The sequence below is a fragment of the Rosa chinensis genome, chromosome 3 (genome assembly GCF_002994745.2).
Source record: "Rosa chinensis cultivar Old Blush chromosome 3, RchiOBHm-V2, whole genome shotgun sequence".
In the NCBI taxonomy this organism is placed as follows: Eukaryota; Viridiplantae; Streptophyta; class Magnoliopsida; order Rosales; family Rosaceae; genus Rosa; species Rosa chinensis.
The window spans coordinates 21,973,411-22,045,499 of NC_037090.1; the positions used below are offsets into that span (position 1 = coordinate 21,973,411).

At 39.0% G+C, this 72,089-nt stretch overlaps 3 protein-coding genes, 1 long non-coding RNA gene and 1 other non-coding gene across 9 annotated transcripts in view; 3 read left to right on the forward strand and 2 right to left on the reverse strand.

Annotated features, from left to right (window-relative positions):
* Positions 1-3,481: 3,481 nt before the first annotated feature.
* On the forward strand, positions 3,482-5,371 carry LOC112193131 (E3 ubiquitin-protein ligase PUB24). 2 transcript variants are annotated; one of them, XM_040516854.1, is made up of 2 exons: positions 3,482-4,719; positions 5,211-5,371. In XM_040516854.1, the coding sequence occupies exons 1-2, from the start codon at positions 3,577-3,579 to the stop codon at positions 5,238-5,240; spliced, it is 1,173 nt and encodes a 390-aa protein (XP_040372788.1). In that variant the 5' UTR covers positions 3,482-3,576; the 3' UTR covers positions 5,241-5,371. The 2 variants fall into 2 exon arrangements, with proteins under 2 accessions (XP_040372788.1, XP_024188935.1); XM_024333167.2 differs by lacking the exon at positions 5,211-5,371 and having other exon boundaries at positions 3,483-5,119.
* An 8,442-nt stretch (positions 5,372-13,813) lies between these two features.
* LOC112194293 lies at positions 13,814-16,986 on the forward strand. Of its 4 annotated transcripts, XM_040517292.1 has the most exons (9): positions 13,856-13,942; positions 14,458-14,524; positions 14,914-15,000; positions 15,154-15,270; positions 15,348-15,590; positions 15,682-15,894; positions 16,058-16,150; positions 16,235-16,333; positions 16,535-16,986. In XM_040517292.1, exons 4-9 carry the CDS (start codon positions 15,229-15,231, stop codon positions 16,877-16,879), a joined length of 1,035 nt encoding a protein of 344 aa, XP_040373226.1. In that variant the 5' UTR covers positions 13,856-13,942; positions 14,458-14,524; positions 14,914-15,000; positions 15,154-15,228; the 3' UTR covers positions 16,880-16,986. The 4 variants fall into 4 exon arrangements, with proteins under 4 accessions (XP_040373225.1, XP_024190310.2, XP_040373227.1 ...); XM_040517291.1 differs by lacking the exon at positions 14,458-14,524 and having other exon boundaries at positions 13,814-13,942; positions 14,842-15,000; XM_024334542.2 differs by lacking the exon at positions 14,458-14,524 and having other exon boundaries at positions 13,814-13,942; positions 14,842-15,000; positions 15,351-15,590.
* Positions 16,987-25,121: 8,135 nt separating this feature from the next.
* LOC112195061 lies at positions 25,122-26,288 on the reverse strand. Its single transcript, XR_002934338.1, has 2 exons — positions 26,146-26,288; positions 25,122-25,207 (listed from the first exon to the last, which is right to left on the reverse strand). It is a non-coding gene; the product is annotated as an uncharacterized LOC112195061 (long non-coding RNA).
* A 32,905-nt stretch (positions 26,289-59,193) lies between these two features.
* TRNAA-CGC lies at positions 59,194-59,267 on the reverse strand. The gene has a single exon. It is a non-coding gene; the product is annotated as a tRNA-Ala (tRNA).
* Positions 59,268-72,003: 12,736 nt separating this feature from the next.
* LOC112194855 (E3 ubiquitin-protein ligase PUB23) overlaps positions 72,004-72,089 on the forward strand; it is a 1,405-nt gene continuing 1,319 nt past the window's right edge. Inside the window, exon 1 of the mRNA XM_024335094.2 lies at positions 72,004-72,089. This exon is cut by the window's right edge and continues 1,319 nt beyond it. The gene's annotated coding sequence lies outside the window, so the exon portion shown is untranslated.

Here is a 72,089-nt window from a genome sequence, read left to right on the forward strand (position 1 = left end):
GCGAAAAGTCAGGTTTTGATTTTGAATCAGATTTGACTAATTTTTGGCCAGAATGTCCGTTTGAGACGCATAATACCTTTCCAGAATGGGAACGACGAGATCTTCAAGACTCACTTTATCAGATTTAGGCCAAAATGTATCGTCTTAATTATCCGATTCGTGATTTAATATTTTAAGGCTAGTTTTACATTCTTTTTATTTTAGGTTTTCTAGTTTATTTTGGATTTGTTTTGTTTTAATCCGTGGGCTTTAGGGTTTCATTGTTAGTCGCCCTAGGATTTCTTTCCCATATATAAGCAACCTTAAACGGCTGCAGAACTATCTTATCATCTTTTATCAATAAAATTGAGATTATTCTCTTTTATCTCTGGTGGACTCCAGAATCCTTTGCTTAGGTTTATTGCTGGTAAACCTAGATATCAATCCGACTGCGTCAATTAGTATGTATACGATATCGTGATTTGCATACAACTTTCAATTTTTGGAGTCGTGAAACTCACAACATATATTTCTTGTTTATTATTATGGACTTGAGGTTACGTCTCTCAACTTGACTGAGTTCCAGACCGTATTTCAATCTCTTTTAATACTATCTAAGAGCCAACAAGATCATTCCTTTAATTAAAAACCTCGGTCATGAACACTGATTAACATTCTATGAGCAACTCTATCACAAGAGATTGTGATTGAAGACAAACTTAGAAATATTGCATGGGCCAAGAGACTTCAAGACAAGACTCTCTAATGTTTTCAAACCTAGAAGTTCTGTAGATAAACCGGAAAGAGTATCACATTAATAGGTCCTCATGATGCGTTATTAATAGTGGACCAAAGATCTCATCAGTGTAGCCATATCCATATTTAACTTGTAGTCCTAGACCAGAAAAAGTTCTCCTCAATCTGTAAAGAAATACACTTCCAATTTTGTATTCTTTTTCTTTTTTCCGGAAAAGATCGAATAACAACATTTTGGACAAATTAAAGGTGAGTGTTAGTTTCAAGACAAGGGGACTTGAGATGGAGTAGGTTTTTGCAAGAAAAGCATATGCCTGCGGCTATCATTCAGATTCGTATACATTCACATCTGTTCGTTCATGCCATTTATTGCAGGTCCTCAAATTGACTCTCCTTTTTGACTCAAAAATGGAAGTTCATTAATTTTGTCTAGAGGAAGTTTCGTTTGTTCTGTACAACAATCAGCACATGACATAACATTATCCAAGTAGCTGCGTCCTCGAATCCAATATTGATAATCTAGAAGAAGTACCCTTCTTATGTTGGTAATCAAGAATAGAAAAAGGCTCACTCCGTTTCACATTTCTGTTGGAAAATTGGAGTTGTGGGACTGTATCCCAAGAGATTACACGTTTTCCGATGAAGTTGATGAACTGTTGATTGGCAAATGTGTACTCGAAACATACACACCTAAGCTACGTATCTTGAAATTGGCTGTCCATCGCTCTTCTTCTTTTTTTCCCTCCTTTTCTTTTTCTTTTGACTTGGCTGAATGCCAAAAGAGGAAGGTTTTTCTTCTTCTTTACTTTGGATACGGAAAGTGGAAGGTTAAAAAGTAAAAAGAAATTCCTTTTTTTTTTTTTTTGGAGAGAAAACAGAAACTCCTTTGTGCAAAATCCGATCAATAAGTTTGACCATGCAGTCCAAAATTCAATCCAACCCATTCTAAGGGCAGTTGTTTGACATCACTTAAAAAAGACTCTAAGATGTGGTAGGCTGAGAATAATTCAATATTAAATTAGTATAATCTTAGTCGCACCATTGAACCTAAAATATGTGCCTAAAGGCTAATTTAGGATTGCTGCAAATTAAAAAAAAAAAATTGTTGTTGCTGTGCTGTAAGAATAATCAGTTGTGAATTAAAACAGTTTGTGTTTGGTAAACAATATTTTTAAAAATGTTTTCAGTACATAACACAATTTCAGAGCGTGTTTTGATTGAAAGCAACTTTTAAAAGTAACATTTGGGTTGCTTCTAAAATCTGCTGCTAAACTGTTTTTTTATTTATCTACCAAATACAATAAAATCTAAAATTTTAGACAAAAACTGATTATTTTTTTAAATGCGAAGCGATCCCAAATAAGGCCTAACACTTTAATAATTTAAAAATTAATTCATCCATCCATCAAAATTGTTATAATCTCAACCATTGAATTTGGTACATGTGATTCAAATTTACTTTTCTTTAAAAACATAATTGAGCGGGACGATCTATCATCAAATTCTCACTTCTTTTTTGTGTGACTACTGATAGTATATACAACATATATTTGATATTTGAATCAAATCGATCAATCCAAACTTTCCTTATTTTTGACGATCCGACTCCTTGGAGTTCAATTGAAACCACAAGTTCATAAGCTAGTATTCTAATAAGGCAGTTTTTTTTATAACTTTTTTGTTCAAGTCATTGTTTCTGAAAATAGTTATTTTGTAATTGTAATATAATGAAAATTGTGAGAAAACAGTTTCTAGGAGAGGCTCTAATGAGGACATTTAAAATGAAGACTTCGTGAGGAATTTCTAATCAACAGTTGTAAAACCCACTTTTCGATCACATTTTGACAAATCGATCATTAGATGTTTAGATCTTCTTCATGAGTACATCATTTCTGCATATTTTCAGCCAAATAAAAAGTTGATATGACCCTTTCAAAAAAAAAAAGTTGATATGACATTCGTAATCATAATTTATCATTTATAGACATGAAAGATGACAAAAAAATTTCAAAGAGGATCTATTCATTGAGACCTAAACATCTAACTGTTGAATTGTATGTCGAGATGTGATCATAAAGTGAGTCTAACAACCGTTGATTTGAAAGTTTGCATAGAGTCTTCATTTTAAAGGTCTTCATTAGAGCCTCATCCATCAGTGTCATAAACCCCGCACCACTCTATATAATTATAGAGCATCACTTTCAAGATTTACCACCTGCCCCTCACTATCTATTTTATTAAAAAGAAAAATATACTACGAAAGTAATTAAGAGTGAACTTATTATAAAGACCTTTTACTCAGTAATGACAGTCAACTAATGTTATGATGGTCAAATTTCATAAAAATTATTATTTTAATTTTTTTTTTGCTTTAATTACGTGAGAAGAAAATTTGAATCTAATACCTCTATCCTCGCAAAAGAGAAATAAAGCCAATAAAGAAAGATATGTTTGCAAATTTACGAAGAGATACATATAAAATTAAAAAGAAGAAAATTGATGTCGATCAGATGCTTTTTTGGTTTTCTTATTAACATTCCCGAGATGCTCATGTATACATTTGACTCGGATAAAAAAGGGCTTCAAAGGGGGTCCCAAATCCAAATTTTGCTCTATGCTACTTCTTCCGTGTTCATTTCATCTCTTTGATCATTGCCCACAACTTTTCTCCTTTGACTGCCCAACCTGCCTTTGAATAGATTAGTATTAACCATCACCAATTATATAAAGACCAGTCCACTCTCTCTGGTCAATATATTAGCCGCATCCTCTTACCACCACAACCCCCAAGAAGAAGTTCTCTCTTCTTCACTCCCTCAATTAATTTCCTTCTGCACATTCATGGCTGAAGATATTGAAGTTCCTCAGTATTTCGTATGCCCGATCTCCCTTCAGATCATGACCGACCCTGTAACAGCTATTACAGGCATCACATACAACCGAGACAGCATCGAGCACTGGCTATTCCACGCCAAGAACACCACCTGCCCCGTAACCAAACAGCCGCTCCCCAAAGACTCCGAGTTAACCCCGAATCACACGTTACGCCGGTTGATCCAGGCGTGGTGCATGGACAATGCCTCTAAAGGCGTGGATCGAATTCCAACTCCGAAACCGCCTCTCAGCAAGGCCCAAGTCGTGAAGCTGCTCAAGGACTTTCCGGACCCGCAGTTCCAGCTAAAAATCATTAGAAAACTGGAGCTGCTCGCTACCGAAAACGAAGGTAACCTAAAGTACATGGCGGAAGCCGGTGTGGCTAAAACCATGCTGTTATTCATCGTAACATGTTATAAAAATGGTAGGGTAGATGGTCTGGAAGAAGCTCTCAGCGTGCTTCACTTTATTCGGATTTCACCCGAAGAATTAAATCATCTTTTGTTAGAGAACAATCAGATCATGGACTCGTTGACGTGGGTTTTGAGCCGTGAAATGGAGAACCAAATCGAGGTGAACACCCACGTCATGTTGGTGCTGAAGTCCATAATTCAGAAGGTCAGTTCAAGCGTGCTAGAAACCCTCAATCCTGAATTTTTCAGGAACATCTTAGGGGTTTTGAGAAATGGTGCCGTTACACAACAAGGCACCAATGCGGCTTTACAAGTGATGCTAGACACTTGTCGCTGTGGAAGCAATCGGATCAAAATGGTGGAATCCGGCGCAGTTTATGAGCTCGTTGAGCTCGAATTGGGTGGTGCAGTTCAGGAAAAGAAAACAACTGAGCTCGTTTTGGGGATACTGTTCCATTTGTGTTCTTGTGCCGCAGGGAGAGCTCAGTTTCTTAGTCATAAAGCAAGCATATTTGTCGTGTCCGAGAGGATCTTGAAGGGTTCGCAGGCGGCCGACGACCGAGCTGTTCTGATCCTTTACTTGATAAGCAAGTACTCTGGAAATAAGATGGTACTTCAGGAAATGTTGGAGTTTGGAACGGTGAAGAAGCTTATAACGCTGATCCAAGTCGATTGTGCTCCATATTTGAAAGAAAAGGCAAGTGAAATTCTTAGTTCACATTCCAGTGAGTGGAAGAACTCTCCTTGTTTTCCTCGGAGCTCAGTCACAGGTCATGATATATATTGATGGTCAGTAGTATTCGGTATTCACCTGATCATCAGCAACTGACCAAGAAAATTATGTTTAATTATTCTTAGATTTATATTCAAGTGTGAAAAACAGAAAAAAAAATCAACTTAAAAATAAATTTGTTTACGGTTAGATTTACATTTACTGGTGTTTGAGCATAATTTTTTTTCTTAAAATTAATATTATTGTATTGATGGATATATGATCTTCATATATGTTTATTTAAACGGTTTATTATTTGCTAAACGAAATTATGTAAACAAACAAATTGAATGAATGAAAGGAGGAGGATGAGCACTTCTGGCAATAATACCGTGTTGTAGCAAACGGTCTATGACTTTAGTTTAATATTTCAGGCAATTATTAAATCTAACCCATATTATATTTGCATTGTTTAGGACTGCTGGGAGCCTGGGATTGCCCAATGACGAATATGGCCAACTGTGGACTTAATCTTTTATTTTTGGCTATGAAACATTCTTCATCTAGAATTTTAGAAATTATTAGAAACATTAATTGCTTATCGATCCGGAGAAATGTGAAAAATTAAATTACATTATTCTCATGGTAATAAGTCTTTGATAAAAAAAAAAAAAAAATTATTACACAGATATTTTAGAAAAAAAAATCTAAAAATTCATTTGACTCATTAATTAATTATCGTACCAAAGAAGAAAATGGAAATCAGATTATTTCTGAAAATTAATGGCAGATTCAAAATTTCTTTCAGGCATGCGCCAGCTTGTTTTAGTTGATCAAATTGTTAGTCTAAACAAATCAATTCATGCATGGAAGTGATGGAACACCTTACCTCTTCTTTTTTTTTTTGGTCATGAACACCGTCCTTTAATTACCTCTATTGGCATAGGAACATCAAAAGAATAATTGAAAAGCAGGAAAATGTCATGTGTAAGAAGAGGTAGAGAGGACACTTGGATAGAAGCATTTTAACTAGATCGGTGCATCGATCGGTTCGAACCAATAACAGGCATTACTGTTTTCAGAATCAAATTTTGAAATTAAGCAACCAACTATCAAATCAATCTCCAACTAAATACTTGTGTTTTTGCGGCCGTAACCCTAAAAAACTCTCTCTCTCTCTCTCTCTCTCTCTCTCTCTCTCTCTCTCTCTCTCTCTCTCTCTCTCTCTCTCTCTCTCTCTCTCTCTCTCTCGCGTTCCATCCCTGTCCGGCGGCTAGCCCTGGCGCCGTCATCGGACAGGCTTTAGTTGACTGAGTGTGGGTCGAGGTAGCAGTTGCTGCAATGGGAGTTCTCAGGCTTGGTTTCACCATTCGATGGTTTCAGCGGCAGACTAGTTCGGTGTTGGGGGATCGGAGGTCTGACGGTGACATGCTTGTGGTGGCGTGTTGTCGTACAGTTCGGAGGTTGGTCGGTGGTGGCATGGTTGGGAGGCACAACTTTCTGCCAATCGGATCAATCCGTTCTGGGTTGGAACCCTTGGATCCGGCCTGGGATTGGTTTCATCTGCTTGGGGCGGTGCTTATTCATGGTTCATCGGGAAAGGCAGTGGGTTCAAGTCGGCGGTCCTGCGAATGCGATGTGGTGCGGTGGTCTGGCGACGGAGGCCGGGGTGGGGATGCGAGGCATGGCAGGCTTCTTGGGGCCGTCCTCTCTCCTAGGTCAAAGCTCGGGTTTGGTCCATCTTTTTGGGCCAGGACTAGGCTCTCTAGTTTTTTGTTCCAGTTTTAATTTAGGGTTTGTTTTTTGGTTTGTTTGTTAGTTTAGGGTTTGGTTTTATTTTATTGTTGGTAATATGTCGCTACTAAAGGTGTGGCAGAGACAATCTTCTTTTCGCAGTCTTGGGGGTCGTTCCTGTTCTAGAGTTGGGTCAGCAGCGGTGGCGAAAAGTCTGGCATAGATAATCATCCTTGGCCTTCTAGTGGGTCCTTCCTGTCTGGGATTGGGTCAGAGGAGTAGGCGTTTTGGAGCAGTGGTGGATGGATGGTGTTGACAATAGGGAGGTGATGGTGTTGGTGTTTTAGTCCCAGGTTTGAATGTCCGGCAATCCTTTTGGTCGAGTTTAGGTCACAACGAGTGTTGGCTTGGTCGATCAAAAGCTGGTCAGGAGGACTCTGGTTGGTGAGTTAGTGTTGACACAAGTGAGTTGTCTAGTTTTAGAGTTCTTACTGGCTGGACGAGAGGTGAGATGTCAAGGATTTACTGCTCCTGCACTTGTTGTCTTTGTCATACAGTTGTAGTGCAAGTTTAGAGTCAGTATTTAGGTTTCCAGTGGGAAGTCTAGTGGCCATTTCTGAGTAAGAGATGTCGCCAAAAACTCGTTGTAAGCAGTTCATTATTAATGAAGTTCTTATTTGATAAAAAAAAAAAAAACTATCAAATCAAATTTTTTTTATATTATTTTTTAAGTTTTACCATTATTTTGGTATTTCATGTTTCCGTTTACAGATTTTACGGCTTCTATTTTGTCAGAAAGTAAAACAAAATACAGCTGTTTTTTGAATTATAACATGATTCAAATTAGATAAAAGATCATGCTTCATGAGCATCATTTTTTTTAACTTCTAAGAGTAGCATATCTTATCAACTATACAAGATTACAAGGCAATCCTTGATGAAATAACATAAGCTTGTTAAGATATCCCTTGTTACCTATAATAAAATATTTTTTTTTAAAAAATAAGCATGAGATATATCGTTTTCCACCAAACACAAATTTTTCTTTGGTTTCCAAATATGGCACAGCATCGGTTCATAAGCATCTAGAAAGATGTTTTAAGGTAAGAAAGACATGAATTTATTTTAGCACATAAAAAGTGCCCTAACTAAAAGAATAACTCTTCGTATATCATCTTCATGTATTTAAAAATATGATGTGGCGCTAAAATTGCCTAAAACTAGGGTTTTTGGATGCCTTGGAATACTATTTTTGAGGCACCAATATCGTCTAATACTCATTATTTAACAAAAAATTATTAGACAAATATCTAACCACTATCTAAGATCGAGGTCATAGGTTCGAATCATCATGAGGGTATGAGTAAAATCATTTGATCAACTTAATAAAATAAATAAATAAATAAAAACAATGTCACAGCGATTGCCACATTATGTGGTACAAGTACAACAAAATACGGTCTTTTTAGCATTATTCTAACTAAAAACACATATATTGGTCACATTTGCCACATACTTGGTAATTAGTGAATGTACTTGTGCTTACCGGAATACTATTTAACACCATAACTCGTTCATGAGAGACACACTAACTAATCTATTTACTTTACTAATACTCAAACCAAATTTTATTCGTGAAAATTTATGCGGTTATGTTAGAACAGTTTGGGCCATTCTCTCTCTCTCTCTCTCTCTCTCTCTCTAAGATAAAAAATACGTAAAACTTGGTCAGCATGTATGGTTGTTCTACTCTGACCCTCTCTTACTTAGATCTTTAGCTCCTCCATAATTTATTTCCATAGGAAATACATTCCTTAGATTTATGCATAAAAAAAAATCTTGAACCTGCAGTATGATGCAGGGTCTTCTAAAAGTGAAACAAACCGTAGATGTGCCTTTGGTTGATTCTATGTGGATAGACCTCGATCTATAGAGTTGACGTACGATCGAATCAGTTGAGAATAATTAAAGACTTGTGATCGATGTGGTAGGCCGCAAGTGTGGGATTTACCCATTTTCGATTTACTTGTCCAGAACGTTTTGGAAAAAAAAAAAAAATTGAATTACTACTCTTAAGTACAACATCAGAAGCTTTATTTGCTGAAAAACATATTATTCTTTTGTTAACTTCGTCTTCAATTTGATCTATTCAATATAGCTATATACGAATAGCATTTGTTCTGGAAAGTCAACTCCAATACAACAATAGCCAAATACGAAGATTTCAAAACACCATGTGGATGTTTTTTTTTTTTTGGTCTGAATGATATATCATTAAAGCCGAAACGGCAAGGAGGACCCAGATTAATGACAAACCAGGACCCCCCAAGAGAAAGCACTAGAGACCTGGCAACGAAGTCCAACTCATACACCCCACAGTACAGCAAGGTAAAAGACTAACAGATTCTAAAACAGGAACTGAAGACACCAGTAAAAACAGATGAGAGAATAAGCTTCTTCAACAGCCTTGGAGCTAGGATGCAGAGGGACCAGCGAAGGCAGCCGGTGGACAGGGGAGGCCGTCCTTGGAGAGAATGAAAACAAGGGAGGTTGGGGGTCTGTCGACCCAAGCTTCCGCGCACAACCTCCGCCTGGCAAGCGAGGCAAGGCAATCTGCCGCCCGATTCGCTTCTCGAGAGATCCACGATCACCGTATCTGGTTGAACACAGATTGCTTCTTCCAGATTTGGCGAAGAATTGGATATATCTCCCAGTTTGTAGCACTACCTCCCTTTTTGATTGTCCGACTCTACCTCAACATTTGACCAACCATTAGAAATGGCCAAGGAGAGGCCATCCGAAATCGCTTGCAATTCCACCTGCAACGCTGTAGATGTAGTGACCGATTTGGCTGTTCCACCCATCAATTGACCATGCTCATTCCTTGCTATTACACCAATTCCACCCTCCCCAGAGGTACTAATCCATGAGCCATCTGAATTTAATTTTATGAAACCTGAGGGAGGAGATCGAGCTCCAAATTTTAGTGAAAGCTGCATCTTGGCTATTGACATGGATGTTATGTAAATTTTGAGGTCATATATTACAAGGCAATTTCTCAAACAGAAGCTTTAGGCACAATGTGATGAGCATTTAGCATATACCAACCATCTTATCTTCGCTTTTAGATTTGCGAAATGTGAGCCAAAGTGGAACTAGACCTGTCTAAATGGATCGTAAACCCACTACATGTTTTCTTTGCTAACGAAACCCCACTATACATGTTTTCAAAAGCACCCAGCTGCCAAAGTACATGTTTTCAACTGTCTGTGGACCTGAAATTAATCCATTCAGTTTTTAGTTGAAATTTGAAACTACAATAGTGTTGCATTTACATTGACGAAAGAATGAACATATATATCTCTCTCCGGCCGGTGTATTCTGCTTTTTCAATCTGAAATGACATTGTTATTGTGTGAAATGATGTACTTGGGGAAATACCTAATTCAGGTACATTGCACGGAAATTGTAACATCTGAGTTAAATGTAAATCACACACACACACATTAAGGGTAATATAGGACTATAGGAGTGTTGGTTATTTTTACTATTTTACTAGTGTTGGTTATTTCACTTAGTTTACTTTAGTATATCAAGAGAATGTATGATTGTAAAAATGTAATCAGAAATTCCAGTAACAATGTAGTCCTTAGTTTTCTCAGCGTTTCTATTCCTTCCTCCTCCTTCCTTCTTCTTTCTTCTTCTTCCATGGTTGAAATTCTAGCATGGTATCAGAGCCATGGCGCCTACAACAGAAAGTCTTTTTAGCGACCAAGTTTTTTGCGAGGAATTTATTTTCCTCAGTAAATGTCACTTTTTACGAGGAATATTTCAATTCCTCACTAAATGTCATTAGGTTTTCTGCGAGAAACATATTTTCCTCACTGTACACCACTTTCTACGACGAATATTTTTGTTCATCACTAAAAGTGACCATAGTTTGGTCTCCTAAATCATCATGTTATTAGCGAGGAAATATGAGACTAGGGTGAGGAATTTTTTCATCGCGAAAACGACACTCAACTAGGAAATAATGATTTCGTCGTTATTAGTTTGGCGGAAAATTATGTAAAACCCGCCAAATTCAATGGTGACAAAATTATGGATTCCTCGCTAAAATCCCGTGTTTTACGATGAACTATTTCCTCGTGAAAAGAAGCAATTAGTGAGGAAATAACGATTTCGTCATTATTAGTTTGGCGGAATATTATCTGAAACCCGCCAAATTCAATGGCGACAAAATTATGGATTCCTCGCTAAAATCCTGTGTTTTACGATGAACTATTTCCTCGTGAAAAGAAGCAATTAGTGAGGAAATAATGATTTCGTCGTTATTAGTTTGGCGGAAAATTATGTGAAATCCGCCAAATTCAATGGCGACAAAATTATGGATTCCTCGCTAAAATCCCGTGTTTTACGATGAACTATTTCCTCGTGAAAAGAAGCATTTAGTGAGGAAAAAACGATTTCGTCGTTATTAGTTTGGAGGAAAATTATGTAAACCCGCCAAATTCAATGGCGACAAAATTATGGATTCCTCGCTAAAAGCCCGTGTTTGACGATGAATTATTTCCTTGTGAAAAGAAGCAATTAGCGAGGAAATAACTATTTCGTCGTTATTAGTTTGACGGAAAATTATGTAAAACCCGCCAAATTCAATGGCGACAAAATTATGAATTCCTCGCTAAAAGCCCGTGTTTGGCGGGCCGGCTCGTCAAAAAGCCAACAAAAACCTAGCCCGGCCCGCCAAAATACCGCTAGGCTTGACCCGTAAAAGCCCGTAAACTATTATATATGTATTTGTTATATATATATATATATATACATATATATATATATCTCTATATATATTTATAAACACACATATATCTATATAAGTTTATATATTTACAAACACACACACATATATGGAAGTTCTCATTATCTCATACTTCTATATAGATTATGTGCATATATATTCTACATATCATGACGACGATTGACCGATTCGATCGGATTCGAAAATATGATGAAATTGGCTAAATTTTTTACCACGCTCATAATTTATTGTAATAATCCCATCCAACGGTCGGTTTTTCCATTTTCTTTGAATTGATAGGGGTTGCTCTTTGGAGTGTATGATATATAAATATAGGTTTATAAGAGTAACTAAGTTTGACCTAGTTGATCGAATTCAAAACGAGAACCAAATTGGCTAGATTTTTTACAACCACCATAAAATATTACAATGTCTCCATCGAGCGGTTTGGTTTCTCTAAATTCATTTTCCACTTCATTGTTGCTTTATAATGAACCTCAACAATTTAAATGCAATATACAAATCATACAACTTCATGGTCCTAATGTATAGATCACTTCTGCAAATTTTCAGCCAATTTGATGATCGTTAAGGCATCCAAAACTGCAATTTACCATTATAAACACGAACGGTTCCGGTTCGACAGATTCGGTCCATTCGTGTAAATTGCAGTTTTGGATGCCTTAACGATCACCAATTTGGCTGAAAATTTGCAGAAGTGATCTATACATTAGGACCTAAAAACTGAATGGTTAAGATGTGAAAATATGATCTAAAAGTTGGTCTAATGCCTATCCCTATAAAAGACCAAAAAAAGGGATCCCTTAGTGGAAGCCCTATACACACACACACACACACACACACACAGATCCTATCCAGAGCGGAGCTCGGTTTTGAAAATTTAGTTGTGAAGTTTGAGTTTTTGGTCACTTTTCGGTCGCATATCCACATCTCAACCGTTCAGTTTTTAGGTACTAGTGTATAGATCGTCTCTGCAAATTTTCAGCCAAAATGATGATCGTTAAGGCATTGAAAATTGCCTTAAAGCTAGTCTGGTTCAGGTTGACAGATTCAGTCCGTCCATTGGTTTAAGCGAGTTAGATACCTTAACGATCATCAATTTAGCTGAAAATTTGCAGAGATGATCTATACACTAGTACCTAAAAACTGAACGGTTGAGATGTGGATATGCGACCGAAAAGTGACCAAAAACTCGAACTTCACACGTTACTTTCAAAGTGGAGCTCTGCTCTGGATAAAATCTGTATATATGTGTGTGTGTGTGTGTGTGTGTGTGTGTGTGTGTGTGTGTGTGTGTGTGTGTATGTGTGTGTATATATATATATATATATACATATACATATATATAGGATCTATATATATATATCCTATCTAGAGTGAGGCCTCACTCTGAAATTAACGTGTGAGGATGGAGTTTAGGGTCACTTTTTGGTCTCATATCCACATCTCAATCGCTAAGTTTTTAGGTACTAATGTATAGATCATCTCTTCCAAATTTCAGCCAAATTGATGGTCGTTAAGATGTTGAGAACTGTCTTAAAGCTAGTACGGTTTAGGGTGGACATATTCAGTTCGTCCATTGGTTTAAGTGAGTTAGATACCTTAATGATCCTCAATTTGGCTGAAACTTTGCAAAGATGATCTATACACTAGATTTTTCGAAGGGATTGTGCCTTGAATAGATTGTATCTCAAAGAGATTGTACCTCATTCGGATTTTTCCTTGAGCAAATCTCTCGTCACTTAAATCCTCCTTAAAGAGTTTCATCCTATCAAGATCCTCCTCTACAAGTTATTTTCTCCTCGATTAGCTATTCTCGCCTTGACCAGATATTTCCACCTTGATCAGATATTCCCACCTCAAACCAGATATTTCAACCTCGACCAGAATTTCCTACCTCGACCAAATATTTCCACCTCGATTAGATATTCCCGCCTTAATTAGATATCTCCACCTTAACAGGATATCTCCTCTAAACAAGAAATCTTCTTATTGAGAATATAGAAAAACAGGTAAAAAAAGATAATCAAAAACTACATATTATTTTGCTATTCCCATTAGATTGAGAAGTTTTCACATTTCTAATAGATTAAGGGTAAATGCTCTATAAGAGACACACCGACATATACTATAAGATTACCAATGAATGACATGTGCTAAGTGTTTATATTTGTCGGAATCATTTTTTTTTCTTTACCTTTCAAATGTTCAATGCGATAATGACGTATCTAATTTTATAATCATTATTCATATGCATAAGCATTATTCATATTCATGCTTTTAAAATTATGATGGAAATATCATAGACTTCTCCACAATTAAAAACCGTTAAGATATTCACAATCATAGAGATACCCTAAACCCATTTTTATTTTTATAAACACATTTTTATTTTTATAAATGACATATTGAAGGATTAGAAAGATGAAAAAAAAAATAAAAAATAAAGAAGCGGGACATTTTGGTTTCATTTACTGAAGGGGGAGGGAAAAAAAAGAAGTGCTAATCTAAAAAGGAAAACAATTAGAGATAAAACCTAAAAGAAACAAAACTCAATTCTCTCTCTCACGGCGATCTTGTCGACCTTCATCTTCATAATACGTCTTTGAGCCTCCCTCTCTGCATCTCCCATCTTTGAAGCTCTGATCTCTGCAGGTAAGACTACATTCATCTTTCTTCCTCCTTATACATCATTATTGTATAGTTTGATTTACGAAAATCTTATTTTCAAGAACACAATAAAGGTTTCGATCGAATTGGGTTTGAATTGAATTGGGTCTGGGTTGAATTGAATAATTACCAGAAACTATAACCCAGTTGTCCATCTGCAAAAGATAGTGATGATGATGATTTAGGAGTTTGCTACTGTAAATATCCTATGATCGATGAGTTTAATTTCTCTGTACTAAGCAATATGGTTGAAGAATTCAGATTGTGCTCTTCTTGAAATTTTTTATTTGTTTATTATATAATGAAATTGCTTCTGATTTTTGTCAACTTCTTTAAGCCTCTAACATCCTCTCTCTAAAACTCTTCTTTAAATTTGTTGCTATGCATGTATACCTCGATTGTCTTGATCGTCTTTACTGTTCAATGGCTTTGCCTTAATTTGCAGCTATTCAGTGTATATTTGATGAAATATTAGAATGGTTTGATGGTCTTCCTCTTAGATAGCAAGCAATCGAGTAAGGCAGAAAGTTAATGCCATAAACAAAGGAAAAAAAACTTGCGTACGAGGTAGTCTACTAAATCCATGTATAAGTTGTATATCAATTTATTTGTTTCTAGTTTTTCTTTTCCCTAATTTAAATTGAAGTTGTCCTTTTGGTTAATCGATTTAGGAGTCCATTGTTTATCTTATAGCTTAATTCCTCTTATATAAAAAGTTCTTGTCGTAGATAGAAGATTAAGGATTCATCTTTTTTGGTTTTTTGCTTTGCGGCTTCATATTGTTTTTTTTTTTTGTCATCTTCCTTTGCTGCGATTTTCTGTTTTACTTTTGTAGTCTTCTTTTGTAAATTTTGCATTAGCTTGTTCCTCTCTTGTGGGGATAGGACTAGTAATAGCAGACGACTGGGCCTGTTAACTTCTAGCAAATGAACCTTCACTTCCAAATTCTTTGCAAGATGAACTCGATGTTCCTGATATGCCTATCTCTAATAGAACTACCCAAAGGGCTATTGCTAGTACCATTATCCAAAGGCCTACTGTTGGTAAGTTAGACTCTGACCATTTTGAATTAGGTTATATATATTCTTTATGGGTCTAAAACAACTACTGCAATCTTAAGTTATTTCAACCCATGACTTGATTCCCAAAAAAAAAAAAATAGAAATCATAAGTTAAAATTACATTGATTATAACAGGTGACTCAATGAATGCACACGTTCAGTGCCAAACTACTAACCAGCCATCAATAAATGCTACAACTGAAGGGTTGAATGATGCTAGGACATCAGTCGATATCCAAGGATCTACTACAGGTACTCATTGTGTTGCTTTGTTGTATTTAAAATTTATTAATTATACATGTGTACTTCACTAATTAAATTTTTAATAGAAGGTCCAGAAAAAAAAAGTGCGTGGAAAGACAAGAGGTTTAAATGCTGATAAGGTGCATGAGCAGCTTGGTACTAAAATACCTGTGACTTTCAAGAAAGAAAATGGCAGACCCACAGGTCCATATGCGGAAATGTTTGCTAATGAAATTGGATTCACCTTTCGGAACCATGCACCTCTAAATGTGAAAAAATGGAAGGAAGTAAAACCAGAAGATAGGACAAGTTTGATCAAAAGAATAACTGTGAGTGATTTTTTTTTCCTAAATAATTTTCTTATTTTATTATATAACTATAGTAAAGTATTTTGTCTAACATTAAATTATTTATATGCAGACTAAGTACGACATTGACATGTCTCTACCTTGGATTAAGAGATATGTGAATAAATCTTTTGGAACAGTGTTTGCTAACTTCCGTTATAAGCTGAAGAAGCATTTTGAGCAATTCTCAACAAAAGAGGAAGCATTAGAAAATAAACACAAAGATGTTAAAACTGAAGAAGAATGGGTTTTTCTGTGCACTTATTTTTCTAGTGAAGATTTTCAGGTACGTACAAGATTGTTTGTTTATTCTTTTTATTTTTGCTATAGTTGCTTTTCAAATACTACACTAATTTTGTTAATAATTTCTACATTTCAGTTTGCTTTTTAATGATAAGAACATAAAATTACAATTCCAAAATAATCATTTGATATGTTATACTGTCCAGATTGTTTCAGAGAAAAATTCTATTAATAGGTCACGTTTGAAATATCACCATAAAGTAGGGTCGAAGTCTTTTATGTCGCATCAAGAACAGATTGTAAGTTATCTATATAATTTTATTAATTAATATATTGTAACTATTATACATGTCTTAACAACATTTTTTTGTTTAATGCAATAGGCTGCACAATCAGGGGAGATGCTAGGTGCAATTGAACGCTTTGAAATGGAGTACAAAAGCATTAAAAAAGGTTGGGACTTGGGAGCGAAAGAATTATGGGTAAGTGACCTATTGATGTATATAATATAACTTGAATTATAGATGTATAACTATATATGCATATTCATACGTAGATATGTATTTATATAAAAAACAATTACATAGATTAAGATGATGAATATACCTATAGATTACAAGAGATTATTTTGATTTACTAGGAACTAAGCATACACACTTAAATGTATTTTCTTTTATTTGCAGGATCAAATGGTTAAGATGCGAACTGAGACAACCCTTCCTGATGGGACTCGAACTATGAATGATGATGAAATATGTGCAAAGGTTCTTGGAGTAAAATCAGGCTACATCAAGGGTTGTGGTTTTGGCCCTAGGCCTCCACCATCTAGCACTTCTCGATCATCACTAGATGAAATGTCTGAGAAGAATAAAGAGTTAGAAGATAAACTTGAAGAGACCCAAGATACTATAAAGGCTCAACAAGAAAAGATTGATACACAAAACGTGCTAATCCAAGAATTGCAGGAGCAAGGCAAAAAGTTTGAGCAGTTCATGGCAACCTTTATGAACCAACAAGCATCAAGTTAGTTATGCGTATCTAGGATTTAGTATCAGTTAAACAAGTTAATTGATTTTTGGATCATTTTTAGTTCAGTATTGACTTTAGACTATTCCAATTAGTAGTTATGGTAGACAACATTATAAATTATTATTTTGTTTATTGTTTAACTAGTTTTGAATAAGAATCCTCTTTTTAGAATAAAATAATATGTATCGCTGGCAGGTCGTATCGTAATAAGAAGACAACTGCAACAAAAATAAATTTCCTCGCTATAGATTAAAATCAATAACGACAAAAATAAATTTTCTCACTGTAGACTATAGATCTTGCACTGACGGAAAACACATTCCTCGTTAAGTATCTTTATCGAGAAAACTTTTTCTTCTTGAAAATATACATATTACGATGAAACAAAATTTCCTCGCTGAAATCAGTTTATAGAGAGGAAAAACTTCCTCGCCCAAAGTTATTTATAACGACGAAAATATTTTTGTCCCAAAAACTGTAGTCCATACACCGATGAAAAACACATTCCTCAGTGTTGAGTATCTTTATCGAGAAAACCTTCTCATTGAAAAGATACATTTTACGAAGAAACAAAATTTCCTCGCTGAAAACAGTTTATAGCGAAGAAAAACTTGGTCGCCCAAAGCTATTTATAACGACAAAAATATTTTCGTTCCAAAAACCGTAGTTCCAACGTCGATGGAAAACATATTCCTCGTTGTTAAGTATCTTTAACGAGAAAATTTTTTCTCGTTGAAAGAATACATGGTACAATGAAACAAAATATCCTCGCTAAAAAAGGTTTACAGCGAGAAAAAGCTTCCTCACCCAAAGCTTATAACGACGAAAATTCGTCGCAGAAAAAGTAGTTTAAATATTTTATTTATTTACATTTTTTAATTTTAGTTATCATTGGCGAGGAAATAATTAATTTCGTGACGAAATCTAGTATGTCGGAAAATATAGTTAACAACTATTTTCTAATCGTTGAACTTTTTTAACGAGAAAAAAGTATGGGTTTGAGTGAGGAAAGAAATTGTCGCTATAGAATAACAGCGAGACAAATAGATTTCATCACGGAAAGGGTTTGACGAGGACATTGTTTTTTCGTCGCTAAACCTTTTCTTGATGAGCATTCTCCGACGAATTGAAGACGAAAAGAATTTCCACGAAATGTCTGTTTTTAGCGAGGAATTTGTTACTCGCAAATGAAGTTTTTTGTTGTAGTGCGCGACCTGACCATCGCTCCACCGTTACTTCTCCACTGCAATTCTCTCCGTTCTCAGTTTCTTTTGTGTTTCAATATAGAGAAATCGAATCGAATAAGCCCCAAAATCCCCCAATCGGAATTCCCAAACCCTCAAATTGTCAATCTCTCTCAATCCCTCATCATCACCGAGCCGCCGTCCAATTACGAACTCTCACCGTTTCTGGAATTGACATCTTTTGCTTTCTACTCTTACCATGTCGCCGGTGACCACTAGACCTCACTGGACCTCTATCTTTGACCGGAGGTCAAGATAACTCGACGGCTTCCAATGAGATTCCATCGACATTTGTGCTGTCGGCCGATTCAGGTCCGGAGATTATAGACGACAATTCCGACTTTGACTCTGACGGTGTTGAAATTTCAGAGTGTGTGGTTCGAGCTTCGACTCAAATGTTGCGTTCTATCTTCTTCTTGGTAAAATCTTGACTGTGCCTTTCATGATAGTTCAATTGGTTCAATTACTTCTTGAAAATTAAGTTGGGTATATTAAGTGCTACTGTTGTGTGACCTACTCTGCTTATCGACTGCCTCGTATTACTAGGATTATGAACTTAGTCTGCTTAGGTGATGGTATTTGGTGTTATAAGGTTGATGTTGATATGTTATGATTTGGTACTCTTAAGTGACATCTGATCATATGCTAGTCGAAGATGTTCAATTGTCCTGTGCCACAGCCTTTCCCATTTTTGTTTTCTTTCCTATCCCTCTTCTTGATTATAAGATATTTCTTTCAATTTGCTTCTGTACAATTACCAGTCAAAATACCAAGAGATTCTTTGTTTTCTCTATGCATTTCTGTACAATTACCAGTCAAAACACTATCCAATTCCTTTGTTTTCAGCTTTTTTTTTTTCCTTTTGTACAATTACCAAATCAAGATCAAAATCTGTAAAATTACCATTCAATCTTTTGCCTTGTGCACTTTTCTTCATTCTTCTTCTTTCCTATATTTTTCTGGGTTGAGGCTGTGGCCACTCCACTCAAGATGGGACTACTGTAGTTACTTTGCTGACATTGGGTATCTCAGCTTGGTGGCTATTCTGCTCTCACAGTTATGCTATTAAAAGAAAGGGCAGGGTTGGTGAACTGTGGCATATTCCATTGGCATACAACAATTATATATGGGCCCTGCTGATATGGTGAATGTGTGTATTAAGGATGCCCATCTGTTCTGCTGAAGGTTCCTTTGAAATTGTATAAAGAAATTTGTGCCTTACCAAGAAACAGAAGACGGTAACATGTTGGATTGGCCTCATAGGCAAAATGTTGCAATTGGATTAGCATCTATTTTTGATATAATGTGGACAGCAAAAGTGATTCATATAGATACTGGTAATGAGTTGCTGGATGGGAATTTCATTACAAAAAGGTTGGTGATTTTAGATTGGCAAAGCTTATGGATCATGATAGGAGCCCTGTTTCGAGGCAGATAGCTGGAATAATGGGGTATTGATGCTTTCTGCTTTGGTGGGAAAACTGATTGAAGCTGCTGGAGTTCTACTTTCCACTGCTTTTCTTTGTTCCAACCATTATGCTTGGTACCCAAGCATATGGTTGAGGGGGGATGTTAAGGGTAATATAGGAGTGTTGGTGATTTTTACTATTTTACTAGTGTTGGTTATTTCACTTAGTTTGCTTTAGTATGTAAAGAGAATGTATGATTGTAAAAATGTAATCAAAAATTCCGGTAACAATGTAGTCCTTAGCTTTCTCAGCGTTTCTTTTCCTTCCTCCTCCTTCCTTATTCTTTCTTCTTCTTCCATGGTTGAAATTCTAGCAACACACATACACACACACAGATGTATATCAGGACCCTTCTAGTAAGGGATTTCTTTTTTGGGTTATTTTCAGGAACCGCTCATTAGACCCACTTTTGATCACACATTGACATCTTAACCATTCAATTTTTAGGTATATATGAGTAAATTATCTCTGCAAATTTTTAGTCAAATTGATAATCATTAAGGCATTATAACTACAATTACAATTATAAACACGAACGGTTCATGTTGGACAGATTCAGTTCGCCCATTTATTTAATTTAGTTTGATACCTTAATGATTATCAATTTGGCTGATAATTTGCAGAAATGATTTTTATATTAGGATTTAAAAACTGAACAGTCGAGATGCCGAAATACAATCGAAAAGTGAGTCCCACAAATAATCCGTTAAATGGCCTAAAAAAAAAAAAGATCCCTCGATGAAAGGACCTTATGCAAGTTTAAGCTGGACAGTCCTACTGATAAATCTCATGGCCTATTGCTAAGAAGTGTAATTCCCGTCTAATATATGTATTGTTCAAGAAGTATGAATTGTTCTATATCTATATTATGGTTTAATAGAAGAGGGTGTTTGTTAATTATAGTTGAATTTATTTTACGTTAGCACCCCTCATACTAAAATACTTCTTTTTTTTTTCATTTAAAAAAAAAAATTGACTACTGTTCAAGTAAATCCAGAATATGTGTCTGGCCCAAACTCTAGATTATTTTCTCTAGTTGTAATAGGGTTTATGTTAGAGATATTCTCGGAGATATTTGTAGATATCCAATCATTGTACGATTATGTTTCCATGTACAACTCTATCTCTATGCTTGTAATCCTCTAGATAAAGAGTCCCCTATTATCAATGAAAGCACGACTCAATTCTCTCCCAATTTCAGTTTTCCTAAAACAAGTTATCAGCACGAAACTTTAAGCCTGAACTCCTAAAATCGTAGTCTTCAAACCCTAGCAACCACTGTCCGAATCCAGCCAAAAAAATACCGAACCAACCCCCAGAAGAAACAAAAGGTCTCCTGCCCAGTTCGCATCCTTCACTACAACAGAAATGTTAATTTGCGAGGAACAAATTTGTTGCTGAAAACTAAGATTTTCTCGCTGTTATTCTTTAGCTTCAAGCTTGGAGGCAAATAAGGCGAAAGCCATCATCCTAATGACTCGTCATATGGATTATTCGCTCCAGTACGAGTATATGAACAAAGAAGACCCCAGAAGGCTGTGGGTCTTAGTCGAAGAAAGATTTGGCAATGTCCGTGACTCCATGCTTCCTGAACAAGAAGTGAGGTGGCATAGCCTCCGCTTCTGTGATTTCAAGTCAGTTATTGACTACAATTTGGAACCACTTCACATTAAATCCTTAATGGAATTATGTGGAAAAGATATCACATATGCAATGTTGATTGAGAGGACTCTGTCTATCTTCCCCGTCTCTGCATTGATGGTTGCTAAGAACTATCGAATCAATATTGCTGCAGGATGGATCACAAGGTTTTATGAGCTCATTGGAGCTATAAATGTCACTGAAAAGCATGACAACATCCTTGTGAAGAACTATAATTTGAGACTCGTGGGAACAGAGTATATTTCGGAGTCCAATTATAGTCGCGCCCCAAAGGGAAGGTACCAAGAGCGAAACCCTAAATCTAGGGACAATTCTGGACGTTTTGGTCCATATTCTAGCTCTAATGAGGAAGGTAACCACCAAAATAGGCGAACACCGAGCCAAAGAGGTCAACGTGGAAAGAGAGAGGGAGGCAACGCCTTTGGCCATGTTGGTGGTGCGACCAACAATAAGAGCCATCCAAATGATGCTTTCAAATTGCCTCAATCAATAGAGTCTGAGCACAGAGATGAATGTTCCCGATGTGGATTATTCGGTCATTAGGCACACGTTTGTAGAGCTCGTGAAGAAATTGTCACCACCTACAAAGCATATTGTGAAGCAAGAGAAGCTTACTATGTCGAACAAGAAGATCAAGAAGATGATCTAGAGTGAAGGGTTGAAGACTTCAAGCCTGGCTGGGATCAATAGATCACCAATTCTATTTCAAGTCTTTATTTTGCCAAGAGATGTAATAGACAATTGTCATATACTTTATAGTAAATGTCATTGGTTTAGTTTTTCTTTACATAGGCTCATCCAAAATGAGTATGATGTTTAGGAATCTTTTGAGATAAGTGGTATTTAAGCGAGCTTTGCTCCACCGACATCTCTCTACTCACTTAGTCATATTTATTTTGGCGTTACCGAAAGAAGTCAAATGACTACCTTTGTTTTGCATTAGCTAGAATTTGGATTAGATTCTCTTAATGGTTAAGAGACAATGATGTGCACCATTGGCTTATGAATAAAATTTAGAGTTCTCTTCATTATAACTCCATTTTGATTCTGAGCATATTACTTTGTGACTACAATGGCTAGGCCACTAGCATTAGTTCAAGGACATGGAATAGTCCAAGTTCCCCTTGCCAAATGGCACCTTGATTACTGTCACAGAAACTCTCTACGCTCCTAGGGCAAATCACACCCTATGAATAGCCCACGGATTCCATGCGAAAATGCATGTAGAGAACGAAAATGAGTTCCTTTGCAATACCTCTAATGAATGCAAAAAAAGGCACATCTTAGAGAAGTTTAAGTGTCTCTCTAGTGGACTCTATGTCACTATTCGAGCTATTAAATCCAATAAAGTCATGAGATAAGATCTCTTGAATTTAGACAGATATTGACTTTATCACGACAGGATAGGTCATCCTGGTCATGATATGATGATCCATCTACTAAAGACTTCACACAAACATCCATTCTTTCGAGCGAAACGAAGCAAGAATCAAAAGTTGACTGGACTAAGTATGACCGTTGTTGCCGCTGCCTCTGGCATCGTTGTCGTCCACCGCAAGCCTAGGGCCATCGTAGTCTCTTCTAATGATGCCATGGTTGGCGTCTCCTATGGCCATGGATGGTGTCCATCATGGTGATGGCTCCTCCAGTGATGCTGCAATCACCAACTTTGCTTCAAATAGCAGTTCAGATGCTCAGGCCCAACCAAAATCTTCATTGGTTGCTTCTAAGGCCTCTCGCTCGTTTTACATATCCCATTCCTTAGGGAAATTAGGACTGAGACCGTCCTATGCAAATGATATGAAAATACTCATTCTGTTCTTACATAGAATCCATGGAGATTCTGTGGACTGATTCAACCAACTTACGGACATTTAAACATTTCATGATGTTGGTTGACACGCAAACACGCTGGTCACGTGGTGTGCCATTGTCCACCTGTAAATGCTGCTTATACTACACTCCTAGCACATATCACATGACAACTGGCTCACTCCCCGGATTATCATAATCAATCAATTGGACTTGGCAATGCTAGAGAGTTTACGTTGCAAACTTTCGATAGTTATTGCAATGGGACTGATGATTCCCATGTAAACACCCAAATGGTCTCGCGGAAACTACTACGATGGTAGTTCGGACATTGGTAGTACGCACCAATATCCTTATATCTGCTTGGGGTCATGCAATATTGCATGCAGCTATGCTAATTCGTCTACGACCTACCACCACTCAAACAATCTTTGTGTTACAGCTAGTGACTGGGTACAAGTATCTCGTACTTACGCATATTTGAGTGTGCCAATTGTGCCGCCACAGTGCACTATGATGGACATGGTTCTAAAAATCGGCCTAGGCGGCGGTGAGCCGTTCTGATTATGGCCTAGTCGATCGAGCTAGTCGTGAGGGTGAAAATTGGCCGACTAGGCGAGCTGGGGGGCCATAGCTGGGCGCTGGGCAGTCGGCGACTAGGCGTTCCGTCCCTTTAAAAAAATAATAATAAAAAAATAAAATAAAAAAAACTCGTCCTAGGAGGCTAAAACGCGATCTGACCTAAAAGTTTTCGACTAAGGCTCGCCTCTCTCTTTCTCTTTCTCTCTCTCTCTCTCTCTCTCTCTCTCTCTCTCTCTCTCTCTCTCTCTCTCTCTCTCTCTCTCCGGCACGGCCGCACGACGCCTTTTCTTTCTTCGACGGTGACTCCGTGATGGACTGACGGTGCGCGGTGAGTCTGGGTTTCTGTAATTCTCTTAATTTCCGCTTCTAGGTCTTCACTCTTCAATCAATTTATGGCTTTCTCTTAATTTCTGCTTGTGGGTATTCAATTTTCAGTCTTCAATTCTGGGTTTGGCTCGAACTCTACTAGGTGAAGCAGCTTCGATTTCAGTTTTCGACTCGATTTCGGAAACTTCAAGCTTGGTAAGTTGCTGCCATCTTTCTTGCTTCGATTTCTGGGTTCGAATTGCATATGTTACTTTTGCAATACGCTATACATATGACTGATATGAGATGAAAATTGGATATGTGATCTATTTTGTCCTTCTGGATTTCTAGGTTCGAATTGCATCTGTCCCTTTTTGCCTTTCTATTTTGACTTTTGACTTGAAAATTTGAAATTGAGTTGCATTTGTAGACTTGTATCTGTTTTGGTAAAGCATTGAATTGTTTGATGTATTGGTTTTGGATCCCATATCGTAGATTTTAAAGATTGTATCTTTAGTTATATATCTGTTTTGTGTCTCTTTTGCTACTGTTGCGGTTGCCACTGCCAGTTTTGGAATATTTGAAAAAAGAGGTAGTGCTCTGTTGTGCACTGCCAGTTTTGGTCTTTTGGATGGTATGAATATTGTGCTCTGCCGTTCCGATTATGTATCTGTTTATTTAATACTAGCATGGATGCCCACGCGTTGCTGCGGGTTTTAGAATGAAATCTTAAAGTTTAGGAGGATAGAGCATCTCGTTACGAACTAACATACACCATGTTTTACTGAAATTCAGTGTTTAAAAACGGATTACAGTTGCTGTTGAAACAGCTTGCCAAAAATAAGCTGTTTTACTTATAGGCTAACACTTAGTTACAACAAATACCTAATCTGGTTGCCAAAAATAAGCGATGATGTCCATTAGCACATATGCATGCTGAGATGATGTTAGCCTAGTGATGACCAGTAGTGGAGGTTGTCCAAAAAGTACACTTCAGTCCAGTTTTTCTTTGCTGATGGTTTGTTGATGACGTTGCTGATTCAATACTGGCTTATCTATCACTGTGAAAGTAGCTTCTCTATTAAACGAAAGCTACCGATTCTATTTTAATTAGAGCAGAAAGGTAGTCAATCGAACACCAGTTACCTCCAGATCATTTTTTTTTCGTCAATGTCACTCCCTGTACAGTCAATCAGCAGTTGGTATGGTTGTTGGCTTGGATGAATTGCTCTTTGACTGTAGGAGACAGTGACTACAGTAACATTGATGAAAAAAAAAAGTGAAGGAAAAGAAGTGTTCACGAAAAAAAAAAAAAACCAAGTGTTCGTGAAGACACCAAATGAAAAACTGCTCACATAACACACCTCAAATGTAGATTTTTTTCTTCTTCTGATTCAATAGAGAAATGTGACCCAGACAGTTTTGAACAGAATTTTATATCAGAAAACAAAAGACTTCAAAAAAATTGCTTGAAGCATCATATAAACAGCATGTGTAGTAGCATTTTAAGCAACATAATTGGCCACAGAATTTTGTCTTATACCTAAAAGTAACATGATGATTAATCCTTAATTAGTTTCCTTAATCTATTTCAAAGGGGGAAGAATCTATATAATCATTGTTTGCTGGTAGCTACAAATAATCTACATTAGTTCTGCTAGATTGGCCATACATACAACTTATCTTTTTTCTTTTTTAATAGGTAAACTAAGCAATAGCTGAAAACTACTTGATTGACCTCTTATATATCCATAACTATAGGTATAAAAAGATGAAAATTAGGTTTTACATGTACTTTTAGGCACTATTTTCTGCCCAGTATTCCCTTTCGCCCTCCTATATAAGCAAGCATTTCAAACTTCAAAACTATTATCTATTCCAGCACTCCTCAGTGCCCTATTTCAACATGTTGCTCTCAACCATGCACGTTTAGGGTTTAGGCATGCAAGATGAAGTCATGCATCAACACATCAGACTATTATTGTATGATTTTTTATTTACCGGTTACTACATCAATGTGGTTGCCACAAATGCTATAGCCTACTACTTCCATATCAATGAAAGCATAAAACTGAATTCAACACGTACACATTAAAGCATATACTAATAGCTAATACCATTTATGAACTCCACAAAAGATGTATACATTCGAACAGTTCTACCAAAGAAAAGCATAAAGAAAGAGATTACCAGCTTTCCCTCAATTCCGAATTGGAGGAACCAAATGTTTTGACGTGGAATGAATCTAAATTCTCTCTGGACAGGGATGAGGACAAAAATATCTGTTCTGATCACACAACCAATACTCATTAAGGCACATAAATACAAACTCATTCATCCTCCATTTAGTTGATCAAGCAAACTTTTTTATACTAAGAAAAGACGATTCTCTCCTTAAAACTTTTTTTAGCAACTATATATGAGACACATTAAAACATTTGTCCTCAACAAAATTTACATACATTCATCAAATGATTCATAAGCCAACTGTCCTTTATATCAGACATTTCTTAAAGAAAACCAGATGGGCAAATATTGTTCGGATTTGTTCCAATAGTGGTTGATCTCTTTGAGTTGGTATATTGATGTAGCAGAATATATGTGGTTGCTATTTAACAAAATGCTGCATCTGTTTTCTATTTCTTTGATCTACTCATCTATTGTACCATTATCTTTAAAGCTGAAGCAATTACCTATAATGCAATTACCTTAGGTAGATAATAGAAGCCAAGTCAAAAACAATACCAACTCCAGATCACCCTTCTTCCTATGCCCCAATTTCCCTGCAAAGGAGTGAAAGGATTAGATATCTCAAGTGAGCTAATCTTCCTCTACAAATTAACACTTCTGTTTAAGTATACAGCCAAGGGATTCCACTTTTATACACTATAGTAAATTGAAAAGATATACTCAGGTGACCTGATCTTCCTTTACAAATTAACATTTCTGTTTGAATATACAACCAACGGATTCCACTTTTATGCACTATACTAAATTGAAAAAATATATTAATATCAAAAAGACATCAGTATGATTACTCCAATGCTTTTAACCTTACATGAAACAAATATTTATGTGGTTTGAATTTGATAACAAATGAAGATAAAGAAAAGAAAAGCAATGTTTTTAGTAAGTATAAAACTGAAATGTTTTTAGCAAAAACTGAAAGTACACACTGATGTTTACTAATGAAATAGAAATATTGTAAAATATTAATGATTTCAATACCATGAAATAACGACATTAAATTGCTCTAATTTTGATATGTACCTTTTTCAAAAGAAACACAAACTGATTCACCCTCCTCTCTTTCTCACTGCAAAAGGGAACCCCATAAAGTAGTTACACCAGGCACTACTCATCAGATAGATTAAAACAAAAGATCTTCGAAATTCCAGTCATTCTTAACCATGCAAACTACTTGCTTATTGTTTACAAAGCTTATATACTCAGTTAAAACAAAAAAATGCAAAGCTTATCAAACACCCAACTCAAACAAAAAGTATAGAAGAAAATGATCCATGAAACTTACCCTTAAGAACCCATTCTCCCTCCTGTTGCTGCAAATACATTCACAAATCAATCCAAAACAAACACAAAATGAAAAAAAAAATCAATTCCACAATTAATTCAAATGGAGATTCTCACCACCTCCAAACTCAAAAAAAAGAATACAGCAATAGATAACTCACCAAACCTGCAGCTCTCCTGCTCTCTTCAACGTAATTCCAAATCTCGTCTCCCCACAAACCCAATTTCACAACCGTAAACTCCTGCATTCACCAAAACCCCAAATCAATCACATGCAAGAAACAAACAAACCCTAAATCGAACGAAAACCAACACGATGACGACATGTAGAACCTATTCTCCACGACTCACTCCATCTCTTTCACTCTGTCGATGACAGAATGCAGAAACTCAGCCGAGAATGAAGATAGAGAAAAGAGCGCCAGGTCAAAGCTTATCAACAGAACTAAAAATCAAAGCGATGCAACTGGATCCAGATTTTTGATCAAGATTTAAGAGAGAGAGAGAGAAAGAGAGAGAGAGAGAGAGAGAGAGAGAGAGAGAGAGAGAGAGAGAGAGAGAGAGAGAGAGAGCGCGAGAAGAGGAGCGCCTGGCCTGAAAGGAGACTTTTATACCTAGGTCGGAAACAAAGGGTAAAATGGTCATTTCATAATGACGGCTCAGCTCGAGCCGGCACTGTTCATAAGTCGATGAACAGTTAACTGAGAATTAGAAGATTATAAATATTGTGCTATGTAGGGGACTATCCTTGTAGGGGACTATCCCAGGGATTACTATGCTGCGGATGGAGGGGAGTGGAACTCCTCTTATGTCAACAAGCCGACATGCCCTGTTCACAGGGATTCCGCATTGGCAACTGCCAACATTGAATAGAATAGTGTGAGCTGATTCTTCTAGGCTTATCCGGTCAGGGACTGAGTTTCTTGGACTCGTTACAGCTAAAGATGAGCATAATCAATTTTCCAACTGGAAAGAAAAGTGAGCCTGACATCTGTCTTCACTTAATGAATATCAGTTTCCAGATAATTGGCAACTTGAACCAAAACTTTAAGGACTGTTTTTCATTTTTTGGTAATTATACTACAAGGAGTTTAGAGAGACATGAGGTTCCAAGAGGCCCTAGATAGTTGGAATGGGTTTGCTTCCATTTTCTACAAGAAATCCCATAAATGACATTGAAAGTTTTGCTCTCTGTTTGGTATAACCAGTGCATCACATGACATGTAATGAGTTGAACCAATGTAATATTTGATGACATGTAATTGTAGCAAATCTTTTCACTATTTTGAAACATTATAATACCTTTTATATTTTTATTAATATAATTAAATGTTATAAAATTAAAATATAAAAAAACTGCCTAGTCCCCACCTAGGCACTAGTCCTCGGGCTTCAGCCTGACTAGCGCCTAGCGTTTTTTAGAACCTTGATGATGGATCCTTACAGACGAATGGGCAACTAAGTTGGATTTGAGATTCCAACAAATCGTCCGCCACTTAATGCCCTTGCTGCTAGATTTGCGGATTGTCATTTTGATGAGACAGTCTTCCCATCGTTAGGGGGAGATAAGAACATGGATGTTCAGCAAGAACTACAGGAATTGTTGTGATCTGTCCCCATTGTGTCTCATCTCGTTCCCCGCTAAAGTGACGAGATCACATATATCTGTTGCAAACATGCCTGTCTGCAAGGATTGACATCCTTATAAGAGGACATAGCACCAACCTACACGGAGGTAGGCATGGCGCCAAAGCCATAGAGAGTGGCTCTCTAGCGTTACAGGTCATGGCTCCAATTAGGATGCGTGGAAGGCCCGTGGGTTCAAAGAATACTTTGGCACAACTCAATCCTTGGATCATCGACACTCAAAATCCGTCTCATAAGAATCTTCCGAATTATGGTTATCGTTGGGGGACGCCTGAACGTTAGAACCTATTCCTGAGAATATAGAGCTCTATGAAAATTACACTAGTGTACATGAGACGTCGGATAGAAACTCTATTATAATTGATGACATAGTCACGCATTTCGTTGCGCATGAGTTTGTTGAGTCTGATGATATTGAACCATGCTCTATTGATGAATGAATGCCAACTTAGAGAAAATTGGCCTAAATGGAAAGATGTAATCCAGGTTAATTTGGATTTTCTAACGCAGAGGAAGGTTTTTAGAGCCAGAGATGCCAACACCTCCTACATAAAACCTGTTGACTAATGGGTCTTCGTTAGAAAGTGTGATGAGAAAAAGAGATAGTATTCTCGCCTTATGGCGCAAGGCTTATCACAAAATGCCCTAGAATCAACTACGATGAGACATATTCTCTCATAATGGATGTCATTGCACTCCACTACCTTGTCACTTTGGTAGTTTTCGAATAACTGAACATGCAACTTACGAATGTGGTCTCTACGTATCTTTATGTGGATCTAGATACGGAATATACATGAAGGCTCATAGTGAACTTCCTTTACCCAAGTCAAGTGGCTCTAGACCACAGAGCGTGTTTGCAATGAAGTTGAAACACTCATTAAAGTGACTACTTGATTGGGAAGGGATATGTAAATGCCCGCGCATTTCCATAACAAGTTCCGGATTCTATTACGGTTCATGTTGGACATGATCTTCATTGGAAGTCCTTAAAGAGTTAAAGGAAACCGCTGAACACTTGAAATCCGAGTTTGAGATGAAGGATCTTGGAAGAACATGATTATGTCTCGGTTTGGAACTTGAGCATCGTGTTGATAGATGCTTAGGCGTTTTGACAAGGTCAAGCCTTGAAGCATCCATATGATCATCCGTAGTCTTGATCCTCAAAAGGATCATTTTCGTCCGAAGGATGATGACGAAAATGTGCAAGAGGCGAAGGTGCCCTACTTAAGTACAATAGGCGCATTATTGTACTTAAATTAATGTACAAGACAGGACATCTCATTTGTAGTTAACTTGTTAGCTAGGTATAGCTCTGCGCCAACGCGAGGCCATCAGACTAGTGTAAAAGATATCTTTCGATACTTGAGATGTACAATTTATATGGGCTTGTTCTATCCCTATAGAGAGATGATGGATTCTGACCCATCACACACCAGGAACGACGCCAACACTGGCTTGCGTCATCCATGAAAAGGCAGAGTTCATCACATACGGAGAAACCCCACCATCACCGCTAACGCCAGCAAAATCCACTCAGCCCTCCCCCAGCCAGCAGGACACCGCTAACAAAACCTCTGCTACGCGGCCAACTGAAAAGAAGAGAGAGTGACAACAAGGCAACTACCAAAGCAAGCAGCAAAAGGACCACCATTACAACAAGGGCAACTACTCATCCCACTGGGATAACCGTAACAAGCAGACGGAGTCCTCCCAACGGTATGCAGTGTTAACAGTCCTTACAGCTTCCTATAAAGAAATATACGATCAAAGCAAAGACCAAATGCCACCGCCACCCCCAAGAAAATACCTAAGGGTGGGAAAACCAAGGAACATTGGCAAGTGGTGCAAATACCATGAGGACAGCGGTCACAACACCAACAACTGCAACACTCTTAAGATAGTAATTGGGACTTTGTATCGTGATGGTAAGTTGGAACAGTTCAAGGCGCGTCAGCCGCCACCTGTGGTCGCCAACATCGAGCCCAGGCGCTGCATCACCGGTGGTGCTCCAATCACCAACATGTCTCATAGGGCAAGAAAGCGTTATGCACGCGCTAACCACCCCAAAAAAAATTGCAACATCCGCTATGAGAGATCCGCTAAACTCCTAAAGTCTAGTTGGGAACCCATTACCTTCTTGGAGGAAGAGGAGCGCGGAGTGCATCTACCCCACGACGATCCATTCTTGATCGACTCCATGCTCAATAAATGGTCCGTGGGAAGGCCCTTGACAGCGGATCTGCTATCAACACTACACCAAAAACTGCATCACACAACGGTGATCACACAACAGAGAACAAATCCTCTGTTGTCTATTAACGACAATTGAATCATACAACACATTTAATGAATCTTCGTTGTATGAAGATGCTCAAATTATAAAACTTCTAGTTAGGAGGTGATGGCACAACAGAAAGAGAGATTATCTGTTGTCTGAATGAAAGAAAAAGATCGGCATATTTCCCTCCTACCATTGAGTCAAATTTGGCTCCAAATTGTACCCTAGATGCTATTAAATTGGACAACAGTTTAGTTACTTCCGTTGTAGGAGTTTACCTGGAAATCATCATACAATGGTTTTTAATGTCCTGTTGTGCAAGTGAGTACCAAAATTTGGAGATGGCTCCAAAATGACATTCATTCCAAAACGAGAAAATTTGGCTTCAATTGTTTGTTATGCTTGCAAGTTCCAACAACATAATGAACTATTTCTGTTGTGTGAATGAGCAATGACTAGCCTAAGCACGAAACCTAACATTTTGATTGCAGAGGCGGGAAATTTCCATCTTTTATTCCCTCAGCTATATAACAAATCAGACAACGTAAACATATCTATACGTTGTCTGTCTGACTTAGCCTAAAAGTTAATGCCTATTGCCTTAGCCAACTCGATCGAGGGCACACTTAAACAAAGTTAATGCCTTGGTCATTTTTATGTCTGAGAGAGAAACCCCGAGTTTTTCTTCACTTCGAGCAAAATCTGGAGCTTTTCTTCACCATCTTCTAAAAATACTTAGCCATCACAAATCACCATCCTTCAAAGTCTGGATTTAGGTTCTATTCGATTTGGGTTCGATTTGGGTTCTACTCGATTAGGGTTCGATTTAGGGGTTTTTCATTTTGCTAATGGGGGATTTGGGTTCTGACCAATTGAGTTGGGTTCTCCCCCGAAACCTATCCCTCTACTCCCTCCCCTCCCGCTCGCGCGCTCTCTCTAGGAGGTGCAGAGATTTCTTTGTGGCTCATCTCGGAGGTGCATCCTGGCGTTGACTCGTCGGAGGAAGGCGAAGAAGATGGTGGCTACGGTGAGTCCACCCCGGTGGTCAGAGATCGGTGACGGAGGAGAGAGATTCCTCCAGATCCACTTTTTCTCTCCTCCCACTCTCTCTCTCGTCTGTGCTTCTCTCTTCAACTGGTCCCTCAACCTTTAATTCTGATCAAAATCAAATCTTTACAACTGGTTAGTGCTTGTCTTATTGTAAAAGCTATCAGCTTCTTCTGGGTTCTTCAAAATTTTGAGTCTTTTTTATGTTCTTGTTGGTTCTTGGTTTCTGATCCTTCGAGTGTTAATGATTCTGTAGAGCTGTGACGAGAGAGGAAGAGGAGAGAGAGATGGCGGACGAGAAGCCTGAAGTGCTTGACGCGGTGCTGAAGGAAACAGTTGATTTGGTATATAGATGTGAGAAAATTTCAAAGCTTTTTGCTTGGTTTTTGGTTTGCTATGTGGTTTTGGTTTAAATGGGTGTTTATGAACTCTATGGTTGTAGGAAAACATACCCATTGAGGAGGTGCTTGAGAATATGAGATGTAGCAAAGAGGGTCTCAGCAGTGAGGCTGTTGAGGAAAGATTAGCCATTTTTGGGCATAACAAGCTTGAGGAAAAGCAGGTTACTCTCCTCATATTCACAGTCCCTTTCTTTGTTCTTCACAAACTGTGTTTTCTTCTTCATGTTCTCACAATTGTGTGGTATGGGTGTTGTGTTTCAAGAGAGCAAGTTTTTCAAGTTTTCAGGTTACTGTTGCTATTTTTTTTACACTGCTTGCATTTTTGGTGATTTGTTTGTTGATTTGTGATGTTTGTTTATCTGTATGCAGGGAAAGCCTCCTAACTGGCAAGATTTTGCGGTTATTATTACTCTGCTGGTCATCAACTCCACCATTAGTTTCATCAAGGAAAATAATGCGGGTAATGCTGCAGCGGCTTTCATGGCTCGTCTTGCTCCTAAAGCCAAGGTATCAGATATACCAATATGTTGTCGTTTTGTTTTTAGGGTGGTAGTTACTGCTTCTGTTATGGTTATACAATAGGCCATAAGCTCCATCTTGGTCTATTGATCAATTTTTGATGTATGAGTAGAAAGATTTTATGGTGATATATGCTTGAAGCAGAATCTAATCCCCAAAAAGAGGGATGAATATTTACACAGATTGATGAGTCTCCCAAATCAGGTTAAATATGAATACCACTTTGCCTGGGGATATCGATTTGTTGCTTCAGGTATGTCTTTCATGAACCTCCCTATGTGTTTCTTGCTTAATCCAATGTACTTGAAGTTGAAGTTCTATTCTTTTTGCAATATATAGAAATAAGGGTATAGAGATTAGTAATTGCCATCATTGTCATCCTATCATGTATCTCCACTAGTATTCCAATTATGTCTTACCCTCTAGTATTTTTCTTTTCAATTTTGTTTGTTGCTCATTTAGAATGCGGCGGTTCTCATAAGTAAAATTTTTGTAGTAATTCGATTAATTGATGTCATTCTGCAAATATGTTGTGAATGATTTGTGTTTTCTTTGTTCGCTTTCTTGCCTTGACCATATATGTTAGATGCAGGGGGAAACAAGCTTGCTGGGAGAGAACATTTCTTTGTCTGCATCAGGGAAAAACTGGTGCATACAGCATGCTATAAATGCCAAGAGCAGTTGCTATTCTCCATCACTTCCATATTCTCTGATTTAGCTAGTCTAAAGCAACATGTGCCCCCCCCCCCCCTCCCCCAGCTTACTTGTGTAGTAGTGAGTCATATGTTCTTTCACTCCATTTTTCTTTTCAGTTTCCCCAGAATGTTTAAGATTTCACTTCTAAAATGAGATGCTATATTATGGCAAGGTGTAATAGAAAATGTGTTAGAGAGAAGCACTAGGGTTCAGTGGCTTGATGGAACTGTTGTACCACTATGATCTTCTCCAATGGAGGTAACTTTGAGTGATTCTCCCTTTTGTGTGCTTTTTTATGAAATTATCAGCTTTGGGAAACTTTCAACGCAGAGAATCTCATTTTTGATGCATACTTGGTGTAGGTTTTTCAGGTAATTTCTCTTGACTCCATAATTCTTTTAAACAAGTGTTAACGTTAGTGATCCGTGGGATCTCTAGTTAGCTTTAGAGAGAGAGAGAGAGAGAGAGAGAGAGAGAGAGAGAGAGAGAGAGAGAGAGAGAGAGAGAGAGAGAGAGAGAGAGAGTGACACAAGCGAAGTATAGTGGTTCGTTTCCCGCCTCAGCGGGAAACTACGTCCACTTGAATACTTGAATATGTACTAGTGTGTCGAGCCTTGTGGCCTAACAAGATTACAAGAGATGTAATGGGATCGTTTGAGTTGTGGGAGGAGGCATTCCTTTTATAGGGGAAGGAGGCTCCCTCATTTACATTTTCTTAGATGTGGGACTCAAAGTCACTATTCTAGTCTAGAGAAGCATATTGTGGAGGCAACTTGGCAAGGCCGGGAAGGTGGCTTCCCGGCGACGGATTTGCGACTTCCGGATACCGTAGCGTAGCTTGAACATAGGGCTACAAGATGCAAGTAGCGGTTGGATCCCATGAGGGTGTTGTTTATGCTTGGTGAGGTAGCAAACTAGCCTTGCTAGTAGAGGTATCTACAAGTCCCCGAAGTCCCCGAGTAAGAGAAGCTTCTTGGTTGGGGAGTTATAATCATGAAGTCATCAAGCATAAACAATGTCTGAGAGGCGCCTAGGCCCTACAAGTCCCCGAGCTCCATAAGCAAGAAGGGACTCTTTTAACCTACACAATGAGACAAAAACGTGCATATGTAGAATGCTTGTTGTATTGGTTACCGCTCGTATTAATGGAATGCGAAAAGAATTCGTTTTGTTGTGAACAACAAATGGTAGAAGAACTCAATATTCCATTAATGTGTATGAACATGTAAAATATTGGTAGCTGTATATGTGGATCTTATGGCCATATAACACGCACAATAGATAGTGGCAAGTGTAACGGGTGTCCAAAGTAATTTTGTGGGAGTAGTCCCGGTGACATAGAATGAAGCGTTTGTGAACTTGGGGCTTAAGTAAAGCATGTTGGACATGATCGAGCAAGTTGGGTTGTTCGAGCAAGTTGGGTGTAGTTGAGTGTGTAGGCGCTGTGCGAGCATGCGAGGCGTGGCCCAAGCGCAAGTCGTGGCCATACTCGATACCCAAACGAGTCGTAACCCGAACAAGTCGTTTATCCGAGCATGTTTTAGTAAGTCGTAAGTGTCACAAGCTTCTAAATGAGTGTCACATATTTATTTAATTGAGTTGCAATTAAGTAGTAGCATGGCATATGTGTATAGCATGTACTTGTAGTAAAGTTGCTAATAACATTTTATAGGCATGCCAAAGGGTCATAGAGACATGTATAGTCATGGCATCGGCGGTAGCTCAAATTGTAAGAGCGTAAAGATAAGAGGAAGGCACTTATCTTATGCCGATTTGAGGTTCATTTGCTTGTGGCGGATAAAGTACTTCGATAATGTACGTCAACTCGTAATTGCGGTTGAATGCTCAATAGAAATAGTTGAATTTCCTTGAAACAAAATAGATGATTAATATGTAGATTTGTAAAATCAACACAAATAATTTGCGTAGGTACTTTGATAAAGTTTTAAACAAAGTTTACAAGCAAATGTTGTTTCATTTGTGGGTTCGTACTATGAACTTTGAAGTTTGGAGTGAATAGCTCAATTGTATGGGCGAAATAAGCAAAAACCCATTTGAATGTGTGGATAGTATTATGAGCATGGTAACATGTGTAGCAATTAAGCTATAGTTGTGTGCAGGAGTATAGTAAACATGTAGCCAAGTGCAATTATATGTGCCCTTGCTTTATGAATAGACAAAGTGTTCTGTGCGAACAAGGCGTCCAAAGAAGAAGTTATGTATTTGTATGTGGTATACAAACATTGTAGTTGATACGTGTAGCATAGACAAGAGCATATACGTGTGCATGATTATGATGTTGTGTCATGCTATAAGATAGACATGGAAAGCTGCAGCAAGTCATTTATATGGGGAGCCACCTATAGCGTTAGAAGAACATGCAAGTATAGCATGTTTGACTATATATGTATAGTTATATATGTAAAGGTGACACGTTACTCAGCCTCTGCAACATGCATAATTGATAATTGAAAGGAGTTCCCATCTATAATTATGCATGTTGATAACTAGCTCAACACTAATTTGGTATGGGCCTATAGGTGATGTAAACGGCGCATGCGGTCAGTAGCATAAACATATATATGTGTGAAGTGTTTGTGTCGCCTAACTTATGCAGAAAGCGGAAGCACGTGGTGCTTGGTAGTATTTGACAATAATGGCATGAATAAGAAAGCTTATCTTTGTACGGCCCAGTGGCAGTCGGTGCTCAAATTTTTTTTTCGAATGTGCTGCACCAATTAAGAGTTGATTGTTAACCCAGCCTTTGGGTGGGTGGACGACCGTCGGACTATGCTCGGAGATCGGCAGGGCGGTGGTTATTTCTTTGTATACCGCCAGCCTGGGTGTCCATGGTATATCTCTGGGTGGCTGAAAGCCTGAAATATTGAAGGGCCGCCCGGAAAATTGAAGCTCTGCAAGGGGTCGAAGCTCCGGGAGGATTAAAGCTTCGCTGGGTACTGAAGCTTTGCTGAGATTTAAGTTCCGCTGGGGACCGAATTTCCTCTGGGGATCGAAGCTTCGCTGATGGCTGGGAGTGAAGCCTCGCCGCGTGCTGTCGCTGTCCGCTGGGCCTCGTTGGCGGAAGTTGCTGGGTTACCGCTGGGTGGCCGCTGCACATTCTGGAACTACAGACATCGAGGTCAATGATGATGAGTGAACGAGAATGAGCACAAGAAGCCATCGAGCCTAGCGGGAGAGTTGCCGCTGACGGGGATTAGCGGAGGAAAGTGCCGCTGATGGTGCTTAGCGGAGGAAGCCTGGGTAAGCGGTGGTGAAGTTTTTGGTCGGCGGAGGATGACTCGGCGGAGGAGCTTGGTCGGAGGTTGCCAAGCGGAGATTGTCTTGGTGGGCGGAGGTTTTGCCGCTGGTGCTCAAGAGTCCGGCGGAGACCGAAGAGTCCGGCGGTGGCTGAAGAGTTCGGCGGATGCTCAAAGTGTGGCGAAGATTTGGAATTCAGCGGAGCGGAGCTCTTTCCTAGCGGAGGTTTTGCTCGGCGGTGTTTCACTCAGCGGTGGAGGCTAGCGGTGCACAGTGTGGCGGAACCTGCAGTGGGTGGAGAGCGCAACAGTGAGCTAGCGGAGTCGTGCCGGAAGAGTTCGGCGGAGGCTGCCAGCGAGCTATGCTGTGAGCAGTGCAGCGGAGCGGAGATGCAGTTGCGGTTTGGCGGAGCGGAGGAAGTGTTATGGCAGCTAGCGGAGGAGCCCGGCGGAGGACTAGCCGCTGGTTATGGTCAGCGGAGGTCGGTGATGCTTTGGCCAGCAAAACTCAGCGGAGCTGTTTAGTGGAGTAACGAACCGGGAGTTGGAAGCCTGGTGGAGGTTTTCGTCCGCCACAGAAGTTCGAAGCCGGAAAACCATATTGTTGCCTAGCGGGACCTTGGCCAGTGGGTTGGCAGAGCTGAATGGAGAAAACCAGTGGAGGATGCCGGCGGGGGTCCCCTGGAGGACGACTCTCCGGCGGAGGATGAGTTCGAAGTTCAGCGAAGTGTTGGTGTCCGGCCGAAGCTGAAGTTCAGCGGAACATGAGTTCGGCGGAACCGAAGTCTGGCGGAGCCGGAGCTGTGATGGAGACCAAGTTTGGTCGAAGAAGTTGGACGGAGCTGCAGGCCGTGGGTGTGAAGAAAAAATGTCTGGGTGTCCAGAGAGGAGCGGCGGAGCTCCGGAGTTACAACCTGGCGGAGGTTAGGCCAGCGGAGCTAAGGCCAGCGGCAGCGTAGGAAACTTCCCGCTGATGGTGCTTCGTTGAAGAACACATGGCGGTGTTGGCCGCTGATGAAGCCGAGCGGCGGAGCTGAGAAAAGCTGCTGGTGTGGTTGGTTGTTGGGCGTGGTATGCGGGGGCCTGCTTTCTTGCTACCGCTGGAGGGGGCTGGCGGAGAAAACTTTGCCGGCGGTAGCCTTGGCTAGCCGCGGTGGCTGGCCTCTGATGGCAGCAAGCTGTGACCAACGGAGGAAGTGAAAACTCAGCGGAGCGCGTGCTGATGATTGATTGAAAGAAAGCATGGGTGGCCAAAGGAGATCTCTGGGTGTCCAGAGAGAATTTGGCACTAGATTTTTTTTTTTTTTTTTTTTTTTTGGTGTAGGTCAGCGTTGACCTTAGAGTTGGGCGTTGACTGACTCCGCCGGGCGTTGACCAACCCCGCTGGGCATTGACCAGCCCCGTTGGGCGTTGACTGAGGGTTGATCGGCCAAAGCTCGTGGTAGGTGACGAAGCCTTTGTGTGTCGGCTTCCCACAGACGGCGCCAATGTTAACGTTAGTGATCCGTGGGATCTCTAGTTAGCTTTAGAGAGAGAGAGAGTGACACAAGCGAAGTATAGTGGTTCGTTTCCCGCCTCAGCGGGAAACTACGTCCACTTGAATACTTGAATATGTACTAGTGTGTCGAGCCTTGTGGCCTAACAAGATTACAAGAGATGTAATGGGATCGTTTGAGTTGTGGGAGGAGGCATTCCTTTTATAGGGGAAGGAGGCTCCCTCATTTACATTTTCTTAGATGTGGGACTCAAAGTCACTATTCTAGTCTAGAGAAGCATATTGTGGAGGCAACTTGGCAAGGCCGGGAATGTGGCTTCCCGGCGACGGATTTGCGACTTCCGGATACCGTAGCGTAGCTTGAACATAGGGCTACAAGATGCAAGTAGCGGTTGGATCCCATGAGGGTGTTGTTTATGCTTGGTGAGGTAGCAAACTAGCCTTGCTAGTAGAGGTATCTACAACAAGCAATACAAAACTTTGAGTATATATGTCTTCTTTTAAGTGTGCTATGCAAGAATGAACATTACTATAGAGCTTGTTATGTAGTAAGGCATAATCCCTTTTGTTTTCATTGCATTTGTAAATTGTGTCAGGAACTATATGGTGGACTGTTGCATAAAGAGTCATTGGAAGATCAAGCATGGAGTACCCGGCAATGTAGCAAGCTATATTTTCTTTCATCATGTAAAACTTAGCTAGAAAACTTAAAAGCTTCTTAGTCTATGAGATGTATGAATGCTTTAACAATGTTCGTTAAATTCAATATTTGATGAATTGATGTACCACAATGCTTTTGGTACAAATATTGATCATTTTGATGGTTTGCATTCAATTTGTATTCCAATTGTTCACTGTTAATTTATATCCATTCAAAATTTGGGTATTCACACAACACAGTTCTAGATATCACACAATGGATTTTAATAAGTAACGTCGTCTAGTTTTAATCTCATACAACAGAAAAGACTAGAACTCAGTTGTCCTAGTCTAAATCACACAACAGCAATACTACAAAACCGTTGTATGAAAGTCTCAACCCACAACGGCAAAAAAGCAAATTCTGTTGTGTGAACTGCTGCGCACAAGTGCCGCGCATGGGTACGTCCGGCATCTGTCTAGTTCTTGGACAACGGTGTTAAGAAATGTACGTTGACTGATTTTGTATCATACAACGGTGAATTCACCGTCGTCTGATTTTTCATCAGACAACATCGAGATAGACGACGGTGAGTCTTCAAATCAGACGACGTTTTTTCACCGTCGTGTGATGCAGTTTTTGGTGTAGTGCAATGTCATCTTCAATGGCTGCTACAACCAACTGCAGTGGAATAGAAAATTACTCCAAGATCATGAGCCCCTACTCAGCTTCTCCGGTGACATCACACAACCACTAGGTTCTGACTACATGTGCCTAGTCATCGGCGCTAGCCCATGCACAGCGGAGATACATACATAGTTCATCATCGTCAACTGCTTCAGTTCTTATAATGCCATCATTGTCGACCGACGCTCAACAAACTAAAGTGCATTATAGCCGAGTATATGCTTCTCATGAAGCTCCCTACACCCAATGGGACAGGCTGTGTAAAGGGAAGTCAACAGCTGGCACGGGAGTGTTATTCAATAACTGTGGCACGGTCAACACACCGCCGTGAGATCCTAACGGTGGGAAACCATGTGCCGTTGACAAATGCAATTGAAGATCCCAGGGATGTCTAGGAGAAATATGTGAAAAAGGAACCTTCAACCCAGAAATATCCTTCAAGGTTATCAGCATCTCTGACGAGCACCCTGAACGGACAATCCGCATCAACGCTCAGCTAGCCCCAGAGATAGCTGCAGAACTCACTCAGTTTCTACGAGACAACGCCGCCCTCTTTGCGTGGTCCTACTCTGATATGTCGGGTATCTCCCCTGAAATCATCACGCACAAGCTGAGCATCAAACCTTTGTTCTATCCGGTCAAGCAGAGGCGAAGGGCCTTTGACGAAGAAAGGTATCGTGCAATAGAGGAAGAAGTCGCCAAGCTCTAGGGCATTGGGTTCATCCAACAAGTCAATTATCCTCAATGGATTTCTAACTTGGTCATGGTTAAGAAACCTAGCGGAAAGTGGCGGATGTGCGTAGACTTCAAGGGTCACAACAAGGCATGTCCTAAAGATAGCTTCCTGCTACCCGCATTGACCAACTAGTTGATGCTACTACGAGACACGAGCTGCTCAGCATGATGGACGCCTTCTCAAGATACAATCAAATCAAGATGCACCCCGGCGACCAGGAGTGCACTACCTTCACAACCGACAAGGGCCTATACTGCTACAATGTCATGCCCTTTGGATTGAAGAACGCTGGAGCAACATACCAGCGGTTCATGAACGCCATGTTCGCGGAACACCTTGGCAAAATAATAGAGGTCTACGTGGACGACACACTAGTCAAGAGCATCAAGGCCAGCGGACATGTGGCAAACCTCCGAATCATATTCGCCATTCTTTTGGCCTATGGTATGCGCCTCAACCCAAAAAAATGTTTCTTTGGCTTCACCACTAGCAAATTTCTGGCCTACATCGTCAGTGAACGAGGCATAGAAGCTAACCCTGACAAGTTGCAAGCCATACTCAACATGAAGTCGCCAGTATGGAAAGTACATGTTCAGAGCCTCTAGGGCAAGCTAACTGCCCTTTCTCGATTCATCTCCAGGCTCACCTATAGATGTCTCCCATTTTTCAAGGTTATGAAAAGGACCCACAAGAAAGTAAGTGACTGGATCCCAGACTGTGAAGCGGCGCTCCAGACCTTGAAAGAATACTTGGCGGCAGTCCCACTTCTCTCCATTCTTGTATAGGGTGAGATACTCTACATCTACTTAGCGGTATCCCCATCAACGGTAAGCTGCTCCATTGTACGGCGAGAAGGACAAGACAAGCTCCAGGTATTCTACGTCGGCAGAGGCATGAATGGGGCGGAGACAAGATATACCCCCTTGAAGTAGCTCGCTCTGGCACTAATTGTCGCCGCTAGACGTCTCCGCCAATACTTTCAAGCCCATACAATCCATGTCTTGACAAACCAACCGCTGAAACAGGTAATGCAAAACCCTGAACATTTTGGGTGCCTCAGCAAATGGACCATTAAGCTCAGCGAGTTCGACATTGACTATAACTAAGAACCGCTATAAAAGGCCAGGCGGTGGCCGACTTCATTGTTGAGCTCACGGAGCAACAGGATGCGCCCATCCCAGAGCCAAGATAAGGCGACATGGCCATGACAACCGCTGAGGAACCATCACCCAAGTAACAATCAAACTGGAACCTCCATGTGGACAGCTCCGCTTACGCCAAGGCATGTGGTGCCGACGTTATTTTGACAGGACCAGGGGGACTGAATGTGGAGTATACTTTGAAGTTCAATTTCACGGCCTCAAATAACATGGCGGAGTATGAAGCGCTCATTGCAGCTTACTCCTCGCCATCGACTCAGGTGCCGACAGCGTCAACATATTCAGCTACTCCCAGCTAGTTGTCAACCAAGTCAACGACAGTTTCCAAGCCATAGACAAACAATTAGCGGTATATTTGGGATACGTCAAGACACTCCTAAGAAAATTCAAATTCCACACCATCACACAGATCCCCAGAGAAAAGAACGCCAAGGCTGATTCACTAGCAAGATTAGCAACCGCTCAACCACACCAAAGTCCAACGGACACAAGAGTGGAATGCCTTGACAAACCAAGCATCACCAAAACCCTAGCGGAAATCTTCAACATTGAGGTGAACCCTAGTTGGATGGATGAAATAATCGAATATAAGGGTAATGGAACACTGCCAACCGACAAGGTCGAAGCAAGGCAACTTTACTGCCAGGGGTTCACCCATCCAAACCACCGGTGTCTGACCCCAGAAGATGGAAAAGTCGTTCTGGCAATGATACAAGCAGGAGAATATGGAAACCACTCAGGCGCCAGGTCTCTAGCCAATCGCACCATGCGACAAGGCTACTTCTGGCCCACGCTCGGTGACGACGCCAGAAAGGTATCCAGTCTTGCCACAAGTGTCAACAATACGCCGACCTCCCCCATGCCCCGACGGAGCCCCTTTCGATAATCATCGGACCATGGATTCACTCCACTTGGGGCCTGGACCTACTTGGCAAGTTCCCAACCGCTAGAGGTCAGTTCAAATACATCATTGTCGCCATAGACAACAACGGCAAATGGATAGAGTCGGAACCGCTGACATCAATAACTACCGCCAAGGTAACTCACTTCCTCTGGAAGAACATCTATTGCAGCTACGGCGTCCCCAATACCATCATCACAGACAACGAAATACAGTTCAACAACAAAGAGCTCATATCTTTCACTGCTAACCTGGGCACCAAAATGAGCTTCGCATTTGTCGCTCACCCCCAAACTAACGGCCAAGTCGAAGTGGCAAATAAGATAATCAAGAAGCTACTAAAAAAGAGGCTCGACGACGCCAAGGGTTTGTGGGCGGAGAAGCTCCTGGAAGTTCTGTGGGCCATCAGAACTACCCCAATATCCGCTACCGATGAAACACCATTCTGTATGATGTTTGGGACTGAGGTCGTCCTACTCATCGAGATCACCCAACCTAATGCTAGGGTCGAGGGCTGCTGCTCCGAGACTAACGGCGAAGGCATCAACCTCGACAAAGATCTCCTCGAGGAAAAGCGCCACAAGGCCTATTTGCACAATTTGTAAAACAAGCAACAGGTATCGCATTTCTACAACACCAGAGTCAAGGCCCGAAACCTCCAACTTAGGGACTGGGTCATGAAGGAAGTCATTCCACCGCCAACGGCACTCCGTCCCACTTGGAAAGGACCATACAAAATAGTCATCAGCCCCGGTACCTTCTACTTAATAGACAAGGATGGCGTCACAACGACCCACCCTTGGAATACTGAACACCTCCGGTATTATTACAAATAGTCAGGCAGCTACCCAAGAGCATCTTGACTTAGCTAAATTTTATTAAACATTTAGCTCAGGGAAGCTACCTAACGGGTACAACCCCCTTTTGTAAACGCTGATGTTTCAGCTATCAATGAAACGAAGAATTATTCAAACCATTGTTCTCCATAGCACAAGTCAACTGGCAACACCAACAGTCAGCGGACAACATCCGCTACAGCGTGCACTTGGAACAATTTTAATTCCTTTAATGTTTCATTGATTAACAAAAGCACAAGTCAAAACTCTAGCGGTATATCAACATTCAAACAACAGTCATGTTATCAGCAACAATCCCACACTTAACAAAATTTTAGACAAGAAAACAATACTTCATATAATTAGGGTCGGGACTCCCCGCCCAAAAATATTGTCAAATTACATGACGAAACGCCTTAGCGGCAAAAAAAAAAAAAATTTCAAGGCTTGGACAGTCTTCAGGAATTTTCGGGTGCAGCAGCAGTATCTTCACTGACCACCGACAGCTGTGGAACGACCAGGAGGCTCGTCTAATCCGAACCACGAGCGATAGGGCTCAACGTCACCATGGTGCCATCCGCCCGAGTGTGGGCTGCCATGAACTCGGTACGAGACACTTCGGACTAGGTAGGCAGAGGAGTCCGCTGGGAATCATCCGCGGGACCAGGACCACTCTCGCCACTACTAGAGCGTGCAACTCCAGTCTGATCAGCAGCAGGCCCCTCGGGTGGTTGGCTCAACTTACTGGCAGGTCTAGGAGCCTTGTCCCAGTTGATCACACCCTTCTGGTTCAGCATCTTGAAATTGGCTGCTGCACCAGCCTCCGTCAGGGTATGCTTGAACTCTGGAGACTGCTTGTAGGCCTCGATGGTGGCGGCATCGGCACGGGTCCTTTCAACTCCCAATCGGGGAACCTCGCCCTCTAGCTTTTTCAGCTCCGTGGTCATAGCAGCAACCTCCTGCTGAAGATTCTTGACAGGCCAGGCCTTGGAATTCACCTGCTCTTGCAACAGGGCCATATCATGCTCCAACTACACCACCCTCTCGGGCCGCTCCACATCCCGGTCGATGGAGACGGTCAGCTTTCCCCGCACATCCACCAGGTCACAGTCAGCCTTGACCAGCAATCGCTCAGTGTCCGCCAGCTTTTTCGACACCACCTCCAACTCTTGAAGGAGATTGGCAATTTCATCCCTCATCTGCTGCTCGGCGGGAGATGACTTCGACGCATCCATAAACAGCTCATGGAGCCTAACAGACAAATGGCCAAGTGCAGAGCTGAACAGCGACTATTGAACTGTAGTAGGGTGGACCACTACTACAAAAATTGAATCAGACGACGACAGTATACAATTGTCCGTCGGGTGATTGAATTTTTTTTTTCATACGTCGTTTCTGTAAGAATTGTTGTGTGATAGGGACTTAGAAATTAGTTCAAAAGACGTTTAAGATAAAAACTGTTGTCTGACGCTCAAAAAAATTGAGCGGCAAGTTTCCCACCGTGTTAGTGGTGCCAAACCGTATATGAAACCCAAATTTTTTTCCAACATGTATTGATCAGACGATGAGAAATAATATACCTGTGGTCTGATCAAATAGTTTGACAAAAAGGAGGGAGATTTCCCACCACTATTCGACAGGGTATGTCCAAATGGGCTCGAAACCATAACACTTAAACGAAAAAAAAAAAAACAAAACCAAATCCTCTGTATTCAAACCCGACCTAATCACTCCTCTCGACAGCTAGCGAACCTCCTCTTCACTCGCGTCTCACAAAACCATAACCTAGCTCCTCTTGCATCTCACAAAACCAAAACCAAATCCAATTGAAGGTTGAATGGCAGATTTCCCAAGACCCAAAATCTCATCTTTCATTCCCACAAACAATACCCAATACCCAAAATCTCATCTTATTGTTGCTGATATGTTCTTTCGCTAGTTTCACTTAGATCTGAAAATTTTTAGAAGGCTAAAGTAAGTCTCAAGAAGAATAAGGGGTCCGAGAAGAATTCTTATCAAGTCAATATGGGAATCGAGTGCAAGAGCCAAAGCTAAAGGTAAATGTATGATACATCTTGCAGATTAGATCGATTATTTTTCTTATTGAATTGAATCCCTATCTCTAAGCCCTCTTTGTTATTAGGGTTCCATGTTTGAAGAAGCTGAGCTACGACAGAGAAAGCATCTTGATTGAAGAAGCCTCGAATGACTCGATTAGTCAATCTTTACGATTAGGAGAAGCGAGTTGGTGAACTCGAAATTGAAAACAAACCCTTTCAGGTCACTATTTCGATCTTTCTGGTTTCATTTTCAGTTTCAATTTGGTTTTGTAGTGTCACCACCCAAATTCGCCTTCCCGATGGCTTCAATTTTTTATCTTTCTGATGGATTCATTCACCCCTCTGCAATAGTTCACCCCAATACCCACAGAAGCCTGTAGGTTACCTCACTAGGCTCATGGGTGCCTCACTAGGTTCAAAAGCTCCTCTGTAACAGATTGATCTTTATATACGTTCATGGACTCTCTATCTTATTTTTTTCTTTCTTTGGTGAGAAGATCATGGACGAGTCTAAAATACCCTTAATATATTACCAGTTATGGTGTGATTTTCTTTCTTTGAACTATTAGTTTGGACAATGAAGTAAATTCATGGACAAAATTGAGGAGGGACTGTTAATCAAATTTGGTTCAAAGTTTCTACAGTTGGTGCTGTTTAGGTAATCTGTTCATGATTATTCTCAATGCTCACTAGTCATTACTCTTTTGAATAGACCTTGCCCTTGTTGTTGATGTTCTCAGGGATAGCAACATAACTGGCGTGCATTTCTTACTTCGACTTCTCTATATATACTTCAAATTCATGCAGTCTTTTTAGAGTCTCATTTACAGTTGATCAATTTAATGTCAATGTTTTATATCCCATGTTTCCAATGATGAGTTTCAATTTTGTTCAATTTCTTACTATCAAAATGTTAAGTTTGTTCGAGCACTTTTGTGTCTCACTTTTCAAGAAACTGATTTCAATTTTTCTACATTTGAAATACTTTCTTTTGGCATACCTTCATAGCTGAAGTGATGAAGTCCTTAAATATTCCCAAGGGTACTCGCCGAGTACTTTTCAGGACATTAAATACTGATAGGTAAACCATGAGAAATTGGGTCCTCTGCTTATGTTCTTATATGTTGAATTGTTGATAATGTACTTTTGTAACACACGTAGTAGAAAAGGAAAATGGAGTCTTATAACTTGTTCTTATGCATTCTGAAACTTAATCAATTGCAATTTTTAGGGGTCTTATGCATAAAAAGGAATTTGACTCAAGCTGGATTCACAGAGGATGGAGTGAAATGGGTAGTAAAGAACATAGACAGCAAACTTGTTCGTATAGCATTACTTCATTTTCTAGCTAATCTTAAAGATTGAACCTCTCATTGATCACCTGTGCTACCCCAAGCATATGATTGCATTCATAAATTCATCCCACACTTTCTAGTAATTAATTACATGTAATCCATTTATGTGCTTGCTCTGATGCACTCTTGTTTATGTGTTATGAATGTAGGAACTGATTACTTTTCCATTGCTACCTATGATGAAGCTACTCCGGCTCATATTTCTTTTCTAAAGGGAAGGGTAAGAATTCTTATTCAATAGAAAATAGAGCTTCAAGTTTATACCCCTATATTAGTACAACTGATTGCCTGCTTCTTATTGAATCCAATTAGGAAAGCAAATTCTTTTGTATCAAATGCTGATTTACAGTAAACTCACTTGAACATATACATGTTTTAATGCACCATTTTGACATGTATGTGTACCAAACAGTCCATTGGTTTCATTGGGCCTAGAGTGTCATTGTTGTGCTTGAACTATGCCAACACACCCACGGCTACAGCGGTACTCCTTACAGCAGCCATATGTTTGAGCTCTTTCAGTCAAGCTGGCTTTCTCCTCAATATACAAGTAAGTTCCACCCATCCAATGATCATATGGAAAAACACACAAAGATGTTACATTCATAATTAATTAATCTAATTGCAAGTTTCTGTAGATGTGATTGATCATTCACTTTATTTCATGGTCAGTGCTGGAGTAGAACCAAATGTTCACACATATGGGGCACTGATTGATGGTTGTGGCAGAGTTGGGGAAGTGGCAAAGGCATTTGGTGCTTATGGGATAATGAGGTCTAAGGTACTATATATTACACTGACAAACTTTACAATCGCTTTTAGTAGTTACTGATACCAAATAATCATATTTTTGGTTTTTTGAGCAAGTGGTTTCTTGTATCTTCCTGCATTGCAAGTTCATGCTGATGAAATGTTACATGCAGTAGAAAGTGATCAGTATTGTGAACTTAAAAAATTTAAGTTCAGGGGCCCTTACATAATTCAATGCTAAAAGATGGTACTTTCAGTGTCTAATTGTGTTCATTTCATTATGTAGGGGAGAGCTGGATTACCTTGTTGTTGACATGCCCCCAGGAGCTGGTAATATTCAGCTTACTTTGTGCTAGGTCCTGCTATATTTTCATATGCACTTAATTCGTTTATTTTCTTTTCATTTTAGGGGTCCACATTAAGAGAATTCCATTAATCAAATTATGCATTCTCCTTTATATTTGTGTGATTAACCATTATTTTATATCTAGTACAGTTTTACCCAAATATTTTTCTATTCAATATTTCTACGTTTTGATTTGGACAAAGTATTGGATTTTCAAGTAGTTCCATTGACTACTGTTGTTATTGTTACTACACCTCAAAAGCTACCGTTTATTGATGTCGCAAAAGGAGCTCGCATGTTTTCAAAGTTGAAGGTGTGTGTATTTTCATCACACAAGAATCCATTCCATTATAAATTAACCCGTCAATGGCATATAATAGATCTTTAACATTGTTCAAAACTGACAAACTTGTAATTGTACCTCAACCAGTAATGGAAAGGTTACTCAGTCTTGTTTATGTTGAGTTCATTTAAGGTTTCTCATCTAACCATTCCTATTGTCATTTTGATCTATCTAGGTGCCATGTGTTGCTATACTTTAAAGGTCAAGCAGTCCAACATTGACTTTGAAGCAGCAATTGGAGAACTTGAAGATGAAGATAATGCCGGGAAGAATTAGCTTGCATGTTGATGCAGTGAAGAATGTTACAGAGGAAATAGAATCAGTCGATTTGACCCTCCTAGATGTGCTCCATATTTTGGTGTTGAAGTAGTATAGATGTGCTCCATATTTTGGTGTTGGAGTAGTATAGTCTAATACATACTTTTTGGCAATATTGTCTAATACATTTCAGTACAATTATGTGGATTATAACAATATTAGATATATATTGGTAATTACTGTTCATTTGGTGATTTTTGATTTCATTTTCTGTTGTACGTACACAATATTCACAACAACCATACAATAAAAACTGTTGTGTGAGAGTAATACAGATCACGGATGCTATCAATGTTTTAGTTGTGTGAATAACAGTCACACAACAGTTATAAAAAAATGACTTCTGAATCACAATCACACAACGGGTTCTTACGTTGCCCGTTACCTGAGTAACGTTCACACGACAGTTAATGATGTCGACAAGCTATCGACAGCCTGTCGACATGCTGTCGACATGGATGCCGAGTTCTTCAGACGACAGTTCTCTAAATCATGTTTCATCAGACGGCAGCAAGATATACGAAAGTCAGCTCCGCATCAGACGACAGTTTTTAGCCGTCGTCTGATTCAATTTTTGTACTAGTGGACGGTCCTATCCATCCCGCCGAACCCAAGCCGCTCGCAGAGATGGATGAGAAACTCCCGCTCGGGATCTGTCAAAAACTCCGCATAAGCAGCAAATGAATCTAGACCTCTCGACGGCACCTCCCCAGCGACGGCCACAGTCACTGGCTGTGAGGCCTGTGTTGCCCTCTTCTGTTGGCGGGCCCCGATGGTCTCCGCGTCGTCATCCTCATCATCTTCATAGACATCATTTTTCCGCTGTTTTCGCTAAGGAGGCCCCCATGTGTTCACCGTCGGGGTAGGCCTCGAGAGTCCCTGCGGTTCCAAACCCGCAATGGTAACGGGCTCCTTCATCGGCATTGTTTTCTCCCTGTGGGCACCCCACCGCTAAGTAGGCGCTCTCTCCTTACCCTTCTCCGGACCAGCACCGAACTTGCTCCTGCTAGCAGCACCGTGCTTGGTGCGAGGCTCTGCCTGCACCTCTAACTGACCAGCGACGCCAAGATGTGAATGGTGCGGCATCGACATCACCACCTCAGTCTCCGACTGGCTCAACGCCAGCGTCTAAGGGTCGACGACGGTTTGCTGAGCGTTGAGCCCAGCGGAATACATACCCTCAACGAAGTTTTGCAGCTCGGCGCGATCCATCGCTTTGTCGAATACTTCACGGCTCGTTTTATTACCAGGAACAGGATCTGACCAAATAAACAGAGCAAGTTAGGGGAGGATAGGGTGGCGAGGACACATTGACAAGAGACACTTACCAGGAAGAGGAGTTAGTTTCAAATCCGCCAACAGCTCCCAACCTGTTAGCAGCCGAAGATCAAGCATATTGCGATTCTGCCAGTACCCTTGGATCCTTGCCACGCGGCACTGCTCCTCACTAGTCAACGTAAACCACAGGCTCGCTACACAAAAACAGAAGCACTTAAAACTAAAAGAAAAGGCAACTAAGAAGTCACAACAAGGAAGCTAGCAGGGCTAGCAGCAACCTTGGATAGGCTGAAACTCGGACTTAACCCTAAAACCCGGGGCTTGTGTGTTCACCCCTGTGTCGAACTCCCAACCCTCCATCGCAACATAGAAGCTTGCCCGCGAGGGGGATATAGAATCCTTCAGATTCTCGATCAACTTGGGCGCCCCTTAACGGCGGGTTAGATTCACTTGCCCATTACAACCCTGGCGCTTCACGTATACAAGCTTGTAAAAATGAAGTACCTCAACCACCGTCGGGCCTTCGCATTCGAACAGCCGCCAGAGCGAGTTCAGCCCTATTAACAGCCTCCACATGTTGGGGCAAATTTGCCCAAAGGCAAGGTCAAACTCGCATAACAGGATCTGAAGATTGGGCAGTAGCTAAAAGGTGACACCTTGGCGGAGCACAGCCTCATGCACAGCGGCATACCCAGCAGGCAGAAACTATGCCTTCTCGTCTTTCTTCGGGGAACGCAGCTTCACCACTCCAGGCGGGCGGAACACCCTTTTCATCTTTGCGATGGCGGATGGAAGCATCGACCCTCCCGACTCGTCAACTGGAGTGCTATCTTGAAGAACCCGGGCTGACTCTATCTCCTCTTCAGCGATGTCATCCCCTTGAGCGGAACCACTCGCAGCACTGTGGCTAGTCAGCCTATCCTTACGTTGCTCGCGAACAGCGGTTTCCTCTCTCGTTGCTGATGTTTCTGGGCTCCCAGCACGAGCCATCGCTACTTCCCACGGTATGGTTTATAAGGGTTAGATATCTAGCAGTTCCAGCAGTGAGGTTCCTGCAGGGGCAGACGGACGCAACGAATCAATAAAAACCCTATCGAAACCCTGAGCGACAAGTCAGACCCGAAATCCTCACTGTTCGAAATCTCTACGACGCTAGCCATCGGAAACACCCTAAAACCCAAGTCAGTCAATTCCAAAATGATCTAAACTATATCTATGCCAGATTTTAGTCAAGAACACCAAGAACAATCATACCCAGAAAACCTAGAAAATACCAAAACAAGAACACAATGTATATACACTCAGAACCCAGATTCGACCATCTAGCAAATCCATAAACCTCAACTCTCTGCCACAAACAACTAAACCCATCCCCAAAACCATTCTAGACCCTCAGACACACCTTGGAATGGCAGGAATCACTTCAAATAGCAAAAGTATCAACTAGAAAAAAAAAAAAAAAAAAATCAAACAGGCACGAGGCTCAGATTATCAACCTAAAAAATGGAAACACTGGCACGCTTGGAGATGTTCGTCTTCACTTCGGCAAGTCTCTTGCTTCAAGAGGACAACACTCTCACTCAATTTGTAGAACGCACTCCTCAACTCTCAGGAAGCAAATCTTGAAGACGACGAGTTAGGTTTGAAGTGCAGAAGATGTCAAAACCCTGTTGAGTTTCCCTCTCTTTTATATCAACATCAAACAAATCCAAGCCGTCCGCTGAAAAACGACATCAAACAGGAACCGTCCACGTGTCCCACGATCGTAGTCACTATCAAAATCGGCAATTACGCGCATAAATGGCGAAAAGACAGGCGTGCTGAGGAGACATGCACTCACACGCCAACTCAATACATGACAGCCACGTGTCGCGAGCTGTCAGATGAAGCGTCTATCTGAAGTAACAGTCAAAAAACAGGCATACCAATCGTTGAGATAGTCTTCACTAAGGGCAACACCGCTAGCGGAACCTCTATCTTTTCATCTTGCAAGCGAGACAATCCCCACTAAGCGTAACACCGCAAGCGGAACTTCTCTTTTCATCTTGCAAGCGAGGCAGTCCCCGCTAAGCGCAACACCGCCAGCGAAACTTCTCTCTCTTCATCTTGCAAGCGAGACAATCCCCACTAAGCTCAACACCACTAGCGGAACTTCTCTTTTCATCTTGCAAGCGAGATAGTCCCCGTTAAGAGCAACACCGCTAGCGGAACTTCTCTCTTTTCATCTTACAAGCGAGACAGTCGCCGCTAAGCACAACACCGCTTGCAGGACTTCTCCATTTCATCTTACAAAGTAACCCAGTCTCCATTGAGCGAAACACCGCTCGCGGAAATTCTCCATCTAGCAAGCAAGAAGGTCCCCACGACACTTCTTACCGCTTTCTATCAGCAAAGGGACTTCCGCCAACGGTGATTCCCGAGGCAACATCTCATTCTGACAACAACCGCCACGCATCATTGCAGTAGGGCTACCGTCCTCCGGGACAAGTAAGGGGACATGTCAACACAGTTTTCGATGACCCTGATCAGGCACGTTGACCCCTGCTACTCAGGTACCAAAGATTGGGCTCGCTACCCAACGCTCGTTGCTCAGCGCAGATCCCCCTGAACAAACAATATGCTGACCAAACAGAGGCCTATCTTACCTAGGGAGTGGGTGACTCCGTGGAGGGCCTAGCAGGGGCCCACCAGAAAGGGTATAAAGCATTTGCTCAGAACAAATCTATGGTTGACAGTGCACTTACGCTAATTATGCCTATGCAAGACTAGCAGAAGTAACGCTTCAAAACTGCTAAGCAACTCCCCAACCAAGATTGATCTCCTTGACTGGGGAATTGGGGGACTTATACTTACATAAGCATTTGCCAAGCATAATTAGCTATAATGAGTCACGCTCATGCTACTGCCAGCGATACCAACAATCATCAATGGTGTGACCTACGGAAACACAGCCAAGCAGGCTATCACCTAAGCCCCGGCTCACCCCCATTTCACCACACCAAGATCGCCTCATTGAATCATCAGAAGCTGGGAACTGAAGCATATCAGTCCCACATCGAAAACAAAGAAATGTCAGCCTCTTCCCTACCTATAAAAGGTTCACTCCTCTCTCCTCATTAATTACGCATTTACTACTTACCTACTGTTATTCTATCAACACAAATACATTGACTAACTTAGGCATCAGAGAAGAAAAGACCGCCAACCGCGGTCTCCCTCTGACGCCCTTTGTATTTCATTTGACAAATAACATGAGTCACAAGAGCATCACAAGTAGTGGTCCGCCCATCGGACCAGCGTTAACTAAGATTTGGCTACCACTGAATCTTAGACATTAACAAAAGGAGAAAATAAAGGAGAAAAGACGCAAGAAAGGTGAAATCAGGAAATCAGCCTGTGCAGATCAGTCAATTTCGATAGAGAACTGAGAGCAGCTCAGAATGAACCAGATAATGATCTTTATATTGTTGAAAATCCTCAGATATTTAGTTTCCACAGCTTTTTACGGTTCGTCAATATCATTTTTCTAGAAGAAGTTATGACCGATTTAGTATAGGAAGGTCAAGCTGCGCATGAATCTGGTTTTTGACGGGAATTTATATTTGCATAAAGATTCTAGAGTCTATGACGTCCAAAGGCTTCCCCAATCATACTTGGATACGAATTGGAGATGATGACTCAATCTTGATGACATGAAATTATTTTATTAGCTTACAAATAATTAAATTGTCCATCAATCGAAGAAAACCTCAAGCAAATTACAAGCAGAGTTGAATAAGGAGACTAGGGTTGTGTATCTCCTATATAAAGAGCCTCTGCAACACAATGGGGAGAACCACACCCTTAACCTTCTTTTCTGTCTCTCTTTCTTATTCATCCGCCTGCCATCTGTTTCTTTTTCTCTATTTTTATTATACTATGACAATGTATAACTAAATTACCTTTGTTAGGGGCGAGATTCGAAGCCCTAAGACATGGTTTTGACATTGTTTTGATTCTTAGTTTTGAAACTACTTTGTTGTGAATTTGTTTATTTGATTTTGGTTTACAGATAACTCTTGCATGTTTATGTTTTATGAATGCGCACATAAAATATTATGATCATGTGAGTGGGGCTAGAAATAGGTATTTTAATCTCCTAAACGGTTAATAATGCTTATTTCAATGGTAGTAAAACCTGTAGGACAATAGGTGAAACCAAATAAAAAGGATTGTATGCTAGGTAGGCGTTCCACACTAGTTTTGCATACTTGTTTCGATCAAACTTCCACATGTGATTAGTGCTTAGAATAAATTGTTGATAGGATAGCATTCTATACCTTGATTGTTTATTCTAAAGGCTTAGTAATGGTGCGTTCATCTTGCTTAAGTAATCTAGAGAAGTAATAAGAACTTATGCAGTGCGTTCATGATTTGTTCTTGATTGAAAACTTTTCATGACTTAGTAATTAAAACTAGGATAGTAAACTTGTCTTGAACATGTTTTGGTAGTGAATTTCCGAGTCTCTAACATCTTCATTCATATCATTGTAAATCCCGCATTGTTTATATGTTTTACTTTAATTTTTGTGTTACAAAACCCAAAACCCCCCTTTTTATAATTTACTGTTCATACATTCTTTCATTATTTTCGTACATACTTATATTCATACTTTGATTCTTTATGTAATTACTTGTGTACCCTCAATTCCCGGCTTGAATGATCCCTACTTATTCTATACTAACAACTACATTTTGCAGCGTTAAGTTGAGCGTCTATTTTGGGCGTATCAAGTGCATCCAATTCATTAAGTTGAACCTTCCCCGCGTCACTGGCTTTGTTGATGTCGAAATTGAGCTTCTTGATTGCCCAATAAGCCTTATGTTCAAGCGCAACTGGAAGGTGACAAGCTTTTCCAAAAACAATGCGATATGGAGACATGCCTATTGGAGTTTTTTAGGCATTCCTATAAAAGCAATCTTTCATCTTCCATTTGTCTCAACAAAAGTAGTTGTCACCTAAGTGACAATTCAAATCACTTTTAGTCTCAATGACAAATTTACAAAATCACACTCCTTTCCTCTCGAAGCGAAGCATTTGTCATCACTGTGACATTATAAATCATTTCACTACTCACTACAAATCTCCAACCACAACAGCACGCAAAATATAAACTAAGTAAAACCAGTAATTCCTGCATAGAAAATTTGTTCAGGAGATCGCCTAAAATCACACAATCCAAAGTCATAGTAATCCCTGTATAGAGTTTAGTTCAGGATACTATATTAAAATCATACCAATAGAAATCATAGTAATCTCTGCATAAAGTTTAGTTCAGGAGATTACATTAAAATCAATCAATTCAGAGTATAGTAATCCTTGCATATAATTTAGTTCAAGTGATTATGAAAAAATCAAGCAATTCAATACTATAAATATACTAAAAATCAATACACATTCATCTACTCATGATAACACCAATCACCACAACATCAATCACTCAACAATAACCCACATCATTTACACCAAAATCATCCCACAGATTACCACACAGGTCAAATCAACAAATATGGAGGTATTTCCTCAAAACGCAATATCAAATCTCAAGAAAACAATAAAACTAATCACCTCAAAATATTGTTTCCTCATCTCCAACCACATCAAAACAATAATGAAATCATTTTCAAAGTATCATTTTCACATCTCAAAACCATCACCTCAAGTGTACATAGTACTTTCAAAAACTCAAGCCAACAATACCGTCTTTTCCTTCCAAATCATTTATTTTCCTCAAAATCACTTCACCAAACAATAGTGAACCAAAAACACAATTTGCTCAACTCAAAAATCATTTTATAACAAAACTTCGATTTAACTTACCCATGAACCCCGACGATTAAGCTTTTATATTTCAAAATAAATATTTATTTGCAATAGATATGATTTTACAGTTAACAATTATTTCTAATAAAACTATACATAACAATTCATCATCCAAAACGACGTGGGATTTACTCACCTCAATATTCCGCTGTGTCTTCACACACACACCGAGACAAGCATAAACCACAACAATCCTCTCAAATCAACAACGTCAAGCACTTAATCACATCAATGTCACACTCAATACAACACAAAGCACACAATAGTTTTAAAGTTTGAAACACGTGAACTTTAAATCGAAAGATACGTCAATCGAGATGAAAGCTCATCCAAGACAACCAAAGTCTTTGGAACACTTCTAGGATCAAATCGCCCAAAAAAAAGGACGATCCAATGGTCGGATCCTCACGGATCGAAAATCATACGAACTAAAACTGAAAATAACCTGACTAAACCAAAAGTTGAGCAAACACAAAAGTAAACATACCCGCAAGTTCGTATCGACGAATGGAGGGTAGCAGGGCAAAACAACTACCCAATAGTGACTAGTGAGCCCCACGCGCAGCAGGGCCGACTTCAAAACCAGGAAGATCAGCTCTACCCAACTTGTAGATCACAACACGAGGAGCAATTTTTGTAACTGGCACTAAGGCCGATTCAGATTAGATTGAGTTAGGTCAAGCTTGAAAATTCTTGACCATTGGACTTCAAACCCCGATTCCTAGCTCCACACATCAAATCGATCTTCAAGGCTTACATGGATCAAACTAGAAGGAACAGAGCTTCAAAACCCATATGATTTCAGCCGCGGCTGTGGCCTGAAGAGAAAGGACGAAATGGGTCAGTCGCCGCTGCTTTTCCATCGCGTGTGATGCAAATTGAAGCAAGCCAATGGCTGAGGGAAGATAGCGAGGTCGAGACGCGCCAATCTGGGCCAATTTCACCGCAGGAAGACGCTGGACAGCAAAGAAAAAGTCGGGTCGGGTCAGCCAATATTTGGGTCAGGTCAACCGGTATCCAGAGAGAAATCTAGAGAGAAAAATCTTCCGAAAAAATCTGGAAGATTTCCAAAAAAGGAAATCTGATTATATTTTCTAAAAATTCCTATTTATACTAAAATTTTCAAAAATGGAAATAACTTCCGTTGATCATAACTTCTTCATACGATCTCCGATTTTTGCGTACCGCATATCCACGAACTCGTATTAATGTGCTCTACGACTTTCATGGGAAAGTTTTCAAAGAAACCTAATGAATGAAAATTTAACTCTTGACCCCTTGAAAATAAAATGTTTCAAGTAATTATTTGTCAAAAACTCTTTCACTTCACCCATGAAACAATTAATCGCATGACAACCAACGAAATAAATTTCTGAATTCACACGAAAATTAAAAACTAATTTCCGTGGTATTACAAAATGTCTCCTTATGCACATATGACATCAAGTTTCAGTCATTTTTAATAAAAACAAGTCATTTAACAATCTTTCACCAGGTTACTTAAAATACATATACTATTAATCTAGTATTAGTAATAATGTTAATACTATTATGAAAATAGTGTTATAAATATTATATATATATATATATGTGGCTGTCCACTGTAAATGCTCATTAGTTATGTCCTTATGATGTAAACATTACTCCTATATAAAGGGATCTAATGAGAATGAAATACACACTTCTACCTCCTCCTATATTCTGTTTCTCTCTTCTATCTCTCTCTTATTCTCTAGTTTATAACACGTTATCAGCACGAATTTGCTCTTATTTTCTTCTTCTTCTTCTTTGAACTCTATGATGATCCACAAGCCTTATGGTGCAACAACATAGTTGCTTATGACCAAGGCTAATGATCTATGAGTTTTTCTTCTTTCTCTCCTAGATGAATATCAATTTTCATTATGCGATCATTTACATATATTTGTATGTATCTTTTATATAATATAATTGTTGAAAATTTATATTTCATATACAACAATGAGAACTACATGTTCTATTGCTCAAGACTCGAGTCCTCTGATCGAGTAGTCTTAGAACCTATGGTTCTATAGACATCACACGAATGTTTTTCTCGTGTGTTTCCTATGAGATCCATTGTTCATATTTATAAACTCTTCGAAACCTTTGTTTCGTATATGAATTTTTCATAGAACATATTGTTCTAATAATTATGGATCCTAATATATCTCATCTTTTCTGTTTGTAGAAAGATGACGCATCTAACAAAATTGGACTATGATTCTCTTAAAATTTATGGCAAGAACTATTTGATGCTGAAATTTACCTTATGGCTAAAAACCTTGGAAATGTCATCAAAGTTGACAATAAGTCATCTGTGCAAGATCTCGCCAAGCCTATGATTTTCTTGGGTTATCATCTTGATAAGACACTAAAAGATGATTACCTTACGGTGAAAGATTCACTTGAGATTTGGCAATCATTAGCTGATCGATTTGCTCACCATAAAACCATTGTTCTATCTAGAGCACGATATGAATGGACGCATTTTGCGCCTTCAGAACTTTAAATCTGTCACTGATTTTCAATTCCGCTAAACATATGATTACCTCCCAACTAAAATTATGTGGAGAATCTGTCAGTGAAGATAACAAGCTCAAAGTCTCTGATTTTTTTGTGGACAATGGAAAACATATTGATTACATGATCAGTGGCGGTTTTCTTGACACCGATAAATTTTAAGCCTATGTTTAGGCGTTTTTTTTGTCTCTATTTATTTTGTTTAGTCATTTTAAGCCTATGTTTTGGCACCGATTAAACATAATTATGTTTCATTATCTTTATCTGTTTAATCATATTTATTATGTTTAAATTACCTTTATTACAATTCTTTCATAATTGAATTTGTCATGAGTATTTGTTGCAAGAGCTACAATTATCATGATAATATTTTTAATTGCCATTATCTTGTAGTTATTGTTATTAATAACTCATTTTATTATCATTCTGTTACCATTATTCGATACTTACCATAGTTATTTATTTTATGCAATCATAATGAACATTTATTACTTATGATTATATCTACCTCATATGATTATGTCGTTTGTGAAAAAATAACAAAATTATTTTCCATCGCTGGGACTTGAACCCAGGTCTTTTTGGATGCGAACCAAATATCCTAACCAACTAGACTACAACAAATTTATGATTATTTTGTTATAATATTATATTAATGCATGTTTCAATTACTGACTCTAAATGAATCTGTCTCTATTTTAGAATATTCTGTTACTCACCAATTGATATCAACAATATCAATTACATTTTCAACAAAATTGAGGTATGTATTTTCATGAGTTTGACAACTTCAATTAATTTCCTCTTATTATCTTATCTGATAATTTAATATAAAATTGTCATTTTATAATGAGATCGAAACTACATGTTTCTTGATCCAATTATATGAGGACTTAAAATTCCTCGACTGATTGTTATACAATCAAATAGATCGAAATATCTTGTTTCTTGATCTCCAATTATGTCTGGACATTTGTCCCTTCTCTTTATGAGTACATGTGAAACTCTGTTCACTCCACTTTTAGAACATGCTTCTAATTGTGAAGACTCAAACCAAATGTTTTGAGTATGAGGGCTATGGTCCCTAAATCTATTATTATTGGAGTATATGCTTATACCCATATGGACTACTGTCCCAGACTCAAATTTGAGTATATAATTTTGACATTTGTTTTCAGTGTCAAACAATAATATGAACCACGTGTTCATTAATAAATTCATTTTGAACCATGAATGTTCATGATAAATATAATGACAAACATAGTTGTCTTGCATGCATATAATTCAACTATGGACATGATCCATTGCAATTGTTAATAGTTTTTCATAATTGATGCTTAAAAAAAGCTAAGGTAACAATCATCTCAAGAGCTGTAGATCTTGATTGATGGCCGGCTCCAACTGAGCTCATATTATGTTACATATATGGAATACCACTGCATATATTGGTGATGAAATTTCCACCGACTTTATGTTGTATTAATCAACTATGAGTATACTATTGTATACTATATCATGAATTAAAAATTTCATTGAGCCAAATAAAATTATTTTGGCATGACCAATGTGTCATTATTTTATTTACTATGTCATGTAAACTCATCTACATACATACTTTACATTGTTATATAATACAACAACAGTTGCATACCTTCCTAATAAGGGCATTATAATTTATCGCATAGTTGCGAGTTGTCACAATAATGAGACAATCCTCCCGCCATTAGGGGAAGAAATATCGTTCATAAAAATATGAATTGGTGTGAGATTTTATCTACCATATCTCATTTTAATTTTGAGAAAAAAATCTCAATTCATTATCTTCTTGACCTAAAAATTTGGGCCTGCCACCCACCAATGGATTTTCAATCCAATATTTATGAACACATATTTTGTGTGGTCAAATCTGATAGTCTTCCCGCCGTTAGGGGGAGGAAAGACTAATGTAACGGCACGAATTTATGTGGAATATATCCACCAAGTCCAATGTTTTAATCTCCCTATAAGGGAAGATTATACAAGCCCTATAACACTCGTTATGAGGTTATACAAAGATTCACATTCTTTAATTAATTTGTCCTTGAGAGACAACAAATGCCCTAAAAGAGGCATGGGCACCTGATATGAGTAAGCTTATTATAGCTAATGCATGCATATATTTTGAATGTGTGATAGATCTCTAATTGATGATCATTGATGACATCTCATCCGTAGTTGCAACTAAATATCATCAAGGGCTATATACTACCACGTTTCATTGTGTCGACAAATCATACTATTGGCCAAATTGGAAAGAGGCAATTCCAATGAATTTAAATAGTGTAAACATGATGATATACTTGGACTTTATCTACCCTAAAAATTACAAAGGGTGTACTGAAGTGAATTGAAATCACTATGACACAATTCTCTTTATAGAGACATGGGCATTCTTCTCCAAGCGACAACTTTTCTATAAGTACAGTGTTACATAGAGCTGTTATATTGACGAGAGGCTTATAGCAGGTTGTCATAGTTATTATGAAGGTCTTAAAGGCAAATTACTAAAAGCAAATCCTCAAATGTGTCATTATAAGCATATTGCTTAATCAAATCCTTGACCGATTCATATTGCCCAAGGGCAAGTCCATGAATGAGTAAAAGAGCTTAAGTCTCACTCATGAAATCAAAAGGTCTAAAGTTTCATAGATACTCATTCATTTACAGTCAAAGTAACTTATTGCCTCAATGAGTACTATGACAAGACTAAGAAATCGAATTCGAATCATGCTCACAATGTTGCAACATATTCTAACTTTCGCGAAGTTATGAATTTGTCTAAAGCTCATATTGAGCCTATATGAAATTATCTATTACACTAATTGATATTTATGGCTAAGTATGCCATACTTAAATTTCAATGATCGGAATATTGTATAAAGGTAAATGTGTCAATTGTTGTTCCTTTATATTGTTATTCTTTGCTGATATCTTTTTCTATAATTTGAGCATATGAAATTGGTTCTACTTGAGGTAAGATTTATAGTTTTATTGGTATTACCCTAACTTTTGCAGGAATTGCAATTCATGATGAGTCCCCTTTATGCAAAGCACACATAGTCTCACCTATGTAATCGACACACCATATCTAATATACATGGTGCATGTATTTTATTACATACATGATTGAAGCTTGCAAAAATTAGGGGGAGATTCTCATCAGGGGGAGCATTCAAAATATGCTACCTAGGACATATGCGCGTTGTACTCTTTTTCTCCTTCGACCAGGGTTGTTTTTGTCCCACTGGTTTTTTGTTACCTGGCAAGGTTTTTGAAGAGGCAACATTAAGCGCGTCCAACACCATATCATTTAGTGGTGAACATCCAAGGGGGAGTGTTATAAATATTATATATATGTGCATGTCCACTGTAAATACTCATTAGTTATGTCCTTATGATGTAAACATTACTCCTATATAAAGGGGTCTAATGAGAATGAAATACACACTTCTACCTCCTCCTATATTCTGTTTCTCTCTTCTATCTCTCTCTTATTCTCTAGTTTATAACAAATAGTTATATTTACATTTCCTAATATACATGTATGTGTATTGAAAACTAGAATATATGTACCTAATATTTAGATAATTGATAGTTTCGGTATTTACCAAAACCAAACCAACTTTTTTTGGTAATATTCGATTTCGGTTTTATCAGCTTCGATTACTAAAAAGTTGGTTTACCAAACTTAAAATATCGGTTGGTATTCAATCGGTTAGATAATTACCAAACCAAAATAGCAGCCTTAGTTTTTCCCAACTTCTCACTTAAGTGAAACACACCCTTTTGTTTTGAGCTACTCTAGATCTTACTCAGACACGCCTATTAATTTTGCACCTTAGGTACATGAAACTTTGCCATTTGTTGTTCCAGCCTACTTAAATTCATAAGCCCTACCTCAATTTGTTCCAACATTTCCAGCTTATGCTAATCATAATACTCAATTTCTACATCAACCCTATATGTATAATGTCATGTCAAGCCCCAATATCATGCAACCACCTCCACCACATTATTTCAATACAAATACTCCACCACAATAGCAATTCCAAACTTATCCAAATTTACCAGCCATGAAACAGATGAGACTTAAGTTTACTATTTTCAGTGCTGATGATCCAGTTTAGTGGCTTAATAAGGCTGAACAATTTTTTGAGTTTCATTAAATCCCTGAAGAGAAGAAGTTAGCAAAAGTTACCATGTGTTTGACTGATAAAGCATTAGACATTTGGTATATGTTCAAACATGAATTTCCTCACACATGATTAAGGTTGGTTGATTTTTGATGAGAGAGGTTAGTGGTCATAATGTAGTTTCTTATCAAGTTGCATTGGCCAGAATGACTCAAACTGGTAAGGTGGAACAATATAAGGAGCAATTCAACAGGCTTTCGAGAAAGGCACCAACCTTTTCTCAATAGGTATTACTATCTTGTTTTTTGGGGGGGATTGAAGAGTGAGATCAGAGCTAATGTTCATACTCATAAATCTAAGACACTGTATGAAGCTTATGAGTTAGCAAGGATTTATGAAGAAATGGACAATGGACACATGAATCAAACTAGAACAATGTTTTCTGGAAGAACCTCTTATGCAGGTAGTTCTAAAACACACCATAGGATTTCACCACCAACTGTAGTGGGTCAACCAGTTAGAATTCAAAGTTTTCAAACCTGAACTACCACCACATTTAATCAACCTACAACCAACAACAGCAATGTGGAGAACATGAGATTGCCACGAGCATAATATCACGAAAGAAGGGCCAGAAATCAGTGTTTTTTATGTGAAGATATATTCAAAATTGGTCATAATTGCATAAAGGGATGAGTTATGATTATTGAAGTGGTACAAGAAGAAATAGAGCTTCCAAGACCAGTAATCAATGAGATGATAAAAGAAGTTCCAACAGAAGAAGAAAATGAGGAAATTAAGATCTAGTTGCAAGTTATGTGTTAGCATTGAAGTCACCCTCAAGTGTAAGAGGTACAAGTTCATAGAATAGGAGATTTAAGTTATTCACAGCTAAACTTGAGGTCAGATTCATTTTGAAGGAGGATGAAATGTTATGAAAGTAATACTTAGTTTTCATGTTCTTATTTTAACTATCATTGCTAGGGAAGTCTCCATTACCTGCTTGACACGTGTCTAGTTGAGAGTCTGAGCCAGCTATACAGCTACTCTTGCCTTGTAGAAGAATTCAAGCTATATATGAAATATCTTTCTAATTTTTCTTAGATTTTTCTTTGCAAATTTGTAGTTATTTCCATAGTTAGGGTTAGTACCCTAACACAAAATTTTAGGTGTCGCGTAGCACCCTTTTTTTAAAATTATTCTTACTATGTTCATAAGTAAGTTATATAATAGGATTTAAATACTTGTTACTCTCTGTACTTTTCTCTGTAAAACAGTTTAGTCCCTCACCTTTTAAATTAAATAGTTTAGTCCTTATTATTTCTATTTCTCACACAACATGTCCAAAATGACTATTATACCCCTCTTTTTTTATATTATTATTATGTTCTCTCTCTCTCTCTCTCTCTCTCTCTCTCTCTCTCTCTCTCTCTCTCTCTCTCTCTCTCTCTCTCTCTCTCTCTCTCTCTCTCTCTCTCTCTCTCTCTCTCTCAAATCCCTCCATAAAACTCTCACATCTCTCTCTCTCACCGGAGCCAAACTTAGAAGCGCTTCCCCTGTAAGCACTTCTCCACGACTCAAATCCAAAGCAAGTTCTTTTTTTTTTTTTGAATTCGATTCAAACAAGGTGGAAATCTACAATCAGTGATGCTCTGCAGTCCAGAAATATCTGAAATTCAAATTCGGAATTCCTAGGGTTTGATCTGAAATCCGAATTCAATGATGATGACGTTGTCGAATCACTTGCAGAATGGGATCGAGGTGCCGAAGCTGGCCTGGTCTCACCTACCGAACTTGGATGAAGCCGAGAACGACGTCGTTGGGTTAAGGAAGAAGGACGATGGCGGCGCCGGTTTAATTTGGGGTTTGTTGGAGCTGTTTTGTTTTCACCTCCCAAACTAAGATGAATCACTTACAATTCTAAGTTCAATTGCTGGTTTAAATGTTGGAGATTTGGGTTTTGTTTTCGCCTCCCAAACTAAGATGAATCACTTACAATTCTGAGTTCAATTGCTGGTTTAAATGTTGGAGCTTTGGGTTGCTTGAAAATGGGATCGGAGCTGGAATTAGGATTGGGGAACTGGAGCGGGGATTTGTGGGACATGATGATGTCGATTGGAACTCAGTCATCATCGCTGCCTATTGTAATCACGATTGAGAAACGAAAACAAAGGGAGACGGAAGGCAAAGAATTCAACGGTGGTGGTAGTGAGAAGAACCTGCAGCGGTGATGGATTAGATGGGTGGGGTGGAGTTGTGGGTGATAGTGGAGCGTGCGAGGCACATGCATGCCGGCTCCAAGTTCTTCTCAAGGATTTGGGTTTGGTCTTTCCGAGGTCAGTGCGGACGAGGAGACTGGGCAGTAGGGGGATCGGGTCGGGGATGATAGTCTGCACTAATGGCGGAGTATGCCTACACCAACTCTGTGTGTGTGTGTGTGTGTGAGAGAGAGAGAGAGAGAGAGAGAGAGAGAGAGAGGGGCAGAAAATATAAATTAAAAAAAATTAAAAATAGAGAGGCAAAAAAAAGGAGGAAGTGAGGGTATGGTCATTTTAGATCTGTTGCAGTTTAATTTAAAAGATAAGGGACTAAACTGTTTTTTAAAAAAAAATTTGAAGAGTAATAAGTATTTAATCCTATACAATATCTCAGCCTAACAAAAGTATAAGTTAGATTCTTTGAGTTCAACCAGCATTTGAGCTCCTCCTTGGGCTTGGCAAACTTGATTTTAGGACGTTGGGGTCAATTCTTGGTGCCAAGGCTCACACATGTTGGTAATCTACTAGCATCCACACGAACAGTCGTATCTATTTGAAGATCGGAATGAAGGAGAAATTGATTTTTGATAGAAAGATCCCATATCTTCTTGAAGATTTCAAGTTGAGAGTACTTTGGGCTTAAATACAAATCTAATTCTTAAGCTAGAAGAATTTTATCACGCACATTATGAATTTTATTATCAAATTCGTTCCCTATAAGCCTGCCAACCGTTGTTAAACTGTTTCTAGTAAGTTTCCAACTAAACTCAACAATGAATTTGATTAAACCTAGCTATTAATCTTGTTATACGTACGTTCTAATTTAACCTCACATGGCATCCACAAGCCAAGAGTTACACCTCTCAGCATATCATGGTTACTCGGATCCAATATAGGTCATGTTTAAATTGATCCAACATACTTTTAAAGGTTTAAGTAGTTCTACCTATACTGCAATTCTATTCTTGTGCCATACAAGACCGTGATCATACTCTACAGTATGGAACAATATCAAACTCTAAAGCTTTCACTATCGCCTTGATGTATCTCTTACAAGGAGCACCCTCCGAGATGTTATTGAAGTTCATTCAACTTCGGGCCAAAAACTTTACTGAAAGGTTATGAGCTTATTGTGAATTCACGAGTCAAAAAAAACACCCAATGATGATTCCTTGTAGCATTGATTTATGAGTAAACTAAAAAACTCTATGAGCTCAATTAAGACGACCTATGGTCCCTTAGGCGGTTAGACAACAAATTGTAACTACAAAATTTAAAATATGTTTGATTGACATTTTGGTAATCCGAAACGAGTATACATCTTCATCTCATAAGACTTTTTTTCATTTTATTTTTGCTTTAAGAAGTTATTGTTTCTTCCATAATTTCATTTGATAAAATATTTTTAATGGTAATTAACAGCCTCTTTGTTTTACATAGAGATTAGAGACGCATCAAAACCATCATAACATTCTGATAATAAGGTTTAGAACGAGCAGTAAGATTTTGAGTTGGACGATCGTATAAAATTATTACAACTAAACACATTACAAAATTTGCTTTGGTTAAGATTAAATAAATAAAAATATTAAAAAAATAAAAAAGAAGCAGACTTTCCAGTTTCCACAGTCGGTGATGATTGTGTTGAAGTTTCAAAGTCACTTGTGATGTGATCAGTGATCTACGTGCTGCTCTTAGTCGGAGTGAAATCAAAACCATTGAATGTATTATGGCATGATTGAATCCCAGGTATGACTGGCTGATCACAACATGTGGCAATTGTTTTTTTTTTATACGCAACATGTGGCAATTGGTTATAAGCTGACTTTGTATTGAATTTAAATTCTTTTTAAGATGGGTGGTTAAATTTGATTTTGATATTTTTTTTTTTAGTGAAATACGTCAATAGAACCAACACACACCTATGCAGTGTATCCCAGCATACCCAGACTAATCACTGCACCGCAGACGCATGAATCATTGGGTGTTTTAACTAACTCAGGTCCCTCAAATCTGCTGGCCACTGGATGGAGCTGGGATTCGAATTCTAGACCTGAGGGTTCCAGACTAGGCAGTTTGACCAACACACCACACCACGTGGTTTTTGATTTTGATACTTAAATTTATAAAAAAAAAAAAATTTGTGTGACTGTGTCGATAGAAGTTATGAATATCAATCAATATTACATAAATATTAATTTTAATAACAATTAAAATGTCAGTCAAAGAATAATAAGCTCAAATTACTAAAAAATAAAAAAAATTTGGTCTGGAAAATTACACAAATTTTTTAGTGATTTTGAAATTTAACCCTTACTTTTTTCTTTTTTTGATAAAAAGTCTAATCCTTGCTTAGTTGACTTTCAGCTTTAACAAAAAAGAACTCGGGTTTCACACGGTTGATGCACGCAAGAGAGCATGAGGCAAAGTCAGGCCCACAGGAATAGGAATGGGGATGAAAGCTGAAACACGTCCACCTCCATCACTCACTCTCAGCCTCAAGAATAATCAAAATCAAAGTTTACAGCTTGTTCAAAATGATGAATGGATAAGAACGAGCCGGCGCTCCTCCTCCTTGTGTGGCTGGCGGTGGCGGACTTGACGCTTCGTGCACGTGTTTGCGACTACGCATTCCCATGCCCCCACAGAACGGCCAGCCTTGAGCCCTTGACCACTCTCAATGCTGTGGGCGATCACCTAGGTTTAGCTACAGTTGCTAGTACTAAATATAGCAGCTTACTACTGGGTGGGATATAGGACACGCAAGCAAAATCATGGCTGACCTCTGAGAGGCAAGTCAAGTCATCATTGCCCATCCAATACTGTACCACTGCATTAGCGCATGGGTACTGATGGGACTTTGAAGCATGCATGCATGCATAACGATGTCTATTGCGTCATGCATTTCATCACTACTTTTAAATTTTAATTAATCCATTACTCTTATGATTAGCTTCGAATCCGTTGAAGATATAGAGTATACAACTACTAGTGTATAATTGTAAAGACAATATATACCAACTTGCCCAGGCAGCATAGGTCAAAATTTTTTTGATACAGATTAACCATAAATTTTTTCTTATCAATGTTTTATATCCCCCAATAAAATATCATGTTTTGATCCAATGAAAGAGAATTTGACTATGAAGGACGTCGACATTGATTTTGCCCTATAGTCATTCTTCAAAAGAATGATGATCTAATAACAATATTTTTCTCTATTCCCTCTTCCGCGCCGCATACGCCTAAAGACAAACTCAATTCCCTCTTCCGTCTGATTGCGCGTCCTTGGGACATCATTGTCAGACGGGATCCTTCCATAAGTTCATCTGTTAGGTCACCAGGTCACCCACTATTCACTGCTTTTTAGTGTTAATTTTCACCCTCTGGATCACGGGCACAGTTTTCATGGTGACCTGCATGGGTCATCAGGTCACTTTGCAAGTCACGATGGTGACCCAAGGCACGAAATACACTATGCTCATGACCAAGAAGGTGAAATTAACACTAAAAAGTGGTGAATAGTGAGTGACTTGGTGACCCAACGGGTGAACTTGCTCTTAGAGTGCTGTGGCTGAGCTCGCGGGTTTATTTGGGACCGGAGTAGGGAGGGAGGGAGGAAGAGAGATCACTGGCCATGAATCTGATTGGGTTTAACCCGATTGGGCTAGGCCAGAAGCAGATTAATTAGCGATGGGTGTTTGGGGGTGGTCGGAGCTATATTTTGCGGCTGCAGGTTGGGTGGTACAGTGGTGTCTCTCTTAGAAGGGAGGCTGGGAATTCCAATAAGCAATTGATGTCAAGGCGCGATGTTGCTTTGGATCAGTGGTGCTTAAAGTGACCAACGAGAGGGATTCAAATTTACTCATCACCAAAATTAGATTCAAATTTGCTTACCACCAATATTTTAGTGGTGAAACCACCACTCAATATAAAATTGTCAAGTGTTATAAAATATAATTATAGTTAATCATGATATTTTATTAAAAGAATATATTTTAAGTATTAAATTAGTTCTATATGACGTGAGAAGTTTTAATAGGGTGGTGATATCACCACAAACTAAAAGTGGTGAGCAAATTTGAACCCCTAGTTGGCATGTCGTTTATTTTCTTGTCTTTATTTACTTTTGTTTTTTGGTAGATTGTGGCTTAGAGCATATTTAGCAATGCTAGCTATTTTTTAGTCAAATTTTAGCTAAAAAGTTATTTTAGCTAAAGTAGCTAAAAAGTTATTTTAGCTAACCACTTTAGAATTACGTCTACATCAATGCTCTCTATTTTAAATAGTTTTGAATTTATATTATTTTTTAAATGAAGATTAAATAGTTTAAATGTATTTATAAATTACATAAAATAACTTAAAATGAATGTTTTAAATTATAGAAAGCATCATCCCGCTTTCTATATTTAGGAGCGAGATAGCTAAAAGTTATAATAGAGAGCCACTTAGGAGTCTGGTGTAGCTGCTAAAATAGATAAAAACCTAAACATGCTCTCCAAAATAGCTAAGGAGCCAAAATAGAGAGTCTGTTAAAGATGCTCTTATGCCGTTAATAAGACCTTTTCGTCTCATGTAGGGTGATGTGAGCTCTGTCCTGGCATGCGCGCTGTGTGTGTCTTGTCTAGCTTAGTGAAGTGGCGCGTCATAGTAAAATGGACGCAATCTAGTCGCAGGATAATACATAGTGTGGTCGGTTTGTTTCCACATCAGCAACATAGTGGGAAAGCTAAATTAATTGTATTATTGCTTTTCGTAAGCGTTATATTTCTAGTATGTCACCGTTATGTTAAAGCAAATGGAGAACCCAATAGAGCTCTCCTTGGTAATTGGTGCATGGTAGAATACATAGTTGTAGCAAAGATGTCTGATATTATTTTGGGAGGTTTTCTTAATGCTTATCATAATTTGAGGTTTAGGCATAATGTCCTTCCTTATATTCTACAATTTCATTAATCAAGACTTGAGAGCACTGACACCGGCTCTTGTTTCATAAAAAAAAAAAAAATGATCTGATTGTCGTGGGAATATTACGGTTGGGTTTATCTACGCTTAACCATTCTCGTTACATGAAAAGTATACGGACCTCCTAACATTTCGATCACCAGTTAAATCACTTAAGTCCAAGGTTAACTATAAAAGGCCAAAAAATGAGCTCTAATAAAAAATAAAATAAAAAATTTGTTTTGACACTTTTTTTTTTACTATCCAAAAAATGCCATAATGTCAAAGAAAGTTTTGAGGAAAGGCCAGGATAGTAATATTTACAAATGTTACTGTCATTTTCGTTGATCTATATATTACTAACAAAATGAACAAATAATATGAAGTAGAATCCTGAATTTTTCATTAAAACAATAAACATGAAGTATATATACCTTGTTTTTTGTTTTGGTTTATTAATAGGCGTTCTTGTACGTTTTGGCATTGTTTACAATGTTTTATTGGACTGTACGAGGACAAAATCAACTATCAGCTGTTCAAGTTGCCTTCAAAACCTCGTTGCTATAATTAAAATACTGTCCCATAATTCCCATGTAATGTCAATCCTCGTTATCATGTGGTATGATTCTAACACGTACAATAATTTGTGCCGCACTTTTGTATATATGAGCTTCTACGTACGTAGCTGATGATGTAATCTACTTTTAGTCATCAAATTGTGAATTTTAATTAAGATGTACATGCTCACAAACATTTGATCTAAATTTGAAGTATACTAATTTTTTGTTGAGATCGAATAATTGATCTGGTAGCTTTTTGCACGAGAATAATAATTATAATAACAAATTTAGAGAGGGTATGCATATGCTTTTGTCTACACCTGCCAACAACTTTTTTTATTTTTTTGGTATAGTGATTTCTCATTCAGCAAAAGTTAGAATTGAATTTCCATTGTAGTGTACTGGTGTTGTTATTGAAAAGTTTGCGGGAAAAGTGGTTTCCCTTTTGTTTGTTTCCCGTTAATTTCTAGTTGGATAACCTAGCCGTTGTTATTTACCTGATCAGTTTTGAACTTTTACCATTTCCAGCAATGAAGGCAAATGATTGTGCATAATGATTCATAAAATCAAAACCACCAGTAAAACCCACCCTAGCTCCCTTTACTTTCATTATGAATCAGTACTTTGAGTGGAAATTATTCTATGCACCGACGGTGCAAATGACCCAACACTTATAAGATGATTTCAATTCTTGATATTTATAATTAATATTTTTATTAATAACCTAAAAGTGTATTTAATATAATCTAACCATCCATTTATGTCGGTACAAGTGCACGTCAGTGCACTGAATTCTCCCTATGTCAGGGCAAGTGCACTTCTCGTTACGGGGCAGGTGTTGTTCTTGCTCGAGTCGTTTTCTATACACAAACATATATACGTATACTTCCACTAAGATTGACTTGGACAAACGCACATGTTTTCTTCGCCCCGATCACATGTCATGCGGTCCAAATTTTCTTCCACGTGCCAAAATTAAACTTGGCCCTATTTCTGTATTTTGCGTTGGTCAATTTTAATGCCAAGTAAACCCTAGGAGTGAGCAGCAGCCAAGATTGTGCGTTCTATACCCTAAAATACAGCTATGCCCCCACACCCATTACACTTTGTCGGCATTCGAACGTAAAAGCACGAGTTAGAGAGAGAAACCCCGAAAAGATTAAGCACTGGGTTAAGTATTCTACATAGAGAAAGTCAAAAGGGCAGGGTTTAATGTGCGATTGCAATTCACCTTGTGCCCTTTATATTTAATCATACACAGGAAATAATGACCTGGTAAGGTTCGTCAATCTTGAGCCTTTCAATACCTTAGAAAAGTCTTCATCCTCCTCTACTGTCTCTCAACGCTCTCGTATTTCCCGTGTTTTGACTTTCTTATATTTGAAGAATCCCAGTCTTCGGCTCACTATATATAACATCTTCAACCCCATTCACAAACTTCATCCATCTCCAACAAACGTTAACCAACAGCTTCAGCAATAACAACAACAAAACCTTCTCTCTTTTCTCATC

Excerpts from the sequence above, each read along its gene's own strand:
- LOC112193131 (XM_024333167.2), top strand. The coding sequence starts at position 3,577 with ATGGCTGAAGATATTGAAGTTCCTCAGTATTTCGTATGCCCGATCTCC.
- LOC112194293 (XM_040517291.1), top strand. The coding sequence starts at position 15,229 with ATGATGCTAGGACATCAGTCGATATCCAAGGATCTACTACAG. Across the intron at positions 15,895-16,057 it reads TTTCTAGTGAAGATTTTCAG|ATTGTTTCAGAGAAAAATTC; the intron begins GTACGTACAAGA and ends TATACTGTCCAG. Across the intron at positions 16,334-16,534 it reads TGGGAGCGAAAGAATTATGG|GATCAAATGGTTAAGATGCG; the intron begins GTAAGTGACCTA and ends TTTTATTTGCAG.